Genomic DNA, 72089 nt, shown 5'->3' with positions numbered 1-72089 from the left:
AGACCCATAAGGGTCCATTTGGTTCCATGTGTTACACTCTCAGAGTCACAGACCCGTAAGGGTCCATTTGGTTCCATGTGTTACACTCTCAGAGTTACAGACCCATAAGGGTCCATTTGGTTCCATGTGTTACACTCTCAGAGTCACAGACCCGTAAGGGTCCATTTGGTTCCATGTGTTACACTCTCAGAGTTACAGACCCATAAGGGTCCATTTGGTTCCATGTGTTACACTCTCAGAGTCACAGACCCGTAAGGCTCCATTTGGTTCCATGTGTTACACTCTCAGAGTTACAGACCCATAAGGGTCCATTTGGTTCCATGTGTTACACTCTCAGAGTTACAGACCCATAAGGGTCCATTTGGTTCCATGTGTTACACTCTCAGAGTCACAGACCCGTAAGGGTCCATTTGGTTCCATGTGTTACACTCTCAGAGTTACAGACCCATAAGGGTCCATTTGGTTCCATGTGTTACACTCTCAGAGTCACAGACCCGTAAGGGTCCATTTGGTTCCATGTGTTACACTCTCAGAGTTACAGACCCATAAGGGTCCATTTGGTTCCATGTGTTACACTCTCAGAGTCACAGACCCGTAAGGGTCCATTTGGTTCCATGTGTTACACTCTCAGAGTTACAGACCTGTAAGGGTCCATTTGGTTCCATGTGTTACACTCTCAGAGTCACAGACCCGTAAGGGTCCATTTGGTTCCATGTGTTACACTCTCAGAGTTACAGACCCATAAGGGTCCATTTGGTTCCATGTGTTACACTCTCAGAGTCACAGACCCGTAAGGGTCCATTTGGTTCCATGTGTTACACTCTCAGAGTTACAGACCCATAAGGGTCCATTTGGTTCCATGTGTTACACTCTCAGAGTCACAGACCCGTAAGGGTCCATTTGGTTCCATGTGTTACACTCTCAGAGTTACAGACCCATAAGGGTCCATTTGGTTCCATGTGTTACACTCTCAGAGTCACAGACCCGTAAGGGTCCATTTGGTTCCATGTGTTACACTCTCAGAGTTACAGACCCATAAGGGTCCATTTGGTTCCATGTGTTACACTCTCAGAGTCACAGACCCGTAAGGGTCCATTTGGTTCCATGTGTTACACTCTCAGAGTTACAGACCTGTAAGGGTCCATTTGGTTCCATGTGTTACACTCTCAGAGTCACAGACCCGTAAGGGTCCATTTGGTTCCATGTGTTACACTCTCAGAGTTACAGACCCATAAGGGTCCATTTGGTTCCATGTGTTACACTCTCAGAGTCACAGACCCGTAAGGGTCCATTTGGTTCCATGTGTTACACTCTCAGAGTTACAGACCCATAAGGGTCCATTTGGTTCCATGTGTTACACTCTCAGAGTCACAGACCCGTAAGGGTCCATTTGGTTCCATGTGTTACACTCTCAGAGTTACAGACCCATAAGGGTCCATTTGGTTCCATGTGTTACACTCTCAGAGTCACAGACCCGTAAGGCTCCATTTGGTTCCATGTGTTACACTCTCAGAGTTACAGACCCATAAGGGTCCATTTGGTTCCATGTGTTACACTCTCAGAGTTACAGACCCATAAGGGTCCATTTGGTTCCATGTGTTACACTCTCAGAGTTACAGACCCATAAGGGTCCATTTGGTTCCATGTGTTACACTCTCAGAGTTACAGACCCATAAGGGTCCATTTGGTTCCATGTGTTACACTCTCAGAGTCACAGACCCGTAAGGGTCCATTTGGTTCCATGTGTTACACTCTCAGAGTTACAGACCCACAAGGCTCCATTTGGTTCCATGTGTTACACTCTCAGAGTTACAGACCCACAAGGCTCCATTTGGTTCCATCTGTTCACTCTCAGAGTTACAGACCCACAAGACTCCATTTGGTTCCATCTGTTCACTCTCAGAGTTACAGACCCACAAGACTCCATTTGGTTCCATCTGTTCACTCTCAGAGTTACAGACCCACAAGACTCCATTTGGTTCCATCTGTTCACTCTCAGAGTTACAGACCCACAAGACTCCATTTGGTTCCATCTGTTCACTCTCAGAGTTACAGACCCACAAGGCTCCATTTGGTTCCATCTGTTCACTCTCAGAGTTACAGACCCACAAGACTCCATTTGGTTCCATCTGTTCACTCTCAGAGTTACAGACCCACAAGGCTCCATTTGGTTCCATCTGTTCACTCTCAGAGTTACAGACCCACAAGGCTCCATTTGGTTCCATCTGTTCACTCTCAGAGTTACAGACCCACAAGACTCCATTTGGTTCCATCTGTTCACTCTCAGAGTTACAGACCCACAAGACTCCATTTGGTTCCATCTGTTCACTCTCAGAGTTACAGACCCACAAGGCTCCATTTGGTTCCATCTGTTCACTCTCAGAGTTACAGACCCACAAGGCTCCATTTGGTTCCATCTGTTCACTCTCAGAGTTACAGACCCACAAGGCTCCATTTGGTTCCATCTGTTCACTCTCAGAGTTACAGACCCACAAGGCTCCATTTGGTTCCATCTGTTCACTCTCAGAGTTACAGACCCACAAGGCTCCATTTGGTTCCATCTGTACACTCTCAGAGTTACAGACCCACAAGGCTCCATTTGGTTCCATCTGTACACTCTCAGAGTTACAGACCCACAAGGCTCCATTTGGTTCCAAACTATCATTTAGCTGGGGACACCCTGGAACTCCCTCAAGGACCCTTGGGGGTCCCCGGACCCCCTGGAACTCCCTCAAGGACCCCTGGGGGTCCCCGGACCCCATGGAACTCCCTCAAGGACCCCTGGGGGTCCCCGGACCCCACTTTGGGAACCACTGCTTAATAGAGTCAACATTTGATGAGGTCTGCGTTTGCATACTCTGGATAAATGTGTACCGTTTGGTCGTAGGTTGAGGCTTCATGTCCACTAGGGTGCTTCATATCCACTAGGGTGCTTCATATCCACTAGGGTGCTTCCTATCCACTAGGGTGCTTCCTATCCACTAGGGTGCTTCATATCCACTAGGGTGCTTCATGTCCACTAGGGTGCTTCATATCCACTAGGGTGCTTCATATCCACTAGGGTGCTTCCTATCCACTAGGGTGCTTCATGTCCACTAGGGTGCTTCATATCCACTAGGGTGCTTCATATCCACTAGGGTGCTTCCTATCCACTAGGGTGCTTCATATCCACTAGGGTGCTTCATATCCACTAGGGTGCTTCATATCCACTAGGGTGCTTCCTATCCACTAGGGTGCTTCCTATCCACTAGGCCCTTTCTGAAACCAGTCCCTTGACTTGAAGTGCTCTCGGGAGGTTCCCTCGTCAGAAAGTGCCCCTCCAGCTGAATCAAGTTCCCTTGATTAGGGTGCATGGGTATAAAAAACTGTTTGGAAATACACTCGCCCTCCTTGTGCAGAAACAGGAAACAGACACCATTCGTTGCCATGGTTACCATCATGCAATTGTGTTACCTGTTATTTTGTTTGTACAGTTATATTGCATTGCATCGTGTATGTTTGTGTGACATGTGGATTTCATTAATATGGAAAAAGGAAATACAGCGTGACTGTCAAAAATGACATGTCATATACATCCATGGTGTTTTTAAATCATTGTGTTAAAAGTTGTTTTGTTTGTGTGGTTTCATTTATAGTTTTTTCACGGTGGGGTAAATAAAGAGCCCTTGTGAACATCAGTTGGAGCATTGTCTATTCTGCATCAGATGAAGATTGTTTAGGAGGAGTGTATTTATCATTTATTTGTGGTGGTTCTTACATTTGTAGGTCGCGGTTTCCATGCGGACACAGATCAGGGCTGCACAAGGCAATCGAGTCTAGATCGGCACAGACTCGCTCTTGAGGGCTTTATAAGCCACTTCCACTCAAGGCTGCTTGGTTTCGGACGACACTTAATATGGCGCAGCCTCGCGTGAACGCGCATATCGAGGGCAAGTGTGTAGAGCGAGTGGCGAGGAGCTGGTTTCAGAAAGGGGGCTAGGGTGCTTCCTATCCACTAGGGTGCTTCATATCCACTAGGGTGCTTCCTATCCACTAGGGTGCTTCCTATCCACTAGGGATCCACTAGGGTGCTTCATATCCACTAGGGTGCTTCCTATCCACTAGGGTGCTTCATATCCACTAGGGTGCTTCCTATCCACTAGGGTGCTTCCTATCCACTAGGGTGCTTCCTGTCCACTAGGGTGCTTCATGTCCACTAGGGTGCTTCCTATCCACTAGGGTGCTTCCTGTCCACTAGGGTGCTTCATGTCCACTAGGGTGCTTCATATCCACTAGGGTGCTTCCTATCCACTAGGGTGCTTCCTATCCACTAGGGTGCTTCCTATCCACTAGGGTGCTTCCTATCCACTAGGGTGCTTCCTATCCACTAGGGTGCTTCATATCCACTAGGGTGCTTCCTATCCACTAGGGTGCTTCCTGTCCACTAGGGTGCTTCCTGTCCACTAGGGTGCTTCATGTCCACTAGGGTGCTTCATGTCCACTAGGGTGCTTCATGTCCACTAGGGTGCTTCCTATCCACTAGGGTGCTTCCTATCCACTAGGGTGCTTCCTATCCACTAGGGTGCTTCCTATCCACTAGGGTGCTTCATATCCACTAGGGTGCTTCCTATCCACTAGGGTGCTTCCTGTCCACTAGGGTGCTTCATGTCCACTAGGGTGCTTCATATCCACTAGGGTGCTTCCTATCCACTAGGGTGCTTCCTATCCACTAGGGTGCTTCATATCCACTAGGGTGCTTCCTATCCACTAGGGTGCTTCCTATCCACTAGGGTGCTTCCTATCCACTAGGGTGCTTCATGTCCACTAGGGTGCTTCATATCCACGCATGAAATGTTTGCTCGTAAAACTAACATAACATTGTGGGTATATCATAGTCTTACTGTGTAAAACATTACATCGCTCAAATACGGAGCCTGTCAAACAAAGCACCGTGCACACAGTGGCCTCCAATATGGCACAGTGTATGTGTATGTATCAAAGCACCGTGCACACAGTGGCCTCCAATATGGCACAGTGTATGTATATGTATCAAAGCACCGTGCACACAGTGGGCTCCAATATGGCACAGTGTATGTATATGTATCAAAGCACCGTGCACACAGTGGCCTCCAATATGGCACAGTGTATGTATATGTATCAAAGCACCGTGCACACAGTGGCCTCCAATATGGCACAGTGTATGTATATGTATCAAAGCACCGTGCACACATGGCCTCCAATATGGCACAGTGTATGTATATGTATCAAAGCACCGTGCACACAGTGGCCTCCAATATGGCACAGTGTATGTATATGTATCAAAGCACCGTGCACACATGGCCTCCAATATGGCACAGTGTATGTATATGTATCAAAGCACCGTGCACACAGTGGGCTCCAATATGGCACAGTGTATGTATATGTATCAAAGCACCGTGCACACAGTGGGCTCCAATATGGCACAGTGTATGTATATGTATCAAAGCACCGTGCACACAGTGGGCTCCAATATGGCACAGTGTATGTATATGTATCAAAGCACCGTGCACACAGTGGCCTCCAATATGGCACAGTGTATGTATATGTATCAAAGCACCGTGCACACAGTGGGCTCCAATATGGCACAGTGTATGTATATGTATCAAAGCACCGTGGACACAGTGGGCTCCAATATGGCACAGTGTATGTATCAAAGCACCGTGCACACAGTGGGCTCCAATATGGCACAGTGTATGTATATGTATCATCGCAAAGCGCCGATTATCAAAAGATAATAATAAATACTAAACAGTGCAGGTCGCACACTGGTACACAGAGCACCAGAAAAGAGAACACAACAGGAGAGGGGGCATCATTGGCACACAGCCCGAGAACACAATGCAAAATATAACATTTGGCAGTAGACCTACAGCAGGCCTACTGCAGTAGGCCGGCCTGCTGTAGGCCGCCTGCTGTAGGCCTACTGCACTAGGCCTGGCCTAGGCCTACAGCAGTAGGCCTACTGCTGTAGGCCTGATGTAGGCCTACTGCAGTACTGCAGTAGGCCTACTGGCCTACTGCAGTACTGCAGTAGGCCTACAGCATAGGCCTACTGCACTAGGCCTGGCCTACTGCAGTAGGCCTACAGCATAGACCTACTGCAGTAGGCCTGATGTAGGCCTACTGCAGTACTGCAGTAGGCCTACAGCATAGGCCTACTGCAGTACTGCAGTAGGCCTACAGCATAGGCCTACTGCACTAGGCCTGGCCTACTGCAGTAGGCCTACAGCATAGGCCTACTGCAGTAGGCCTAGGCCTGCAGTAGGCCTGGCCTAGGCCTACAGCAGGCCTACAGCATAGGCCTACTGCACTAGGCCTGGCCTACTGCAGTAGGCCTACAGCATAGGCCTACTGCACTAGGCCTGGCCTACTGCAGTAGGCCTACAGCATAGGCCTACTGCACTAGGCCTGCTAGTAGGCCTACAGCAGTAGGCCTACTGCACTAGGCCTGGCCGCAGTAGGCCCTAGGCCTAGGCCAGGCCTAGTGCAGTAGGCCTACAGCAGTAGGCCCACTGCAGTAGGCCTACTGCTGTAGGCCTACTGCACTAGGCCTACTAAGGCCTACTGCAGTAGGCCTACAGCATAGGCCTACTGCACTAGGCCTGGCCTAGGCCTAGGCCTACAGCAGTAGGCTACTGCAGCAGGCCTACAGCAGCCCGGCCCATGTTTCTATGTCAGTGGTGCTCAACCTTTTTCATGTCAAGGACCCCCAGAATTATCTCTATTGGGCCACGGACCCCCATCTCAAAATATGTTGTTCCTAAAATATGTAAACGACATGACTTCAGCTTGTGACTGCAACTTGTTCCTGTTCGCAGATGACTGCACTGCTGGTCTCGGACAGGAACAAACTGCAGGTTGAAAAGACCCTCAGCTCTGAACTCGGTAGAATCTGCACCTGGCTCGCTGATAACAAACTATCTTTACACCTGGGAAAAACTGAATCCATTCTCTTTGGATCTAATAGTAATCTCAGCAAGGCAAATGGCTTCTTGGTTAGAGTGGGTTACAGTTACAATATTATCACACGTAAAGATGAAATTACCTACCTAGGTTCCATCCTGGAGGCTAATCTTTCCGGTGATAAAATGGCCACCAACGTAATCAAAAAAAGTCAACAAAAGAACAAGATTCCTTTACAGGATCTCCTCACTGGTCGACAAAAACACCTTGAACACCTTATCAGGAGCCCTCGTATAAGGCTTCTTTGACTATGCATGCACCTCCTGGTACCACAGCACCTCAAAGGCCCTTAAAACTAGGCTCCAGACTTCCCAAAACAAACTGGTCAGGCTCCTACTTGGCCTCACACCCTGAACCCACCTCACCCCTGCCCACTTTGACCGACTGGAATGGCTTAGGGTCGACGACAGAGTACAGCATCTTGCAATGGGTCTGGTCCACAAGATTCGATACACCACCAAGATACCCATGTACCTGTCTAGATACTTCCTTAATGTTAACGAAGTCCACACCCACAACACCAGAGGAAGTGCAACGAACCATGTACAACCCAGATTCGGCACAAACAAGGGACTAAATTATTTTCGCTCCTATGCCACCAAAATGTGGAACGCCCTACCAACAGTCATTAAGACATGCAAATCCCTTGACTCCTTCAAAACCGCTCTCAAAGGGCACCTACGGATGGCTGCAATTCCAAACTGGCCCCCGTAAAAATCTGAATCCCTCCCCCCCCTTTTTCCCCCTCACTGTATATGTCTCTTTTCCCTTTTTACCTCTATGATGAATTCCTGTTCTGTTCTTTGACTATATATAGAAGTGTCTATTTGTACGTCTCTAAATGTTTTGATGAATTGAACATGGTGGACCCTCTTGTAAACAAGTGTAATGCTTAATTGGGTCGTCCACTCACAGTTAACAGTCTTTTGTATTGAGTTTGTGCTTGAAATGTACTGTAATTCTGCAAACTGTTAATAAATATTTCAATCAATCAATCAAAATGAGCTTGTATATCTGCTATTTTTCAATAGCTAAATTTTTTTTTTTTTTATAATTATTTTTTTATTGGGTGGTTGAGTGGTTACAATCAATAGCTAAATTTTAACATTATGTTTAAAACACCAAAAGGGGTTCCCTTCCCGCCCAGAATGGTTTAACCGATGTTTACAGAGCAAGCAGTAGCCACGGCCGAGCCTCCTGACCACGGGTCAACGTCAAACAAACACCTGTAGCCTTCCTCCATTTGCTCAGCTATCTTTACACTACGTGGCCCTGTGTGTGTGCGTGCGTGCGTGCGTGCGTGCGTGCGTGCGTGCGTGCGTGCGTGCGCGAGTCCAGAGCTAATCTCGCAAACCGACCGGCCGACGGCCGTACCAATCAGTGCCAAACCGTGCAGCACACTGGTCAGCACACTGACTGCTGGTCAGTCGGTCACACATCCACTAGTTCTATGTATTATAGAGCAGAGATTAAAATAGGGTGCATTTTGCATCCCAAAACACAGTTTATAGTTAAGGGACACAATAAAACAACGACCTCTGCATCCACGGGATGCACTACTGTACTGTTTTTTATTCTAGTTTATTTTGCTAGCTTTAGTTATATCCATGTAGAAAACAGAATAAGAAATGATTATTATAACCACATATTATATCCTGCCTGGCTGTGTCCGAGCACAAAAACAGCGTTTGATTGGTTTTGTCACTGTTGTTTTTCAAGCCTGTTTTCTCAACTCGCTGTTTCTCTGCAAGACATTACTCTATAAGCCATATCTCCAAAACTGGTGGGTCAAACTGAACAACCAATATGTCAATTTGAAGCTATGATTCCCTGCTGCCACGCAGATCTACAAGCTCATAGCGCGCCACCGAGTGGCACGCTATGACCTTGTAGGTCTGCTATTTTTGAAAGATCGTGAAAATGTGGCACAAATCTTTGAATATATATTATTACGGAAGACTTTTTATTTATTTCGACGTCAGGCCTAAATGGGTTAAATAGCGCCTTTATCCAGGGCGCTTTACATAGACTGTGCATTACACACACACACACATTACATTCACACACACACATTCACACACCGATGGCGGAGGAAAGCATGCAAGGCACCAACCTGCACATCAGGAGCAATCAGGGGTTCAGAGTCTTGCTCAAGGACACTTGGACACTAACTCTGGGGGAGCCCACAGGGATCGAACCGGGAACCTTGCAGTTCCTATCCGGTCACACTACCCCTGAAGCCCCCACTTATTACCCACTTATTACATAAGACAGGGTTCTGTTTCTTAAACCCATTCTGGGCGGGAACCCCTTTTGGTGTTAGCATTATGTTGTGCTTTACTTTAGCTATTGAAAAATAGCAGATCTACAAGCTCATAACGCCACCGAGTGGCGCGCTATGAGCTTGTAGGTCTGCTATTTTTGAAAAATCGAAGAACGACTGACATAGAAACATAGCTTTTTCAGAAAACTGTCAGGATGTAGAAGACATTTTTAGAATCTGATCTCAGGTCAAAATGGGTTAAGCTAGCATCAGTTGGCATGTTGTCACCAGTTAGCCTCCTTCAGGAAGGGAGGGTCCAAAATGAACCCTCACATCTTACACAAGACAGGACAGGACATGACAGGGTGTTTTAAGGGCCCGTGTGGGTCCATTTGGTTCCATGTACAATTGTACACGCTCTCCCAGAGCCATCTAATAGCAGAGTTAGGACATTAAGGGGGCAGAAACCGAGCACTCGAGCGCTGTTCATGCAGCCTGAACTGAGACAAGCTGGAGTTGGAAATACATTGTTTTCAACGAGGGCGGCGCAAATAAGAGCTATTTTAGGCATGTGTGGAACATGACAACTGTAATGTTTATGTTACTACATAAACAATCTAAAATAAAGGGATTTAAGATCATTACAGCTGGGCTGTTGCCCTGAGTCCAATGCATTTCTGCCTACTTCCGGTCCATTTGTTGTCCCCATTCTCAATAGAAGTCTATGTAGGAGAGCCTCCATTGGACTGAAGCCCCATGAAGTGAACGCAGTTTGCGTAACTTTATCTTCTATGGCTCTGGTCATCATCAGTTGGTGCTTACAGCGAGTCTCTCTCTGACGCCCTGTGGGAGTCCCTTCCACAGCCCTGGTCCAGTGCTTACAGCGAGTCTCTCTCTGACGCCCAGTGGGAGTCCCTTCCACAGCCCTGGTCCAGTGCTTACAGCAAGTCTCTCTCTGACGCCCTGTGGGAGTCTCTTCCACAGCCCTGGTCCAGTGCTTACAGCGAGTCTCTCTCTGACGCCCAGTGGGAGTCCCTTCCACAGCCCTGGTCCAGTGCTTACAGCGAGTCTCTCTCTGACGCCCTGTGGGAGTCCCTTCCACAGCCCTGGTCCAGTGCTTACAGCGAGTCTCTCTCTGACGCCCTGTGGGAGTCCCTTCCACAGCCCTGGTCCAGTGCTTACAGCGAGTCTCTCTCTGACGCCCTGTGGGAGTCCCTTCCATAGCCCTGGTCCAGTGCTTACAGCGAGTCTCTCTCTGATGCCCTGTGGGAGTCCCTTCCATAGCCCTGGTCCAGTGCTTACAGCGAGTCTCTCTCTGACGCCCTGTGGGAGTCCCTTCCACAGCCCTGGTCCAGTGCTTACAGCGAGTCTCTCTCTGACGCCCTGTGGGAGTCTCTTCCACAACCCTGGTCCAGTGCTTACAGCGAGTCTCTCTCTGACGCCCTGTGGGAGTCCCTTCCACAACCCTGGTCCAGTGCTTACAGCGAGTCTCTCTCTGACGCCCTGTGGGAGTCCGTTCCACAGCCCTGGTCCAGTGCTTACAGCGAGTCTCTCTGACGCCCTGTGGGAGTCCCTTCCACAGCCCTGGTCCAGTGCTAACAGCGAGTCTCTCTCTGACGCCCTGTGGGAGTCCCTTCCATAGCCCTGGTCCAGTGCTTACAGCGAGTCTCTCTCTGACGCCCTGTGGGAGTCCCTTCCATAGCCCTGGTCCAGTGCTTACAGCGAGTCTCTCTCTGACGCCCAGTGGGAGTCCCTTCCATAGCCCTGGTCCAGTGCTTACAGCGAGTCTCTCTCTGACGCCCTGTGGGAGTCCCTTCCATAGCCCTGGTCCAGTGCTTACAGCGAGTCTCTCTCTGACGCCCTGTGGGAGTCCCTTCCACAGCCCTGGTCCAGTGCTTACAGCGAGTCTCTCTCTGACGCCCTGTGGGAGTCCCTTCCATAGCCCTGGTCCAGTGCTTACAGCGAGTCTCTCTCTGACGCCCTGTGGGATTCCCTTCCATAGCCCTGGTCCAGTGCTTACAGCGAGTCTCTCTCTGACGCCCTGTGGGAGTCTCTTCCATAGCCCTGGTCCAGTGCTTACAGCGAGTCTCTCTCTGACACCCTGTGGGAGTCCCTTCCACAGCCCTGGTCCAGTGCTTACAGCGAGTCTCTCTCTGACGCCCTGTGGGAGTCCCTTCCATAGCCCTGGTCCAGTGCTTACAGCGAGTCTCTCTCTGACGCCAAGTGGGAGTCTCTTCCGCAGCTCTCTAGCAACTTTCTCACTCCCATGCAAGGGTTTACAATTCCCAGAAAATAAACAAAACGACGTAACTACTCACCGACACAAAGCATGCTAGACCTTAACCCATTTTGACCTGAGATCAGATTCTAAAAATGTCTTCTACATCCTTCTACAAATAGCAGACCTACAAGCTCATAGCGCGCAATCGGTGCCGCGCTATGAGCTTGTAGATCTGCTATTTTTCAATAGCTAAAGCATAACATAATGCTAACACCAAAAGGGGTTCCCGCCCCCAAAATGGGGGTAAAAGTTTATTCTCGAAGCTGGGAAGCGTCTCAGGTCCCCAGCTTCTCTAAAATGCACTATTTTAGTCATGGAGTCAAATTAATCCAACCAGATCGGTGAAGGCAAAACCCGGAAATGCCGTAGTAGAAGAAATAACTCTGTCCGGTACGTTCAGGGTACATTGCGTTATTAAAATGGCACAAAGTATATTTTAGAGAGAAGCTGGGGACCTGAGACGCTTCCCAGCTACGAGAATAGACTTTTACCTTAAGGTCTAGCAGGCTTTGTGTCGGTGAGTAGTTACGTCGTTTTGTTTATTTGCTGGGAATTGTAAACCCTTGCATGGGAGTGAGAAAGTTGCTAGAGAGCTGCTGAAGAGACTCCCACAGGGCGTCAGAGAGAGACTCGCTGTAAGCACTGGACCAGGGCTATGGAAGGGACTCCCACAGGGCGTCAGAGAGAGACTCGCTGTAAGAACTGGACCAGGGCTATGGAAGGGACTCCCACAGGGCGTCAGAGAGAGACTCGCTGTAAGCACTGGACCAGGGCTGCGGAAGGGACTCCCACAGGGCGTCAGAGAGAGACTCGCTGTAAGCACTGGACCAGGGCTGCGGAAGGGACTCCCACAGGGCGTCAGAGAGAGACTCGCTGTAAGCACTGGACCAGGGTTGTGGAAGGGACTCCCACAGGGCGTCAGAGAGAGACTCGCTGTAAGCACTGGACCAGGGCTAAGACATAATGGACTCCCACAGGGCGTCAGAGAGAGACTCGCTGTAAACACTGGACCATAAGCTCTAATGCGTTGCATTTAGAGCTATGTTACTCTCAACTTCCGCCGCTCGCATGAATGCAGACCAGCCTCTCGTCTTTAGCGTAAATAAAAAGAACGTTTGTGCTACTCACCAAAACAAAGGCCGGTTGTGTCATTAGAAAGCCTACTTTCCTTAGTGGACGCACTCTGAGCCCCCCCACCACACGTATAAATGGTACTTTTTGGCCAAAAGGGGATTTTGTTTCCACCGTGAAAAAAATACTTTTAGTTACTCCACTGCGCCTTCTAGCGATATTGCCCAGAGAATTGCCTCATAGAGAATATTTCTCCTACGGTGAAAAAAAATCCCTTTCTGGCCAAAAAGTACCGTTTATATGTGTGGTGGGGGGTTCAGAGTGCGTCCACTAAGGAAAGTAGGCTTTCTAATGACACAACCCGCCTTTGTTTTGGTGAGTAAACACTCTGTTTATTTACGCTAAAGACGAGAGGCTGGTCTGCATCCATGCGAGCGGCGGAAGTTGAGAGTAACATAGCTCTAAATGCAACGCATTAGAGCTATGGACCAGAGCTAGACCACTTCCTTCAGTAGGGGAGGGAGGAAAGGGGGGTTTCCAAAATGAACCCTCACATCTTACACAAGACAGGGCAGGACATGACAGGGTGTTTTAAGGGCCCATTTGGTTCCACCATAGTACACTCTCTCCTAGAGTCACAAGCTTTGACAGTCAGAAACCACTGGCATTTATACTTGTTCATCATAAGCTAGCATCAGCAGACAGTTATAGCAGCATGCATGTCAGCTATAAGCACCCTTATAGCTTCCTTGAGGAAGGAAGGAGGATTTCCAAATGAATCCTCACCATATCATTACACAAGACAACACAGGGTGTTGTAAAGGACCCTCACGGGTCCATTTGGTTCCATCCGCAACGCTCTCACAGAGTTCAAAGCTATAGAACAACTATAACAACTCACATGTGTACCGTTTATATTAAGCTAGCATCCTCAGTTAGCTTCCTTCAGGAGGAGGATGAGGGTTCCAAAATGCACCCTCACACATTACACAAGACAGGACAGGGTGTTTTTATAGACCCCTGCGGGTCCATTTGGTTCCATTCACAACACTCACAGGTTGTCACAACAACAACAACAACCAGTCACATTGGTAACGTTCCACTTAAAGAAATATGTTGTATGGCATCAGTTAGCATGCTAACTTGCTAAGCTAACGGGGAGATTCTCCATGGGAGGAACAATTACAGTCAACACTATAGGACAGGACAGTGTGTTTTAACTAAGAACCCCTTGAGGGTCCATTTGGTTCCACCATGAACACACGCTAGCATCGTAACGTCTCACTAATTCACTTAAAGAATAAGAACATGAATAAACCTTGATAAGCTATGGATGTGGCATCAGTTAGCATGCTGGCATCAGTTAGCATGCTACTAGCATCAGTTAGCTTCCTCCTGGAGGATGGAGGGGGGGGTTCCAACATGAACCCTCAACATATGACACAACAAGAGGGTGTTTTAAGGACCCTTTACGGGTCCATTTGGTCACATTAACACAACAATAACAACCAGTCGCATTGGTAACGTTTTTCACTTAAAATACTATATCGAATAGCATCAGTTAGCATGCTAAGCTAACGCAGAGCTCCAGGGGGAGGAACGAGACATAAGACAGAATGTTGTAGGACCCTTTAGGGGTCCATTTGGTTACATTCTCAACGCTCCGAGGTTGGGACAACAACCACCGCCTCTCACATTGCTAACGTTTTCACTTAAAACAGTGGTTCCCAAACGTATTCACTCCAAGGACCCCCAAATTAACACTAAACATTAGCCCCGCGGACCCCCCAGTAGAGAAGATAATGCCAGGGACCCCCATTAAAGATAATGCCAGGGACCCCCCATAAGAGAAGATAATGCCAGGGACCCCCCATTAGAGAAGATAATGCCAGGGACCCCCATTAGAGAAGATAATGCCAGGGACCCCCCATAAGAGAAGATAATGCCAGGGACCCCCCATAAGAGAAGATAATGCCAGGGACCCCCCATAAGAGAAGATAATGCCAGGGACCCCCCATAAGAGAAGATAATGCCAGGGACCCCCCATAAGAGAAGATAATGCCAGGGACCCCCCATAAGAGAAGATAATGCCAGGGACCCCCCATAAGAGAAGATAATGCCAGGGACCCCCCATAAGAGAAGATAATGCCAGGGACCCCCCATAAGAGAAGATAATGCCAGGGACCCCCCATAAGAGAAGATAATGCCAGGGACCCCCCCATAAGAGAAGATAATGCCAGGGACCCCCCATTAGAGAAGATAATGCCAGGGACCCCCCATTAGAGAAGATAATGCCAGGGACCCCCCATAAGAGAAGATAATGCCAGGGACCCCCCATAAGAGTAGATTTATACAGAGATTCTCAACCTGTTTGATTTCAAGGACCCCCAAGTGTGACATGCATTAGTCTATACGGACCCCCCATTTAATGGCATTTCTATCTCTGGGACCCCCACATTTATATTGTAAAATCAATGTTGATTTAACTCTGACACTAGTGTACAAATGTGTTTTACACTCACAGAGTTACAGACCCATAAGGGGTCCATTTGGTTCCTAACTATCATTTAGCTCGGGGGGGGGGGGACTGGAACTCCCTCAAGGACCCCCACTTTGGGGACCACTGCTTTAAAGAATATATATATATATATATATATATATATATATATATATATATATATATATGATGGCATCACACAGCTAGCATGCTAAGCTACACACGGAGCTCCAGAGGGACAGCGGGGAGGGACCCAGCGGCTCAGCCGGCTCACCGGCGTTCTGGTCCCGCGGCCACAGGTAGTAGGTGGCGGGGATGACGATGAGGCCCACGAAGGACGTCAGGAAGTAGAAGAACGTGTTGCCGCTGTCGTCGTACTGGAACTGTTGTCCTGCCATGGTGCTGGTGCTGCTTTGTTTCTATTAGTATTAATATGTTGTTGTTGTTGTTGTTGTTGTAGGGGTGGTGGTGGGGGGGGGGCGTCCACCAGCAGCCTCCTAGCATCCAGCTAACACAACACACTATAGTAACTGTTACTGTACTCTACTGTCTATCTGTTGAATGCCAGGGGGGGGGGGGACGGGGGGGGGACGTGTTGCCAGGTTTTGGGACTGAAATAAGCGAACCAGGTCCATGAAATGAAAACAATCCCAAAAGAAGCCTGATTTAATTTTTTATTTTTGTAGGGCCTCTATGTCCAGCTAGTGGTGTATGGAACACATGGTGTGGAGACGGTGTATGTCCAGCTAGTGGTGTATGGAACACATGGTGTGGAGACGGTGTATGTCCAGCTAGTGGTGTATGGAACACATGGTGTGGAGACGGTGTATGTCCAGCTAGTGGTGTATGGAACACATGGTGTGTCCCAACACAAACCATTGACAATGAATGGACAACTTTACGTCATGATGATGTACGATAAGAGCGCCCCTCACTTCACACGGGTGTGATTTATTTTATATATAATATACATATATATTAAATTAAATATATTTAATGGCTATTTGAAAATAGCAGATCTACAAGCAAACAACAACTATACACTTTAGAAACAAGCCCAAATAAACAACTACAAGTCAGGAACAAGACCAAAAAAGTATTTAAAACTGTTACTTTTCAGAAATAAATAAGCCCAATCAAAGTCGCTTATAATAATCCGACATGGCAACACTGGTAGGGGTGTACGTGGTTTTACGCCTGCGCACTAGCGGCTGGCTGGCAGACAGACGTGTCAAGATGGGTATGAGGACGGTGTGAGTTGTTGCTTTCAAACTCCACAGCGCCCCCTGCCGACTGGAGAGCTTCTCAGACGTTATTGATTGATTGATTGATTGATTAATTGATTGATTGATTGATGTATTTATTAACAGTTTGCAGAATTACAGTACATTTCAAGCACAACTCAATACAAAGACTGTTAACTGTGAGTGGACGACACCATAAAGCATTACACTTGTTTACAAGAGGGTCCACCTTGTTCAATTCATCATAACATTTAGAGACATACGAATATACATAGTCAAAACAGGAAATCATCAGGATTGATCGATTGAAAATGTTAATCTTATTTCAAAGGAAAGCACAGGTCAGTACAAACACTGCTACTTTGAGGACGAAACCATGAGAAGCACTATAAAGACTTGTTTCCATCAGGGTCTTCCATTTTCAATTCATCCGAACATTTTAAAGACGTACAGATATACACTTCTATGAAGAAAAAAAACAGGAAATCATATATGCCAGTCAAAGAAAGTAAAAAAGGGAAATAGCGTGTAGTTAATCTTGTGGACCAGACAAGAGGGGTGAGGTGGGTTCGGGGTGTGAGGCCAAGTAGTAGCCTGACCAGTTTGTTTTGGGAAGTCTGGAGCCTTGTTGAACAGCCTTTTTGAACAGGGACAAACGTTTCGGCTATCCAGCCTTTCACAATGCCACGCCAGACTTCCCGGTCCTTCATTACCATCCCCAGTTCCTGCTTAATGATGCATGTGTCCCTAGCGATGACATCAGGGTACGACAGTTTTCTACCTCTGGTCTGCTTTGAGGCAGGACTCCAGAGAAGAAGGGAAGATCAGCTCTGTAGCAGTGGCCGGAAAACTGTGTTCTTCTGGATCGGACTAGTGAAGAAACACGGGGAAGGTTGCCGTATCCAGCCTTAAAGGACCACTTCACCACTTTTCAACTTCTCTTCCTATAATTGGTCCTAACTAATGTTTAGGATAAAATACCACAATTTTTTCCTACTCAGTCTGTGTCTCATAGGAAGGCTGTGGGCAGTTCAGAAACCCGTCCACCAGTGACATCATCGATGGTGAATCCAAGCTAATAGAAACGGCAGGCTTTCTTTTCCTGAAAAGTTGCAATGCAAAAGTTGAAGCCATCGTTCTCACGATAATACAAATCTAAATATATTTTAAAACAAATCTTGTTTAAAAAAAATCTGCCTAATGATGATGTCACTGGTGGACGGGTGTCCGAACTGCCCAAAGCCCTCCTATGAGACACAGACTGAGTAGGAAAAAATGGTGGTGTTTTATCATGAACATTAGTGAGGACCAATTATATGAAGAGATGTTGAAAAGTGGTGAAGTGGTCCTTTAACCAGTGTGATGAAGGCTGGATAGCCCAAACGTTTGTCCCTGTTCAAAAATGCAATACATATTTTGAACTGAAGTCTTGGTGTGTGAAACTCTAGATTCAGCCCATGATCTAAGCAGCTGGTAGAAATCTAGAGTTGCAAATTGCGGCTATAATGTACCCAGCTTTCATGCTATAATGTACCCAGCTTTCATGCTGTAATGTACCCAGCTTTCATGCTATAATGTACCCAGCTTTCATGCTGTAATGTACCCAGCTTTCATGCTATAATGTACCCAGCTTTCATGCTATAATGTACCCAGCTTTCATGCTGTAATGTACCCAGCTTTCATGCTATAATGTACCCAGCTTTCATGCTATAATGTACCCAGCTTTCATGCTATAATGTACCCAGCTTTCATGCTATAATGTACCCAGCTTTCATGCTGTAATGTACCCAGCTTTCATGCTATAATGTACCCAGCTTTCATGCTATAATGTACCCAGCTTTCATGCTATAATGTACCCAGCTTTCATGCTGTAATGTACCCAGCTTTCATGCTATAATGTACCCAGCTTTCATGCTATAATGTACCCAGCTTTCATGCTGTAATGTACCCAGCTTTCATGCTATAATGTACCCAGCTTTCATGCTGTAATGTACCCAGCTTTCATGACCTATAATGTACCCAGCTTTCATGACCTATAATGTACCCAGCTTTCATGCTGTAATGTACCCAGCTTTCATGCTGTAATGTACCCAGCTTTCATGCTGTAATGTACCCAGCTTTCATGCTATAATGTACCCAGCTTTCATGCTATAATGTACCCAGCTTTCATGACCTATAATGTACCCAGCTTTCATGCTATAATGTACCCAGCTTTCATGCTGTAATGTACCCAGCTTTCATGACCTATAATGTACCCAGCTTTCATGACCTATAATGTACCCAGCTTTCATGCTATAATGTACCCAGCTTTCATGACCTATAATGTACCCAGCTTTCATGACCTATAATGTACCCAGCTTTCATGCTATAATGTACCCAGCTTTCATGACCTATAATGTACCCAGCTTTCATGCTATAATGTACCCAGCTTTCATGACCTATAATGTACCCAGCTTTCATGCTGTAATGTACCCAGCTTTCATGACCTATAATGTACCCAGCTTTCATGCTGTAATGTACCCAGCTTTCATGCTGTAATGTACCCAGCTTTCATGCTATAATGTACCCAGCTTTCATGCTGTAATGTACCCAGCTTTCATGCTGTAATGTACCCAGCTTTCATGCTATAATGTACCCAGCTTTCATGCTATAATGTACCCAGCTTTCATGACCTATAATGTACCCAGCTTTCATGCTATAATGTACCCAGCTTTCATGCTATAATGTACCCAGCTTTCATGCTGTAATGTACCCAGCTTTCATGCTATAATGTACCCAGCTTTCATGCTATAATGTACCCAGCTTTCATGCTGTAATGTACCCAGCTTTCATGCTGTAATGTACCCAGCTTTCATGACCTATAATGTACCCAGCTTTCATGACCTATAATGTACCCAGCTTTCATGCTGTAATGTACCCAGCTTTCATGACCTATAATGTACCCAGCTTTCATGCTGTAATGTACCCAGCTTTCATGACCTATAATGTACCCAGCTTTCATGCTGTAATGTACCCAGCTTTCATGACCTATAATGTACCCAGCTTTCATGCTGTAATGTACCCAGCTTTCATGACCTATAATGTACCCAGCTTTCATGCTGTAATGTACCCAGCTTTCATGACCTATAATGTACCCAGCTTTCATGCTGTAATGTACCCAGCTTTCATGACCTATAATGTACCCAGCTTTCATGACCTATAATGTACCCAGCTTTCATGCTGTAATGTACCCAGCTTTCATGCTGTAATGTACCCAGCTTTCATGCTGTAATGTACCCAGCTTTCATGACCTATAATGTACCCAGCTTTATAATAATAATCTATAATGTACCCAGCTTTCATGCTGTACTGAGGAATTGTATGTTTACATTCATGTGTAGGAGGAGTCAAATAATGTATTAATCATGGCCTTAACAGGGATCACACAGAGTGATACAATATTTTCCTCGTGCTTCTGAATACACTGGAGGAAATATTTAATAATGTTTTTTTTAATTGATATAGGTCTATATCTTTATGGAGTGAAAGTCTGTTATGTGGGCTATATCTATCCCTGTGTTCTTTGTATTGTCTGTCTTGTTTCTGTGTTTTGTTTATGGACCCACTGTGTCTGAAATGAAGTTCATCATCATCATGAATTAGAATGTATGCATTCTAGTCATTCACCAGGTTACCATGTTACTTGTCCTTGACTTTACTGACATCTACAGGTGATATTCGAGTATTACACAATACCAAGTGATCCGTTCCATTCCATTCCTGTTGTGAGCTTGTAGATCGGCTATCTTCTGCATAGGTTTACGATAAAGGTGAAAAGAACAGACCAAGTACAGAGCCTTGTAAGGTCAAGTTTACTAAGTATAGTTGAGTTTTAAATTCTGGGTTTGTTCATTGACTAATTGGACCAATTATCGTTTAAAGGCCAATGAAAATGCGACCCAGACTATTACTTACTTAATTTGTAAGTGTCTATGGATTTACAATCTAACCAAATAATTTACATTTATATGAATATTATATATTCCATAGATGAGAAGGAATGAGAATGTCCCACAATTTACAATTTACAATTTAGGCATTTAGCAGACGCTCTTAATCCAGAGCGATTTACATTAAGCAATAACAAAAGCATGGCATACATCACATATATAAAAAGTAGTTATCATGAATCATGCGTAAACTAAGAACGTAACAGTGGAGTATCTATGTAAACTATACATACTATACTATATTATATATTATACACGTGTACTATAAAGTGCTATGACTACATGAAATGCAATTCTAGAGCTATCTACTAAGTCTGTTTAAAATACTATCTAAGTCTACATAATGTGCTATCTAAGGGGCTAGGCTAGGGCAAGTGCTACGGGCCATGGTGGAGTCTGAAGAGGTGGGTTTTCAGACTACGTAAACCTGTTACTGTAACTGTTATCTTTATTTGCACGGTGTAAAAACAAACAAAACTAAAATGTATTTCCGCCTTTTTATTATTATTTTGTTTGTCTTTTCCTTTTTTTGTCATAATGTTTTAATAAAGGATTACATTTAATCAATTTGACGTCTCTTTATTTTTACTACTACTATTAAACTGTGTTGTTTACATGTCTCTACTGAACTATTCAAGGGTTTGATCACTGTGTTGTTTACATGTCTCTACTGAACTATTACTACTATTAAACTGTGTTGTTTACATGTCTCTACTGAACTATTCAAGGGTTTGATCACTGTGTTGTTTACATGTCTCTACTGAACTATTCAAGGGTTTGATCACTGTGTTGTTTACATGTCTCTACTGAACTATTCAAGGGTTTGATCACTGTGTTGTTTACATGTCTCTACTGAACTATTCAAGGGTTTGATCACTGTGTTGTTTGCATGTCTCTACTGAACTATTCAAGGGTTTGATCACTGTGTTGTTTGCATGTCTCTACTGAACTATTCAATCAATCAGTGCTGTTTTTGGCAAAAAAATGGTCTATTTTAGTTTAGTCATGTACTTTTGAAATGTTCAACTTCATTTAGTTTTAGTCAACTGGAATGTTTTAGCGTTAGACTAGTTTTTTAGTCGACTAAATATGATAAGATTTTAGTCGAATAAATCTGCCGTTGATTTAGTCGACTAAAATGACAGCTGATCTACAAGCTCACAACGTGTCGCATCACGACACGTTGTGAGCTTGTAGATCAGCTGTTTTCACTACTTAAAAATAATAATAATAATAATAATAAGTAGTAATAATAATAATAATAATGTTTATTGATTTGATTTGATTTATTATCTATGAAAAACAAACACAAAACAAATAGACCCATACAAATGTTTGGGGGAAACAGTGATTTGTGATCAAATTATAGTAAAAATAAAGAGACGTCAAATTGATTAAATGTAATCCTTTATTAACAACATTATTAGATGAAGGCAGTACAGGTCAAAGGTCATACTAAAAGGATAACGCAATGTGTCCATAGTGGTTCATTCTACTCAATTCATCAGTACATAGAATTAGGAATGTCCCGATATCGATTTTTTGTTGTGTTTAATAGTTTTTGCCCCCGATCTGATTCCGATCATTAGATGTAGAGTATCTGGTATCATAATGTGCGTCCTCAGCCTCACCTTCGCCATCAGTGTGTGTGTTTACACCAGGCCTGTCCAACCCATTTTGGGGTGAGGGCCAAAAGGTCAAAAGGTCACTTGATGTGGGCCAGAACCAGTTGTGGACCCGCGCTCACACGCATTCACTCATACAGCATTGTTTTACACTCTGTTTTCTCAGTCAGTCACTGCTATAACTACAGTATCATATCGTTGATGTCGGGAGGAAACCTCATAACTCCATTTTTGAGGTTTTTGATTTTTTTCATAAATCGATGCTACTGAACACCCTTTACGTCTGTGTGTTGTTATGATGCTACTGAACACCCTTTACGTCTGTGTGTTGTTATGATGCTACTGAACACCCTTTACGTCTGTGTGTTGTTATGATGCTACTGAACACCCTTTACGTCTGTGTGTTGTTATGATGCTACTGAACACCCTTTACGTCTGTGTGTTGTTATGATGCTACTGAACACCCTTTACGTCTGTGTGTTGTTATGATGCTACTGAACACCCTTTACGTCTGTGTGTTGTTATGATGCTACTGAACACCCTTTACGTCTGTGTGTTGTTATGATGCTACTGAACACCCTTTACGTCTGTGTGTTGTTATGATGCTACTGAACACCCTTTACGTCTGTGTGTTGTTATGATGCTACTGAACACCCTTTACGTCTGTGTGTTGTTATGATGCTACTGAACACCCTTTACGTCTGTGTGTTGTTATGATGCTACTGAACACCCTTTACGTCTGTGTGTTGTTATGATGCTACTGAACACCCTTTACGTCTGTGTGTTGTTATGATGCTACTGAACACCCTTTACGTCTGTGTGTTGTTATGATGCTACTGAACACCCTTTACGTCTGTGTGTTGTTATGATGCTACTGAACACCCTTTACGTCTGTGTTGTTATGATGCTACTGAACACCCTTTACGTCTGTGTGTTGTTATGATGCTACTGAACACCCTTTATGTCTGTGTGTTGTTATGATGCTACTGAACACCCTTTACGTCTGTGTGTTGTTATTAACATATTGAACCAATGGAAAGTATAAAAAAGCGCTTCTGAAAGAACCTCTGAACTCCATTTGATCCTTAAACTGTCGGTAGAAACACTTAACTCCACTGCTCTGTGTGTGTGTGTGTGTGGGGGGGGGGGGGGGGCACTGACTGCAGCTCAGCCTCAGAGCCGCGCAGAAGATAAACAAAAAGAACGACAGTTTCTGTGTGTGTGTGTGTGTGTGTGTGTGTGTGTGTGTGTGTGTGTGTGTGTGTGTGTGTGTGTGTGTGTGTGTGTGTGTCTCCCCCCTGCTCCGCTCCCTGCACTGGCTCCCGGTCGCTGCCCGCACAGAATACAAAACTCTGATGCTGGCATTTAAAGCAACCAAAGGTATGGCTCCCCCATATCTTACAAGCATGATTGAACCCTACAAACCCTCCCACACTCAGATCAGCCAACGCAGGGAAGCTGGAAGTACCCTCACTAAAAACGCCGGGACAACGCTCCACACGTCCCAAACTCTTCTCCCTTCTGGCTCCAAAACTGTGGAATGCACTTCTGCAGCATCACTCCCGATCTTCCGCCGTAGTTTGAAAACCCACCTTTTCAGACTCCACCATGGCCCATAGCACTTACCCTACCCCCTTAGACAGCACTTTTTAGACTTAGATAGCATTTGAAACAGACTTATGTCATGTAGACAGCACAATAACAGTACAGCATAGTATAATATATATGTATAGCTTATATGTATAGTGGTATTATATATAGATATGTTCTAGTTACGTTCTTAGCTTACGCATGTTTCTTGATAAATGCTTTTTATATATGTGATGTATTCCCATGCTTTTTGTTCTTGCTTAATGTAAGTCGCTCTGGATTAAGAGCGTCTGCTAAATGCCTAAATTGTAAATTGTGTGTGTGTGTGTGTGTGTGTGTGTGTGTGTGTGTGTGTGTGTGTGTGTGTGTGTGTGTGTGTGTGTGTGTGTGTGTGATAATCAAACTTGGAGATCCATTGGGCCTCATGCGCCAACCGTTCTTAAGAAGTTCTTAAGAGGAAATTTGTTCTTAGACCCACTTAGGAAGTTTTTAAGAAGGTTTTGGGATCCCTCAATCTTTTCTTAGCTGTGATTTGTTCGTAGGTAAGAACAGAATCTACGCACACTGTGGAGCACTCTTAGGGTGCCCTTTTCGTTCTTAAGTGCAATCTGAAAACATAAAGGGAAAACAGCGCCATCTGCATGATGCTCAAAGTTTGGTCTGAGGACCTCAAGGGGTCCTTGAGGAAGTCCCAGGCAGTCCACAGCAAAATATGGAATATTTTACCACTTTAATCCCATTTTATACTTTGAAAATAGCCTATCTACAAGTTCACAAACGCGTCCCATTACTGCCCATTTTGAGCTTGTAGATCGGCTATTTTCAAAACATTTTGATAAAACCCTAGCAGAAAATATTTTCATATGGGGGTCTGCAGAATGCATGTCAATTTGGGGGTCCTTGACATGAAAATGTTTGAGAACCACTGGTTTAGAGTTCACAACCCAACCCAAACAAACGCACCATACCCACCAAAAAACGAACTCAGCTGATTTTGTGTCTTCAATATATCCTGAATAACAGAATTGTCTGGAGGGGAAAGTGTTGAAAATGGCCTGTACAATATGTACAGTATGGCCACCATAGACATCCTATATAAGGCAAATACTTTCTAGATTTCCTTTTGCTTTAAGTAGTATGTGACGAACTAGAGGGTTTTCATGATGCTGAATCCATTCCAAGCATTAGTTTTGCATAAAAACCCTCATTGGGCTAAATTTGGCCATAGCAACTTGCCAAAATGTGATGATGTCTGTTATTCAGGATATATTGAAGATACAAAATCAGCTGAGTTCGGGATTTTTGCAATTAGGCCGGCTTTAGACTGCAGTCACATAAAGTCAAATCCAATCTTTTGGTCATTCACACTACCGTTTGCAAGTGACTAGATCCGATCTGTGCATTCAGACTGATTTTAACAACTCACCGCAAAGCCGCCCTGCATTGACATATCTGCTTTGGTTACCGTGGTAACCAACAACAATCTAACAAAAACATTAGGAGCGCACACGGTAGGGAGGTGCTCGTAGTCCCGATGCCAAAAATATTTTTTATTATACAATACATTGAGAAACAAGTACTGCCGTAGCAGACAACACGCAGCACTCCAGGTTAAAACAAAATCCTTCTAGGTTCAAGGCTCAAGATATAAGTTGAGGTGAAGAAAATGCCAGCACTCATTGTATGTCCTTTGCATGATTTTATTTACCTCTGACGAGAGTCATTATACAATACATTAAAAAGTATTTTTGGCATCTAGACTATGAGCTCTCCTGTCTATTTTAACCAACAACTATCTGACATTGCAGTTAGGACCGCGTGTAGCCGTTCTCCTCATATATCCTCATAAACGGCCTTGTTTCTGTACATTTAGAGAAGTTTAGAATATTGTACGGAGTCCGAGTAACGGAGGCATCCTCCAGTGTCTCCTCCCCGAGGAGCGTCATTTCATCCTACCCGGTGCACCCCCACTTCGGAATTCCAATAACTTCTTCATATCGCGTCAAATAAGAACTGTGTTCCAAAAATAAACAAATGACCACAGCGGTTTGACTCAAATGGATACAAAGAATCAACTGACTGAGAGAAAACTCTAATGTTACTGCCGCCGAATTATTAACATTTTCACTAGAAAGAGACTGTATCAAATATGAGTGACTGACTGTTGTAACGATACAGAGACACCTCCCCGACATATCGTTTTGACAGTTTATTTATTTTTGGACCACAATGCTTATATGAGACGATTTAAAATTAAACTTTTTCGACCCTGGACCAAGGGATGAGCGAGTGACGTCAGGACTTTGGTACAAATGTCATCTGTCCGCTCCGCTGTAGTGCTTACATAATGAAGTGACATTATTCCTATAAAACAAACGTGTGTTTCAATATTGTTTTCCTCTCTTTTCTGTCCTCTCGCTTGTTTTCTTTTGCTCTCGTTTGGTTGTTTTTCTCTCTCTCTTGTTTGTTTACTTAAATAAAAATACTCGTGCTCTGTAATGACGTCATGTTAGTAGCGCTCGGGTCGCGCTGCGGGTGACGTTTGGACAGCTTGATATGTGACTCAGGTCACTTCATGTGGTCGTTGCATTCAGACTGAGACAGATCTCCTCAGATCGGATTTAAATCGGATTTGAAACCATCTCTGGATGTGACTCAAGTCACATTTGAAAAAAATCGGATTCCATGTGACCTGTCTGCATTTAGACTTATTTAAGCAAATCAGATTTCTATCTTGAAGTGACACAGATCTGATTCAGGCTAGATTTGGCTGCCAGTTCTCGGCTGTGCGCCGCTTATTTTCCGAGTTTTTAGACAGCTGGTGGATAAAACAATAATGACACTCAACGCTTCATGCACAAACACTCACAACTAGGGCTGAACGATTATGACATCATGACCCATATCCGATCTCGGATTATTCACAGGGTCAAATCTGACGATACCGATTCTGACCGGTTTCGATATTATACAGAGGACCACAATGGAAACAAGCCTATAGGCCCTAGAGGGGCTTATTGGCCCAAAGCCTGTTAATAAAGTATTCAATCAATCAATAAATAAAAAGCCTATACTCTTTTCCAAGTGTCTGTTTTCACACCTGAATGAGACGAGAACACAAATCAAATGTAGAATTATTTTTAATTTGGTGAAAACTGATTAAATAATCTGTATTATTTGGAGACCGTTCCGATACCGATAAGGCACGATATGGCCGACTCCGATTACGCTGCCGATTAATCGTGCATCCCTGCTCAAAACTGGACATAAAAATCACACCTGTGTGAAGTGAGGGGCGCTCTAATCATCGTACATCATCATCAAGAATGGTGGTCCCTTATTGGCCACCGACATACATGATGCTGATTGGCTCAGACACATAATTATGACGTAAGCTCTCTGTTCATTGTTAAATGGCATCAGACAACACAAATGCTAATATTTACAAAAATCACACTTACATACATTAACCACTTCAGCCCCGGATACATTTTGGCCATTTGAAAAATATCAGATCTACAAGCTCACAATGTGTTGCAAAAATATCAGATCTACAAGCTCACAATGTGTTGCGAAAATATCAGATCTACAAGCTCACAATGTGTTGCGAAAATATCAGATCTACAAGCTCACAATGTGTTGCGAAAATATCAGATCTACAAGCTCACAATGTGTTGCGAAAATATCAGATCTACAAGCTCACAATGTGTTGCGAAAATATCAGATCTACAAGCTCACAATGTGTTGCGAAAATATCAGATCTACAAGCTCACAATGTGTTGCGAAAATATCAGATCTACAAGCTCACAATGTGTTGCGAAAATATCAGATCTACAAGCTCACAATGTGTTGCGAAAATATCAGATCTACAAGCTCACAATGTGTTGCGAAAATATCAGATCTACAAGCTCACAATGTGTTGCGAAAATATCAGATCTACAAGCTCACAATGTGTTGCGAAAATATCAGATCTACAAGCTCACAATGTGTTGCGAAAATATCAGATCTACAAGCTCACAATGTGTTGCGAAAATATCAGATCTACAAGCTCACAATTTGTTGCGAAAAGAAAAAGAAAACGTATACATTTGAAAAGGTGTGAAATGGGACATTCTGCATAATGAGTACTTTTACTTTTGGTACTTTAAGTACATTTTGAAGCCAATACTGTACTGTACTGTACTGTACTGTACTGTACTGTACTGTACTGTACTGTACTGTACTGTACTGTACTGTACTGTACTGTACTTACTCAAGTCCATATTGACGTTTACTCAGTAGCAGAGTAGTTCTACATTGCAGTATTGGTACTTTTACTTATTAAGTAGTAAAACAATGTGGGTACTTTTTTCCACCACTGCCCACGTGACATCACAGGGGGAGGAGTCATAAGGAATCGACACGCAACAACAAAGACGTGCGTCGGAGCATCGAGCACCGCTCAAAATAACTCTGTGATCACAGGATGATCAGAGGAGCAGAGTTTGTACCACCATCATTAAGACCGGGACTGAAGTATGGATATAGTCTCTCAGTGAAGGAGCAGCCAGTGAAAGAGTAGAGGTGAACTCTGGCCTCCACATCATAAAAGGAGACCAGACCCTCCTCATAATCCACAAACACTCCCACTGTCAGGAGCTTCTCTCTTACAGGGAGGACGACAGGAGGGCCAGCAAGAGCCCAGTACTCATTTCCATTCCACAACGCTATAGTCCAGTAACCATTGTTGGGGGACAGTGTGATCTGTCCCTTCCTGTTGATGGACTCTCTGGCCACTCCTAGAGTCCACTTAGTCTTCCTTTTAACCTGGACCTCAAAGTAAAACCTGCCTGAGGAGAATCCTTGTTTTCCTAAGACACTGGCACAACTAGAGAATCTCTCTTTGTTGTCTGGGAGATTCTTCCTTATGTTTCCATGACTCACTTGTTTTCCATCGTCAGACAGGATGAGGTGAGGATGTGCTGTATCAGGATCCAGAGTCACATTCACTGCATATCTTCTCCTTGGTTCTACAGCTTCCTCCAGTTCTTTAATACGAGCCTTTAATTCAAATCAATGATATTATAGATTAATTTATGAAAATATTAATTTACTCGTACTTATTACTCTTACTCAGTGATTCTCAACGTTGTGCATTTAGAGGACCCCCAGTTGGTATAAATTAGACCATGGACCCCCAGTTGGTATAAATTACACCATGGACCCCCAGTTGGTATAAATTACACCATGGACCCCCAGTTGGTATAAATTAGACCATGGACCCCCAGTTGGTATAAATTACACCATGGACCCCCAGTTGGTATAAATTAGACCATGGACCCCCAGTTGATATAAATTACACCATGGACCCCCAGTTGGTATAAATTAGACCATGGACCCCCAGTTGGTATAAATTACACCATGGACCCCCAGTTGGTATAAATTACACCATGGACCCCCAGTTGGTATAAATTACACCATGGACCCCCAGTTGGTATAAATTACACCATGGACCCCCAGTTGGTATAAATTACACCATGGACCCCCAGTTGGTATAAATTACACCATGGACCCCCAGTTGGTATAAATTACACCATGGACCCCCAGTTGGTATAAATTACACCATGGACCCCCAGTTGGTATAAATTACACCATGGACCCCCAGTTGGTATAAATTACACCATGGACCCCCAGTTGGTATAAATTAGACCATGGACCCCCAGTTGGTATAAATTACACCATGGACCCCCAGTTGGTATAAATTAGACCATGGACCCCCAGTTGATATAAATTACACCATGGACCCCCAGTTGGTATAAATTAGACCATGGACCCCCAGTTGGTATAAATTACACCATGGACCCCCAGTTGGTATAAATTAGACCATGGACCCCCAGTTGATATAAATTACACCATGGACCACCAGTTGGTATAAATTAGACCATGGACCCCCAGTTGATATAAATTACACCATGGACCCCCAGTTGGTATAAATTACACCATGGACCCCCAGTTGGTATAAATTACACCATGGACCCCCAGTTGGTATAAATTAGACCATGGACCCCCAGTTGGTATAAATTACACCATGGACCCCCAGTTGGTATAAATTAGACCATGGACCCCCAGTTGATATAAATTACACTATGGACCCCCAGTTGGTATAAATTACACCATGGACCCCCAGTTGATATAAATTACACCATGGACCCCCAGTTGATATACATACATTATTTAAATCTCTGGGTCCCCAATCTTCTAAATGCTCAGTGTTAATTAAACTCTCAGAGTGTAAAAATGCATGGAACCAAATTAACCAGTAAGGGTCCATTTGGTTCCATGTGTTACACTCTCAGAGTCACAGACCCGTAAGGGTCCATTTGGTTCCATGTGTTACACTCTCAGAGTCACAGACCCGTAAGGGTCCATTTGGTTCCATGTGTTACACTCTCAGAGTCACAGACCCGTAAGGGTCCATTTGGTTCCATGTGTTACACTCTCAGAGTCACAGACCCGTAAGGGTCCATTTGGTTCCATGTGTTACACTCTCAGAGTCACAGACCCGTAAGGGTCCATTTGGTTCCATGTGTTACACTCTCAGAGTCACAGACCCGTAAGGGTCAATTTGGTTCCATGTGTTACACTCTCAGAGTCACAGACCCGTAAGGGTCCATTTGGTTCCACGTGTTACACTCAAAGAGTCACAGACCTGTAAGGGTCCATTTGGTTCCACGTGTTACACTCTCAGAGTCACAGACCCGTAAGGGTCCATTTGGTTCCACGTGTTACACTCTCAGAGTTACAGACCCATTAGGGTCCATTTGTTACCCTGGTGGTCCTCAGACACAACGTTGGTAACCAGTGACGTAGATAAACATTGCCCTGTTGCATGGGGCAACCTGCGTGAGGAGGATGCATAGGAGAGAGGTCAGTCAGTCCCTACACTCAATATGTCCCCTCAGTCCCTACACTCATTATGTCCCCTCAGTCCCTACACTCATAGGAGAGAGTTAGTCAGTCCCTACACTCAATATGTAGCCCCAATATGTTCCCTCAGTCCCTACACTCATTCTGTAGCTCCAATATGTCCCCTCAGTCCCTACACTCATTCTGTAGCTCCCCAATATGTCCCCTCAGTCCCTACACTCAATATGTCCCCTCAGTCCCTACACTCATTCTGTAGCTCCCCAATATGTCCCCTCAGTCCCTACACTCATTCTGTAGCTCCAATATGTTCCCTCAGTCCCTACACTCATTCTGTAGCCCCAATATGTTCCCTCAGTCCCTACACTCATTCTGTAGCCCCAATATGTTCCCTCAGTCCCTACACTCATTCTGTAGCTCCAATATGTTCCCTCAGTCCCTACACTCATTCTGTAGCTCCCCAATATGTTCCCTCAGTCCCTACACTCATTCTGTAGCCCCAATATGTTCCCTCAGTCCCTACACTAATTCTGTAGCTCCCCAATATGTCCCCTCAGTCCCTACACTCATTCTGTAGCCCCAATATGTTCCCTCAGTCCCTACACTCATTCTGTAGCTCCCAAATATGTTCCCTCAGTCCCTACACTCATTCTGTAGCCCCAATATGTTCCCTCAGTCCCTACACTCATTCTGTAGCCCCAATATGTTCCCTCAGTCCCTACACTCATTCTGTAGCCCCAATATGTTCCCTCAGTCCCTACACTCATTCTGTAGCTCCAATATGTTCCCTCAGTCCCTACACTCATTCTGTAGCCCCAATATGTTCCCTCAGTCCCTACACTCATTCTGTAGCTCCAATATGTTCCCTCAGTCCCTACACTCATTCTGTAGCCCCAATATGTTCCCTCAGTCCCTACACTCATTCTGTAGCTCCCCAATATGTTCCCTCAGTCCCTACACTCATTCTGTAGCTCCAATATGTTCCCTCAGTCCCTACACTCATTCTGTAGCCCCAATATGTTCCCTCAGTCCCTACACTCATTCTGTAGCTCCCCAATATGTTCCCTCAGTCCCTACACTCATTCTGTAGCTCCAATATGTCCCCTCAGTCCCTACACTCATTCTGTAACCCCAATATGTTCCCTCAGTCCCTACACTCATTCTGTAGCTCCAATATGTCCCCTCAGTCCCTACACTCATTCTGTAGCTCCCCAATATGTTCCCTCGGTCCCTACACTCATTCTGTAGCTCCCCAATATGTTCCCTCAGTCCCTACACTCATTCTGTAACCCCAATATGTTCCCTCAGTCCCTACACTCATTCTGTTGCTCCCCAATATGTTCCCTCAGTCCCTACACTCATTCTGTAACCCCAATATGTTCCCTCAGTCCCTACACTCATTCTGTAGCTCCAATATGTTCCCTCAGTCCCTACACTCATTCTGTAGCTCCCCAATATGTTCCCTCAGTCCCTACACTCATTCTGTAACCCCAATATGTTCCCTCAGTCCCTACACTCATTCTGTAGCTCCAATATGTCCCCTCAGTCCCTACACTCATTCTGTAGCTCCCCAATATGTTCCCTCGGTCCCTACACTCATTCTGTAGCTCCCCAATATGTTCCCTCAGTCCCTACACTCATTCTGTAACCCCAATATGTTCCCTCAGTCCCTACACTCATTCTGTTGCTCCCCAATATGTTCCCTCAGTCCCTACACTCATTCTGTAACCCCAATATGTTCCCTCAGTCCCTACACTCATTCTGTAGCTCCAATATGTTCCCTCAGTCCCTACACTCATTCTGTAGCTCCCCAATATGTTCCCTCAGTCCCTACACTCATTCTGTAGCTCCAATATGTTCCCTCAGTCCCTACGCTCATTCTGTAGCCCCAATATGTTCCCTCAGTCCCTACACTCATTCTGTAGCTCCAAACGGCGCATGTTTTCCAAAAGGAACGTTTCTTACCCTTTTCTGCACAATGAACCCAGAAGGTGAAGAGCTACTAGCGTGCTAAACTAATTTAAACTTAGGAACGGCCAAGAAAATCCAAGTTTAAACGGTTAAACAAACCTAGTTACTAACTAGGTTTCCATAGAACGTTTTGAAAATATTAAGCAAGTTTTCAGGAAGTCGGGGGAAAAAACGGAAGGGGTTTTATGTTGTGGTTTCCCTCCACTAATTAACACTTTCAGGGCTTTAAATTGTTTAATCCAGGGTTCCACCACGTTGAAAGCTGCAAATACTTCAGCGTATGCTCTAAAGGTAATAAAACAATTTCGGCAGCGTAGAATATTGGATTAAATAGCGGGGAACGCGGGTTACGCAGTAGAACTGTTTAATTGTTATTCTTACATAGGAGATACTGTACATGTAGTTCAGAACATTAGTAGATGTTGCTATTTTGCCACTTAAACGAGACACATATATTATTGAACATGTATTACTTCTTTGATGTTCCTTTAGGCTATAGATTTATGTGGATTTTTGTGGACTATCTATTGGGCTGCAAGTCCTTAGCTGTCCAGAGACTGTCTTTGAATCAGACTGTCTGGTAATAGTGACATATTCATGTAAAATAAAAACACCTGCTGCTCTGTGATCTTGTGGTCAGATTGCTGCTTGTCTCTCTGCAGGTCCATGATGGATTTCTGGGAGCGTTTCAGGTCCTCCTCCAGCTTTCTGTTGTCTCTCTCAGCTCTCTCCAGGTCCAGATGGAGGTCATCTCTCTGCTTCTCCACGTTGCTACGAGCAGCATGCTCAGCCTCCATCTCCTCCTGCACATCTTTAATACGAGCCTGGAATTCAAATCCATCATATTATCCGCATTGACCAGAAGCTCATCCGAGGCCTGGGCCGGCTGAGCGGTCCAGGCACCTAGCTAGGCATCCAGCCTGACAGCGGGTCGCGGGTTCAAGTCCCGAGCCCGACGACCTTTGCTGCATGTCTTCCCCCGTCTCTCTCCCCTTTCCTGTGAAGCTACTATAACCTATCAATAAGGGAAAATAGCAAAAAATATATATATCTTAAAAAAAAGAAGCGCATCCAGCTCTACCTGGAAGTAACAGTAACTAGGGTTGCATAGAATGTTTTGAAAATATTAAGCAAGTTTTCAGGAAGACGGGAAAAAACTGAAGGGAATTTATTGTGTGGTTTCCCTCCACTAATGAATTGTGATTCTTAGGAGATACATGTAGTTCAGAACATTAGTAGATGTTGCTATTTTGCCACTTAAACGAGACACATATTATTGGACATGTATTACTTTTTGACGTTCCTTTAGTCTATAAAAACATTTTTTACATGGACTGACTATTGGGCTGCAAGTCCTTAGCTGTCCAGAGACTGTCTACCTCACCCCTGCCCACTTTGACAGGCTGGAATGGCTTAGGGTCGACGACAGAGTACAGCATCTTGCAATGGGTCTGGTCCACAAGATTCGATACACCACCAAGATACCCATGTACCTGTCCAAATACTTCACTAAGATACCCATGATACCTGTCCAAATACTTCACTAAGATACCCATGTACCTGTCCAAATACTTCACTAAGATACCCATGATACCTGTCCAAATACTTCACTAAGATACCCATGTACCTGTCCAAATACTTCACTAAGATACCCATGGTACCTGTCCAAATACTTCACTAAGATACCCATGTACCTGTCCAAATACTTCACTAAGATACCCATGTACCTGTCCAAATACTTCACTAAGATACCCATGATACCTGTCCAAATACTTCACTAAGATACCCATGATACCTGTCCAAATACTTCACTATGATACCTATGATGATTTACCTGTCTAGATACTTCCTTAATGTTAACGAAGTCCTCCCCCACAACACCAGAGGGAGCGCAACAAACCATGTGCAACCCAGATTCGGCACAAACAAGGGATTATTTTTGCTCCTATGCCACCAAAATGTGGAACGCCCTACCAACAGTCATTAAGACATGCGAATCCTTTGACTCCTTCAAAACCGCTCTCAAAGGGCACCTACGGACGGCTGCAATTCGAAACTGGCCCCCTTAAAATCTGAATCTCCACCCCCGCCCCCCCCCCATTCCCCCCCACCACTCTTCCCCCTCACGTTTCTTTTCCCTTTTTTACCTCCTTTATGATGAATTCCTGTTCTGTTCTTTGACGATATAGAAGTGTCTATTTGTACGTCTCTAAATGTTTTAATGAATTGAAGTTGGACCCTCTTGTAAACAAGTGTAATTCTGCAAACTGTTAATACAAATTTCAATCAATCAATCTTTGAATCAGACTGTCTGGTAATAGTGACATGAATTCATGTAAAATGAAAACACCTGCTGCTCTGTGATCTTGAGGTCAGATTGCTGCTTGTCTCTCTGCAGGTCCATGATGGATTTCTGGGAGCGTTTCAGGTCCTCCTCCAGCTTTCTGTTGTCTCTCTCAGCTCTCTCCAGGTCCAGATGGAGGTCATCTCTCTGCTTCTCCACGTTGCTACGAGCAGCATGCTCAGCCTCCATCTCCTCCTGCAACGCTTTAATACGAGCCTGGAATTCAAATCAATCAATGATATTAGGTTAACTCCTTATTGAAATATACTGTGTATATTTCAATATGTAGGCCTAACTTCACTGTGCTTTTGGTGCATTTCTATTGATGGTTCCTAGGACTTGGGGAGCAGTGTGAGATCTTGGTTTAGCACCTCTCCTACACGCACTTCTTTCAACATTTTACTAATACCTCCAAGTTGCACACACAAACATTCCACTCGTGAATACACACACTACTGTACTGTACTGTACTGTACTGTACTGTACTGTACTGTACTGTACTGTACTGTACTGTACTGTACTGTACTGTACTGTACTGTACTGTACTGTACTGTACACACTACACTACACTACTCACCTTACTGATTTCCACACTACATCTACACTCTACATCCACATTACATCTGTGTATTCCTAGGTTGTTTATTTCATTCAGATTATTTTTAATAATTACAATTTATCATTTTACACCTTCTTTTGCTATGGTCCTTAATTGGCACCCCCTAGGCCAGGGTCATAACACTTTGTATTAATGATTTTAAGGAGAAAATAAATACCTGCTTCTCTTTGATTGTCTTCTGTAGATGAACAGAAGATTGTGCATCTTCAATCTTATTCAGAAGAAAGGTTATTTCCTCCGTATTCCTGTGGACCACAATACATCATAACGTTATTCTACAGCAGAACACTAGCCTGGCTCCAGCCCTGAATCGCTAGCCATTCAAAGAAAAAAAACAGATGTTCCGGTGATTCAGGTCTGGTGCCTCTGTCTATTCGTATACTCCCAGACAGTCGAGTCACAAAGATGCAAGATGCAGCTAAGAGCAGGAGTCACTTCCTGGTTTTTAGACAGCTGGTGGATGGAAAATGAAGCTTGCGGTGGACGGAAAAGCTTCATTTTCCGTCCACCCAGTGGCGGCTCCAGACCATTTTTACTGGGGGAGCTATAAGGGAGCTTGACTAATAATGAAGGTGCTATGTCCCGCTAAGCGGGACGATTTTTTCTCGGGTTTAGCCCCCAAAAACACGCCTCTGGGTGGGTTTTTTTGCACGTTTCCTCCCCAAAAAACAGCCTTTGGGGAGCAATTTCACACCAGCAAACAAGCAACTTGCAATAATGCAGTTATTAATGTGCAGGCTACTGTTTTCAAAAGCAAATTGCAATACATTAAGTTCATCATACACCTATTGCTCTAAGGCTGCAGTCCATTAACCTTCCCTGACTCCGCCAGATGGTGGCAGTATTGGGGGATATTAGCCCATGCCTATCCAACAATCTTGAGCATTATGGATTATCAGTAAACCATGTAACCAACACAAAATCATGTGCGTGCACACACACACACACACACACACACACACACACACACACACACACACACACACACACACACACACACACACACACACGCACACGTAGTGGAGGGACCACGACCAAATTAAGATTAATTAAGACAAAACTACAGAAATATTGTTAAATCAGTGGTTCTCAACCTTTTTACAAGTACCACCTCAGAAAATATTTGGCTCTCAAGTACCACCATTATGATTCATTTTAAAATGTAGTCCTATTCGGCTAGGCACAGGTTTGCATAGCTCCTTTCGGAACCCTACGTTAAAGTTTCTGACATTTTGATGACTTTACGTAGGGTTCCTTATCATCGACTTCAAGCGACATGGGATGCAATCTGATTTACCCTGACTTACCCCTGTGCTGCGGTGTGGGTGTCACGCTGACATATTCCAAAATAAGCATATGAACGCTATAGGAGACAAAGAACCTTCTGACCCCCCCCCGCGAACGGCTCAGAAGCCGTTAAGTATTTTTAATGTTTGTACGACCGTTTTGGCAGCTCTGAAATTCTCTCTTGTTGACATCCCATTGTACCGCCTCCAGCATCTCGGTTGGCTAGCTGCGCCTCCCTACGCGCCTCGTAGGCGCAGCTAGCCAACCGAGATGTCAACAAGGAGGGACCGAAGAGAGAATTTCAGAGCTGCCAAAACGGTCGTACAAACATTAAAAATACTTAACGGCTTCTGAGCAGTTCGCGGGGGGGGTCAGAAGGTTCGTTGTCTCCTATAGCGTTCATATGCTTCTTTTGGAATATGTCAGCGTGACACCCACACCGCAGCACAGGGCTAAGTCAGGGTAAATCAGATTGCATCCCATGTCGCTTGAAGCCGGTGATACCGGACCCTACGGGTTAGGGGTCCAAAGGAGCTCAACCCGGGGGGTCCGGAGACGGGCTAAGGTTTGCACAAAAGGCAAATTAATTCCTAATCATTATAATAATAATTCCTAATCATTATAATACATATACAAATATAAATAATATATGTATACAGACAAATTAAGGCATGCTGTACAAACACAGGCAGGCAGACAGGCAGACAGGCAGGCAGACAGACAGACAGACAGACAGACAGACAGACAGACAGACAGACAGACAGGCAGGCAGACAGGCAGGCAGATACGACGCGCGCACGCATGCACGCACGCACACACACACACACACACACACACACACACACACACACACAGACAAATAAACTTGCTAGCGCAATTGTTATATGCGCGATTGAGTGAACCAGTTTGACTTCGCCATGCGCGATGCGATCCACAGCTGTAATTAATCGCGGACTGATTCAGTTTGCATCTAGAAATCAACGCTAAGCCATGGAGCCATCCATGGAGTTATGGCTCCAACTGTCATTAAGACATGCGAATCCCTTGACTCCTTCAAAACCGCTCTCAAAGGGCACCTACGGATGGCTGCAATTCGAAACTGGCCCCCGTAAAATCTGAATCCCCCCCCACCGCCCCCCCCTTTTTCCCCTCACTGTATATATTTATTTTCCCTTTTTACCTCCTTTATGATGAATTCCTGTTCTGTCTATAGAAGTGTCTATTTGTACGTCTCTAAATGTTTTGATGATTTGAACATGGTGGACCCTATTGGAAACAAGTGTAATGCTTAATTGGGTCGTCCACTCACAGTTAACAGCCTTTGTATTGAGTTTGTGCTTGAAATGTACTGTAATTCTGCAAACTGTTAATAAATTCTTCAATCAATCAATCAATGGTTATGTCCGCATCATATAGTGAGCAATGCATCGCCTGGTGTGCCATTTGAACAGTATCTATCGTATCATTCCACTCCCCGTCGGAATCTCACTACCCACGGCCGTCGGCCACCCGTGAGCAAAAACAAAACGGCCCGCAAAGTTCCACCAACTAGTACAACTACACCTGGTTGGTTCAAAGCATGTCAGGTGATGCACGCCGCTCGCGTAACGTTACATAAATAAGTAAGTTATGTACGTTATGTACGTTATGTACGTAACGTTACCTGAAAGGAGCACTGCGCATATACGAGTATACATTTTTTACTAATCGATGTTAACAGATAGCCGATAGGCCATTGAAAATAATATTATATGACCACCAAATCATTTCAGAGAAAATAATTTAATTCACTGACAGTGGGGGAAAAATGTACATTTTGTTTGAGAATTTCTTGGGGGTGCTACAGGGGTGCTATGGGATTTTTGGAGGTGCTATAGCCCCCGCAAGCCCCCCCCCCCAGTGCCGCCCCTGCGTCCACCAGCGGGTTAAACACCAGGAAGTGACTCTTAGCTGCATCTTCGTGACGCGCCTGAGGCAGTGTTAAGGTCCATTTAAACGGGCAGCGATTAATGCGCCTAGTAATTCATTTTCAATAAGAGCTGCATTTATTTTTTCTGTACACGCAAATAAGTCGATGGGCGACGACGCAAGCGTATTTACGTGAGCGCGGTCCCTTGAAATTGTTGCGCACGTGCTCATTACGTGCACACGCCCACGGCTCACCAGCCTGGATTCTGTTTAGCTTTCTTTTTTTTTTTTACGCTTGCGTTGTGGCGCCCCCCTCTGGAGCAGACCTGGAGCAGAGCTGTGGTTATCCAGCCAACAACATCTGCGTTCATCGCTGCCCGTTTGAAAGCACACTTAGTCTGCATCAAAACTCTGATTGGCCATCAGCGTGGTCTCAACTCTGATTGGCCATCAGCGTGGTCTCAACACACATGGCTGCCCCCACTGCGGTAACGTGGTCTCAACACACATGGCTGCCCCCACTGCGGTAACGTGGTCTCAACACACATGGCTGCCCCCACTGCGGTAACGTGGTCTCAACACACATGGCTGCCCCCACTGCGGTAACGTGGTCTCAACACACATGGCTGCCCCCACTGCGGTAACGTGGTCTCAACACACATGGCTGCCCCCACTGCGGTAACGTGGTCTCAACACACATGGCTGCCCCCACTGCGGTAACGTCAGCGTGGTCTCAACACACATGGCTGCCCCCACTGCGGTAACGTCAGCGTGGTCTCAACACACATGGCTGCCCCCACTGCGGTAACGTGGTCTCAACACACATGGCTGCCCCCACTGCGGTAACGTGGTCTCAACACACATGGCTGCCCCCACTGCGGTAACGTCAGCGTGGTCTCAACACACATGGCTGCCCCCACTGCGGTAACGTCAGCGTGGTCTCAACACACATGGCTGCCCCCACTGCGGTAACGTGGCCATCAGCGTGGTCTCAACACACATGGCTGCCCCCACTGCGGTAACGTGGCCATCAGCGTGGTCTCAACACACATGGCTGCCCCCACTGCGGTAACGTGGTCTCAACACACATGGCTGCCCCCACTGCGGTAACGTGGCCATCAGCGTGGTCTCAACACACATGGCTGCCCCCACTGCGGTAACGTGGTCTCAACACACATGGCTGCCCCCACTGCGGTAACGTGGTCTCAACACACATGGCTGCCCCCACTGCGGTAACGTGGTCTCAACACACATGGCTGCCCCCACTGCGGTAACGTGGTCTCAACACACATGGCTGCCCCCACTGCGGTAACGTCAGCGTGGTCTCAACACACATGGCTGCCCCCACTGCGGTAACATGGTCTCAACACACATGGCTGCCCCCACTGCGGTAACGTGGTCTCAACACACATGGCTGCCCCCACTGCGGTAACGTGGTCTCAACACACATGGCTGCCCCCACTGCGGTAACGTCAGCGTGGTCTCAACACACATGGCTGCCCCCACTGCGGTAACGTCAGCGTGGTCTCAACACACATGGCTGCCCCCACTGCGGTAACGTCAGCGTGGTCTCAACACACATGGCTGCCCCCACTGCGGTAACGTCAGCGTGGTCTCAACACACATGGCTGCCCCCACTGCGGTAACGTGGTCTCAACACACATGGCTGCCCCCACTGCGGTAACATGGTCTCAACACACATGGCTGCCCCCACTGCGGTAACGTGGTCTCAACACACATGGCTGCCCCCACTGCGGTAACGTGGTCTCAACACACATGGCTGCCCCCACTGCGGTAACATGGTCTCAACACACATGGCTGCCCCCACTGCGGTAACATGGTCTCAACACACATGGCTGCCCCCACTGCGGTAACGTGGCCATCAGCGTGGTCTCAACACACATGGCTGCCCCCACTGCGGTAACATGGTCTCAACACACATGGCTGCCCCCACTGCGGTAACGTGGTCTCAACACACATGGCTGCCCCCACTGCGGTAACGTGGTCTCAACACACATGGCTGCCCCCACTGCGGTAACGTGGTCTCAACACACATGGCTGCCCCCACTGCGGTAACGTGGCCATCAGCGTGGTCTCAACACACATGGCTGCCCCCACTGCGGTAACGTGGTCTCAACACACATGGCTGCCCCCACTGCGGTAACGTGGTCTCAACACACATGGCTGCCCCCACTGCGGTAACGTGGCCATCAGCGTGGTCTCAACACACATGGCTGCCCCCACTGCGGTAACGTGGTCTCAACACACATGGCTGCCCCCACTGCGGTAACGTGGTCTCAACACACATGGCTGCCCCCACTGCGGTAACGTGGTCTCAACACACATGGCTGCCCCCACTGCGGTAACGTGGTCTCAACACACATGGCTGCCCCCACTGCGGTAACGTGGTCTCAACACACATGGCTGCCCCCACTGCGGTAACGTGGTCTCAACACACATGGCTGCCCCCACTGCGGTAACATGGTCTCAACACACATGGCTGCCCCCACTGCGGTAACATGGTCTCAACACACATGGCTGCCCCCACTGCGGTAACGTGGTCTCAACACACATGGCTGCCCCCACTGCGGTAACGTGGTCTCAACACACATGGCTGCCCCCACTGCGGTAACATGGTCTCAACACACATGGCTGCCCCCACTGCGGTAACATGGTCTCAACACACATGGCTGCCCCCACTGCGGTAACGTGGCCATCAGCGTGGTCTCAACACACATGGCTGCCCCCACTGCGGTAACGTGGTCTCAACACACATGGCTGCCCCCACTGCGGTAACGTGGTCTCAACACACATGGCTGCCCCCACTGCGGTAACGTGGTCTCAACACACATGGCTGCCCCCACTGCGGTAACATGGTCTCAACACACATGGCTGCCCCCACTGCGGTAACGTGGCCATCAGCGTGGTCTCAACACACATGGCTGCCCCCACTGCGGTAACGTGGTCTCAACACACATGGCTGCCCCCACTGCGGTAACGTGGTCTCAACACACATGGCTGCCCCCACTGCGGTAACGTGGTCTCAACACACATGGCTGCCCCCACTGCGGTAACATGGTCTCAACACACATGGCTGCCCCCACTGCGGTAACGTGGTCTCAACACACATGGCTGCCCCCACTGCGGTAACGTGGCCATCAGCGTGGTCTCAACACACATGGCTGCCCCCACTGCGGTAACGTGGTCTCAACACACATGGCTGCCCCCACTGCGGTAACGTGGTCTCAACACACATGGCTGCCCCCACTGCGGTAACGTGGTCTCAACACACATGGCTGCCCCCACTGCGGTAACGTGGTCTCAACACACATGGCTGCCCCCACTGCGGTAACGTGGTCTCAACACACATGGCTGCCCCCACTGCGGTAACGTGGTCTCAACACACATGGCTGCCCCCACTGCGGTAACGTGGCCATCAGCGTGGTCTCAACACACATGGCTGCCCCCACTGCGGTAACGTGCGACCGTACCGATCTGGATATTAAATCTCCCTGTGATAAATGGTTTGGTTTCTTTACAGAAACGACCATCGTCCGAAATAATACCCGACCGTGTTTGTTTACATGCTACTAGCGCTCGCTGACTGTGTTTGTTTGGTTAGCAACCGGGTTAGCCACGTGATTGACAACGACGTCAATTGCTTTGCTACAATTTTGATTGGTTGGTGTGAACCAATCGCTGAAGACTGCTTTGGCAACGGCAAAAAATAATTCAGACGGAGTGTCATGCTAGTACAATGCAGTATGTTAGTCATTCTACGGGTAGGTTTTTCTACGTGTCATTTCATGCTGTGGTCCACATTACTTCTTGATCTCCTCCTCCTGCTTCCTGTTGTCTCTCTGCAGGTCCATGATGGATTCCTGGGAGCGTTTCAGGTCCTCCTCCAGGTCCATGATGGATTTCTGGGAGCGTTTCAGGTCCTCCTCCAGGTCCATGATGGATTCCTGGGAGCGTTTCAGGTCCTCCTCCAGGTCCATGCGGAGCTTCTTCTCTTTCTCCAGAGAATCCTCCAAATGAACAACAATACATTTTTGTACATCGTTATTCATCACAACCATAAACACGGGCGATGAAAACATCAGGGTTTTATTCAACCCATGATTTTCATTTAATTAGTATTAAATAAGACCGCCATGGACGTGTTTTGACGACTGCAGTTGTTTTTTAGTATTTTACGCTAGTGCTCTTCGCTAACCAATTCTCCATGCAGACCGCAGCCATTACCATATAAGTTAATGGCAAGGTGCTAACAAGGTGCAACTTCCAATGGTAGCCCATTCATCCAAACAGAAAAGTCCTGTCTGATTGTATTAAACAACGTCTAACTCACCAACATTGCAGCTGTACAGAAAGCTTGAATTATCCTCTCTCTGTCCTCAAAGTGTTTGTTTCATAAAAATCCACCGTAGACATGTTGTTATGAGCTACTTTCTGTCCTTGCAGGTGATTCTTTTTCTAAGTGCTGGAGTTTGGAAGTGCTCGTTAGATATCACTCAACTCAACAGCCCATGTGTACCACCTGTTTTTAATTAGCACATAATGCAGGAGGCAGCAGGACGTTGCGTTACTGAAAACGAGTGCTTCCAAACTCTGATGGAAACATGGCCGCGGTCTGCAGATGGTCTGTAGGCACCGTTTGAGTCACTCTAGCAGGAAATCACATGATAATAATAAGCCTCCGTCCACTCCCATGTTATTGCATTGTTTAAATGCCTTTATCTCTTCCCTGTCAGCCAGCATGCAAGCTATTTTCAACGGACTCTAGCGGAGCGCAGAACCGCTCTGCACGTTAGTTAGCGAAATGCATAAATTAGATTAGATTATGCATTAGTTACAGTTAGTTATTAGATGCATTAGTTAGAGTTAGTTATAACGTATTAGATGCATTAGTTAGAGTTAGTTATAACGTATTAGATGCATTAGTTAGAGTTAGTTATAACGTATTAGATGCATTAGTTAGCTAAATACAATTTGATTTATTTACTGTGACAGTGAATGAGTTGATGAAAGATGTTGTAAACTGACTCACCAGATCCTTCTGCTGGTGGTCTCTGTAGAGGAATCACACGGACGCGCGCGCGCGCGCGCGCACGCGCACGCACGCACGCACGCACGCACGCACGCACGCACGCACGCACGCACGCACGCACGCACGCACGCACGCACGCACGCACGCACGCACACACACACACACACACACACACACACACACACACACACACACACACACACACACACACACACACACACACACACAAGCTATTATTTGATAGAAACTCAACTTTGAAGTGACACTGATAGGATAATACATAGCCTATATACTGTCTTATATCTTTGAAGTGACACTGATAGGATAATACATAGCCTATATACTGTCCTATATCTTTGAAGTGACACTGATAGGATAATACATAGCCTATATACTGTCCTATATCTTTGAAGTGACACTTCTTGATTCTTCATTCTGTAAATGTTTGACAGTCTAACCTGTGCTCAGTAGAGTGCTGTCCATCTTTTATGATGATGTGTAAACGTTTGACAGTCTAACCTGTGCTCAGTAGAGTGCTGTCCATCTTTTATGATGATGTGTAAATGTTTGACAGTCTAACCTGTGCTCAGTAGAGTGCTGTCCATCTTTTATGATGATGTGTAAACGTTTGACAGTCTAACCTGTGCTCAGTAGAGTGCTGTCCATCCTTTATGATGATGTGTAAACGTTTGACAGTCTAACCTGTGCTCAGTAGAGTGGTGTCCATCCTTTATGATGATGTGTAAACGTTTGACAGTCTAACCTGTGCTCAGTAGAGTGCTGTCCATCCTTTATGATGATGTGTAAACGTTTGACAGTCTAACCTGTGCTCAGTAGAGTGCTGTCCATCCTTTATGATGATGTGTAAACGTTTGACAGTCTAACCTGTGCTCAGTAGAGTGCTGTCCATCCTTTATGATGATGTGTAAACGTTTGACAGTCTAACCTGTGCTCAGTAGAGTGCTGTCCATCCTTTATGATGATGTGTAAATGTTTGACAGTCTAACCTGTGCTCAGTAGAGTGCTGTCCATCCTTTATGATGATGTGTAAACGTTTGTCAGTCTAACCTGTGCTCAGTAGAGTGCTGTCCATCCTTTATGATGATGTGTAAACGTTTGTCAGTCTAACCTGTGCTCAGTAGAGTGGTGTCCATCCTTTAAGCTAAGAGGACGATCCATGGACCAGTCACTCTTCATGGAGTCAGAGCTGCATCCGGTACAGGAGAAACACATGAGGAAACATATTTACTTTATTAGAACAATTTACAATTTAGGCATTTATCAGGTGCTCTTAATCCAGAGCGATTTACATTAAGCAAGAACAAAAACATAGTAATACATCATATACATAAGAATTGTCATCATGAATCATACATAAGCTATAAGAACCAGTGGAATATGTATAAAATGAAACTATGCATATATACTATACTATATATAGTGCTATGTCTACATAAAATGCTACAGTATGTCTATGTATGCTAAGTTACATAAGTTGATCTTTGCATTGGCCTGTAAGGTCGTCGAGGCTAGGGCAAGTGCTACAGCAAGTTACGCCAAGATGGAGTCTGAAGAGGTGGGTTTTCAGCAAGGGGCCAGTGAGGCGCTCCAACATTGAAGCACTGGGCCCTAGTGGTAAGAGGAAGGACTGCAGGCGGACCCGTGCTTTAACACACTATCACTCCCTACGTCACCCATACGTCACCCAGGACCTCAAATTTGAGGTCCGGAGGAGGTACTTCCGGCAGTCTTCCGGGTGCTTCAAAACGCCAATGAGCAACTTCATCGAAATGAATAGCTTGGGGGCGGGGCTAGTGCTCCAGTTCCGTCTCTATCCTTTATATACTCTATGGTTTATATACTCTATGGTTTATATACTCTATGGTTTATATACTCTATCCTTTATATACTCTATGGTTTTCAGACTACGGTGGAACCACTTCTATATTGTACCTCATGACCTCTTTTCAATAGAGAAACAAAGATGGCGGCTATACCTTGAGCCACCCCTTTCCACCCCTTTCCCATTATACCTTTTAAATTAGTTCAACTAGTAGCCGACCTACAGTACATCAACACGTTGTGAGCTTGTAGATCAGCTATTTGAAGTTTTTTATACGTTATTTTTTTTAACTAGTATTAAAAAATGGCAAATCAGTTTAGGGATCCCCCAGGTGTTGTGTATGTGTTAAATGGAGTTAACATTACTCTAATAGACCCCCAGGTGTTGTGTATGTGTTAAATGGAGTTAACATTACTCTAATAGACCCCCAGGTGTTGTGTATGTGTTAAATGGAGTTAACATTACTCTAATAGACCCCCAGGTGTTGTGTATGTGTCTATGGAGTTAACATTACTCTAATAGACCCCCAGGTGTTGTGTATGTGTCTATGGAGTTAACATTACTCTAATAGACCCCCAGGTGTTTTGTATGGAGTTAACATTACTCTAATAGACCCCCAGGTGTTTTGTAAGGAGTTAACATTACTCTAATAGACCCCCAGGTGTTTTGTATGGAGTTAACATTACTCTAATAGACCCCCAGGTGTTTTGTATGGAGTTAACATTACTCTAATAGACCCCCAGGTGTTTTGTATGGAGTTAACATTACTCTAATAGACCCCCAGGTGTTGTGTATGGAGTTAACATTACTCTAATAGACCCCCAGGTGTTTTGTATGGAGTTAACATTACTCTAATAGACCCCCAGGTGTTTTGTAAGGAGTTAACATTACTCTAATAGACCCCCAGGTGTTTTGTATGGAGTTAACATTACTCTAATAGACCCCCAGGTGTTTTGTATGGAGTTAACATTACTCTAATAGACCCCCAGGTGTTTTGTATGGAGTTAACATTACTCTAATAGACCCCCAGGTTCTATGTTCCCCACCATGCAAAAAAGGTTATTTGTTCCCCACTTAGAATAAACCTAAACCTAAACCAGAAACCTAACCTAGTTTAGTAATTCTAAAATGAATTTAGCAACTTAGTCTTAGTGTTACTTTTAGTAGCAAATTCTGATTTAAGCTCAGTCTTTGAACAATCCATTGAACTTTAGGCCTGCCTAGGCTACTTAAAGTTTAAGGGCTGCCCAAAAGGTAGATCGTGATCTACCAGTAGATCACACAGGCTGTGCAGGTAGACCACATGACCATGGCCCTAAAAATATACAATTTAAATAAATGATAAACTATTTTTGGAAACTGCCACTTGAATTAAGGTGACTGCACTTGATTGATTGACATGAAAAAACCCACAATGCAACAGGCCTACCATGTGTTTCGCACAAACATCAGTATTACAAAAAAGAAAAAGAGTGCATTTGTCTAATACGTAACTATTTTCAGCAATGGGATAATATATATATTTTTGGTGGGTAGATCTGGTTGAGCTGGTCATTTTTAAAGTAGCTCTCAAGTCTAAAAAGTGTGGGCACCCCTTTAAGTCTTAAACTATCTAGTCTTAGCCAACTAAAAATGACCACTGGCATAAAATAAACTAAAACATAATTGCTCAGACTCAAACATTCTTTGTTCTGTACTTATACATACAATTGTATAGTACAAAACACTGAAGTCCTTAAACCAGAAACCTAACCTGGGGAACATAGGGATGACCCCCTCCACAGCACTCCTTATATAACGTAGGGTGCAACCTATCTCAAACCCTCACCCTAACCCTAACCTCCCACGGGGCAGCACACCTAAACCTAACCTTAACTCTCTCCCAACCCTTAACGCACCCCTCACCAACCTTAATCCGGTTGTTTTAACGCACCCCTCACCAACCTTAATCCGGTCGTTTTAACGCACCCCTCACCAACCTTAATCCGGTCGTCTTAACGCACCCCTCACCAACCTTAATCCGGTCGTCTTAACGCACCCCTCACCAACCTTAATCCGGTCGTTTTAACGCACCCCTCACCAACCTTAATCCGGCCGTTTTAACGCACCCCTCACCAACCTTAATCCGGTCGTCTTAACGCACCCCTCACCAACCTTAATCCGGTCGTTTTAACGCACCCGTCACCAACCTTAATCCGGTCGTTTTAACGCACCCCTCACCAACCTTAATCCGGTCGTTTTAACGCACCCCTCACCAACCTTAATCCGGTCGCCTTAAGGCACCCCTCACCAACCTTAATCCGGTCGCCTTAAGGCACCCCTCACCAACCTTAATCCGGTCGTTTCCCTGTCCCCTCACCAACCTTAATCCGGTCGTTTTAACGCACCCCTCACCAACCTTAATCCGGTCGCCTTAAGGCACCCCTCACCAACCTTAATCCGGTCGCTTTAACGCACCCCTCACCAACCTTATGTCTAACCAATGACTAGTATAAACTAAGTATGCACCCCAACTAAATATTGTGTTGTTTTTCATTCTGACCTCAGATCAGTAGAGTCTTTGAAGTTCAAAGGTGTTCCCATGGACCAGTCACTCTTCATAGCGTTATAGTTGGGTACAGGAGGCTGTGGTCTCTGCTCATGGACCCTGATGGACTGGTCATTCTGGTCACTCTTGTCACTCTGGTCACTCTGCTCATGGACCCTGATGGACTGGTCACTCTGGTCACTCTGGTCACTCTGCTCATGGACCCTGATGGACTGGTCACTCTGGTCACTCTGGTCACTCTGCTCATGGACCCTGATGGACTGGTCACTCTGCTCATGGACCCTGATGAATGAGACATTACCCCAGGTGAAGGAGTTTAGTATCTGTAGAATGAGGCATTACCCCAGGTGAAGGAGTTTAGTATCTGTAGGGAATGAGACATTACCCCAGGTAAAGGAGTTTAGTATCTGTAGGGAATGAGACATTACCCCAGGTGAAGGAGTTTAGTATCTGTAGGGAATGAGGCATTACCCCAGGTGAAGGAGTTTAGTATCTGTAGGGAATGAGGCATTACCCCAGGTGAAGGAGTTCAGTATCTGTAGAATGAGGCATTACCCCAGGTGAAGGAGTTTAGTATCTGTAGAATGACGCATTACCCCAGGTGAAGGAGTTTAGTATCTGTAGAATGAGGCATTACCCCAGGTGAAGGAGTTTAGTATCTGTAGAATGAGGCATTACCCCAGGTGAAGGAGTTTAGTATCTGTAGAATGAGGCATTACCCCATGTGAAGGAGTTTAGTATCTGTAGGGAATGAGGCATTACCCCAGGTGAAGGAGTTTAGTATCTGTAGAATGAGGCATTACCCCAGGTGAAGGAGTTTAGTATCTGTAGGGAATGAGGCATTACCCCAGGTGAAGGAGTTTAGTATCTGTAGGGAATGAGGCATTACCCCAGGTGAAGGAGTTTAGTATCTGTAGGGAATGAGGCATTACCCCAGGTGAAGCAGTTTAGTATCTGTAGAATGACGCATTACCCCAGGTGAAGGAGTTTAGTATCTGTAGGGAATGAGGCATTACCCCAGGTGAAGGAGTTTAGTATCTGTAGGGAATGAGGCATTACCCCAGGTGAAGGAGTTTAGTATCTGTAGGGAATGAGGCATTACCCCAGGTGAAGGAGTTTAGTATCTGTAGGGAATGAGGCATTACCCCAGGTGAAGGAGTTTAGTATCTGTAGGGAATGAGGCATTACCCCAGGTGAAGGAGTTCAGTATCTGTAGAATGAGGCATTACCCCAGGTGAAGGAGTTTAGTATCTGTAGAATGACGCATTACCCCAGGTGAAGGAGTTTAGTATCTGTAGAATGAGGCATTACCCCAGGTGAAGGAGTTTAGTATCTGTAGAATGAGGCATTACCCCAGGTGAAGGAGTTTAGTATCTGTAGAATGAGGCATTACCCCATGTGAAGGAGTTTAGTATCTGTAGGGAATGAGGCATTACCCCAGGTGAAGGAGTTTAGTATCTGTAGAATGAGGCATTACCCCAGGTGAAGGAGTTTAGTATCTGTAGGGAATGAGGCATTACCCCAGGTGAAGGAGTTTAGTATATGTAGGGAATGAGGCATTACCCCAGGTGAAGGAGTTTAGTATCTGTAGGGAATGAGGCATTACCCCAGGTGAAGCAGTTTAGTATCTGTAGAATGACGCATTACCCCAGGTGAAGGAGTTTAGTATCTGTAGTGAATGAGGCATTACCCCAGGTGAAGGAGTTTAGTATCTGTAGGGAATGAGGCATTACCCCAGGTGAAGGAGTTTAGTATCTGTAGGGAATGAGGCATTACCCCAGGTGAAGGAGTTTAGTATCTGTAGGGAATGAGGCATTACCCCAGGTGAAGGAGTGTAGTATCTGTAGGGAATGAGGCATTACCCCAGGTGAAGGAGTTTAGTATCTGTAGGGAATGAGGCATTACCCCAGGTGAAGGAGTTTAGTATCTGTAGGGAATGAGGCATTACCCCAGGTGAAGGAGTTTAGTATCTGTAGGGAATGAGGCATTACCCCAGGTGAAGGAGTGTAGTATCTGTAGAATGAGACATTACCCCAGGTGAAGGAGTTTAGTATCTGTAGGGAATGAGGCATTACCCCAGGTGAAGGAGTTTAGTATCTGTAGGGAATGAGGCATTACCCCAGGTGAAGGAGTTTAGTATCTGTAGGGAATTAGGCATTACCCCAGGTGAAGGAGTTTAGTATCTGTAGGGAATGAGGCATTACCCCAGGTGAAGGAGTTTAGTATCTGTAGAATGAGGCATTACCCCAGGTGAAGGAGTTTAGTATCTGTAGGGAATGAGGCATTACCCCAGGTGAAGGAGTTTAGTATCTGTAGAATGAGGCATTACCCCAGGTGAAGGAGTTTAGTATCTGTAGAATGAGGCATTACCCCAGGTGAAGGAGTTTAGTATCTGTAGGGAATGAGGCATTACCCCAGGTGAATAGTATCTGTAGGGAATGAGGCATTACCCCAGGTGAAGGAGTTTAGTATCTGCAGGGAATGAGGCATTACTCCAGGTGAAGGAGTTTTGTATCTGTAGGGAATGAGGCATTACCCCAGGTGAAGGAGTTTAGTATTTGTAGGGAATGAGGCATTACCCCAGGTGAAGGAGTTTAGTATCTGTAGGGAATGAGGCATTACCCCAGGTGAAGGAGTTTAGTATCTGTAGAATGAGGCATTACCCCAGGTGAAGGAGTTTAGTATCTGTAGGGAATGGGGCATTACTCCAGGTGAAGGAGTTTTGTATCTGTAGGGAATGAGGCATTACCCCAGGTGAAGGAGTTTAGTATCTGTAGGGAATGAGACATTACCCCAGGTGAAGGAGTTTAGTATCTGTAGAATGAGGCATTACCCCAGGTGAAGGAGTTTAGTATCTGTAGGGAATGAGGCATTACCCCAGGTGAAGGAGTTTAGTATCTGTAGAATGAGGCATTACCCCAGGTGAAGGAGTTTAGTGTCTGTAGGGAATGAGGCATTACCCCAGGTGAAGGAGTTTAGTATCTGTAGGGAATGAGGCATTACCCCAGGTGAAGGAGTTTAGTATCTGTAGAATGAGGCATTACCCCAGGTGAAAGAGTTTAGTATCTGTAGGGAATGAGGCATTACCCCAGGTGAAGGAGTTTAGTATCTGTAGAATGAGGCATTACCCCAGGTGAAGGAGTTTAGTATCTGTAGGGAATGAGGCATTACTCCAGGTGAAGGAGTTTTGTATCTGTGGGGAATGAGGCATTACCCCAGGTGAAGGAGTTTAGTATCTGTAGAATGAGGCATTACCCCAGGTGAAGGAGTTTAGTATCTGTAGAATGAGGCATTACCCCAGGTGAAGGAGTTTAGTATCTGTAGAATGAGGCATTACCCCAGGTGAAGGAGTTTAGTATCTGTAGAATGAGGCATTACCCCAGGTGAAGGAGTTTAGTATCTGTAGAATGAGGCATTACCCCAGGTGAAGGAGTTTAGTATCTGTAGGGAATGAGGCATTACCCCAGGTGAAGGAGTTTAGTATCTGTAGGGAATGAGACATTACCCCAGGTGAAGGAGTTTAGTATCTGTAGGGAATGAGGCATTACCCCAGGTGAAGGAGTTTAGTATCTGTAGAATGAGGCATTACCCCAGGTGAAGGAGTTTAGTATCTGTAGAATGAGGCATTACCCCAGGTGAAGGAGTTTAGTATCTGTAGAATGAGGCATTACCCCAGGTGAAGGAGTTTAGTGTCTGTAGGGAATGAGGCATTACCCCAGGTGAAGGAGTTTAGTGTCTGTAGGGAATGAGGCATTACCCCAGGTGAAGGAGTTTAGTATCTGTAGGGAATGAGGCATTACCCCAGGTGAAGGAGTGTAGTATCTGTAGGGAATGAGGCATTACCCCTGGTGAAGGAGTTTAGTATCTGTAGGGAATGAGGCATTACCCCAGGTGAAGGAGTGTAGTATCTGTAGGGAATGAGGCATTACCCCAGGTGAAGGAGTTTAGTATCTGTAGGGAATGAGGCATTACCCCATGTGAAGGAGTTTAGTATCTGTAGGGAATGAGGCATTACCCCAGGTGAAGGAGTTTAGTATCTGTAGAATGAGGCATTACCCCAGGTGAAGGAGTTTAGTATCTGTAGGGAATGAGGCATTACCCCAGGTGAAGGAGTTTAGTATCTGTAGGGAATGAGGCATTACCCCAGGTGAAGGAGTTTAGTATCTGTAGAATGAGGCATTACCCCAGGTGAATGAGTTTAGTATCTGTAGAATGAGGCATTACCCCAGGTGAAGGAGTTTAGTGTCTGTAGGGAATGAGGCATTACCCCAGGTGAAGGAGTTTAGTATCTGTAGGGAATGAGGCATTAACCCAGGTGAAGGAGTTTAGTATCTGTAGAATGAGGCATTACCCCAGGTGAAGGAGTTTAGTATCTGTAGGGAATGAGGCATTACCCCAGGTGAAGGAGTTTAGTATCTGTAGAATGAGGCATTACCCCTGGTGAAGGAGTTTAGTATCTGTAGAATGAGGCATTACCCCAGGTGAAGGAGTTTAGTATCTGTAGGGAATGAGGCATTACCCCAGGTGAAGGAGTTTAGTATCTGTAGAATGAGGCATTACCCCAGGTGAAGGAGTTTAGTATCTGTAGGGAATGAGGCATTACCCCAGGTGAAGGAGTTTAGTATCTGTAGGGAATGAGGCATTACCCCATGTGAAGGAGTTTAGTATCTGTAGAATGAGGCATTACCCCAGGTGAAGGAGTTTAGTATCTGTAGAATGAGGCATTACCCCAGGTGAAGGAGTTTAGTATCTGTAGGGAATGAGGCATTACCCCAGGTGAAGGAGTTTAGTATCTGTAGGGAATGAGGCATTTCCCCAGGTGAAGGAGTTTAGTATCTGTAGAATGAGGCATTACCCCAGGTGAAGGAGTTTAGTATCTGTAGAATGACGCATTACCCCAGGTGAAGGAGTTTAGTATCTGTAGAATGAGGCATTACCCCAGGTGAAGGAGTTTAGTATCTGTAGAATGAGGCATTACCCCAGGTGAAGGAGTTTAGTATCTGTAGAATGAGGCATTACCCCAGGTGAAGGAGTTTAGTATCTGTAGAATGAGGCATTACCCCAGGTGAAGGAGTTTAGTATCTGTAGAATGAGGCATTACCCCAGGTGAAGGAGTTTAGTATCTGTAGAATGAGGCATTACCCCAGGTGAAGGAGTTTAGTATCTGTAGAATGAGGCATTACCCCAGGTGAAGGAGTTTAGTATCTGTAGGGAATGAGGCATTACCCCAGGTGAAGGAGTTTAGTATCTGTAGGGAATGAGGCATTACCCCAGGTGAAGGAGTTTAGTATCTGTAGGGAATGAGGCATTACCCCAGGTGAAGGAGTTTAGTATCTGTAGGGAATGAGGCATTACCCCAGGTGAAGGAGTTTAGTATCTGTAGGGAATGAGGCATTACCCCAGGTGAAGGAGTTTAGTATCTGTAGGGAATGAGGCATTACCCCAGGTGAAGGAGTTTAGTATCTGTAGGGAATGAGGCATTACCCCAGGTGAAGGAGTTTAGTATCTGTAGGCAATGAGGCATTACCCCAGGTGAAGGAGTTTAGTATCTGTAGGGAATGAGGCATTACCCCAGGTGAAGGAGTTTAGTATCTGTAGAATGAGGCATTACCCCAGGTGAAGGAGTTTAGTATCTGTAGGGAATGAGGCATTACCCCAGGTGAAGGAGTTTAGTATCTGTAGGGAATGAGGCATTACCCCAGGTGAAGGAGTTTAGTATCTGTAGGGAATGAGGCATTACCCCAGGTGAAGGAGTAAGTATCTCAGGGTCTTGTTCATGAGTGAGGGGAGAACGGAGAAGGAGATCAGCCGGAGAATCGGAGCGGCAGGGGCGGTATTGCAGTCGCTGTACCGCACTGTTGTGACGAAAAGAGAGTTGAGCCAGAAGGCAACGCTCTCTGTCTACCGAGCAATCTTGGTTCCTACTCTTACCTATGGTCATGAAGTGTGGGTCATGACCGAAAGAATAAGGTGGTGAATACAAGCGGCCGAAATGCATCTCCCTTAGAGATAGGGTGAGAAGTTCAGCCACACGGGAGAGACTCGGAGTAGAACCGCTGCTCCTTCGCCTGGAAAGGAGGCAGCTTAGGTGGTTCGGGCATCTGGTTAGGATGCCTTTGGGGCGTCTCCCTAGGGAGGTCCTTGACGCACGTCCCACTGGGAGGAGACCCCGGGGCAGACCAAGGATCACGTCCCACTGGGAGGAGACCCCGGGGGTAGACCAAGGATCACGTCCCACTGGGAGGAGACCCCGGGGCAGACCAAGGATCACGTCCCACTGGGAGGAGACCCCCGGGCAGAACAAGGATCACGTCCCACTGGGAGGAGACCCCGGGGCAGACCAAGGCGCAGTTGGAGGGAACACATGGACTTTACTGGCCTTGGAACGTCTTGGGATCCCCCAGGAAGAAGTCACTAATCCTATCAATTAGTAACGTTGCCCAGGACGGAGGTTAATAAAAGGACGGATATCGCATCGCTCCGCAGGCTGGGAGCATCTGTTGCATCGCTCCACAGGCTGGGAGCGTCTGTTGCATCGCTCCACAGGCTGGGAGCGCCTGTTCCATCGCTCCACAGGCTGGGAGCGTCGGTTGCATCGCTCCACAGGCTGGGAGCATCTGTTGCATCGCTCCGCAGGCTGGGAGCATCTGTTGCATCGCTCCGCAGGCTGGGAGCATCTGTTGCATCGCTCCGCAGGCTGGGAGCGTCTGTTGCATCGCTCCGCAGGCTGGGAGCATCTGTTGCATCGCTCCACAGGCTGGGAGCGTCTGTTGCATCGCTCCACAGGCTGGGAGCGCCTGTTCCATCGCTCCACAGGCTGGGAGCGTCGGTTGCATCGCTCCACAGGCTGGGAGCATCTGTTGCATCGCTCCACAGGCTGGGAGCGTCTGTTGCATCGCTCCACAGGCTGGGAGCGTCTGTTACGCAACATTCAATGTCATCTCCTGTTGGGACATCATCGGAAATGCCCCCCCCATTTTAGCGGATAACTTGATCTAAATCATTCCGTCCAATTCTAAGAGAAGATGATGTTTTTGACGGCCCATCGTGGTCCCATCGCTAGTCGCGTTAGAATTTATCATCATCGTCTCCCTTGGCACCATCATCTCTGCTCACAATATATCCTATCACTGCTATGCCGATGACACACAACTGTTTCTATCCTTCCCCCCCTCTGCCACCCAGGTAGAAGAGCGCATCACTGCATGCCTGGCTGACATCTCACAGTGGATGTCTTCCAACCACCTCAAGCTGAACCCAGATAAGACTGAGCTTCTGTTCTTCCCAGCTAAGTCCTGCCCTATGCGGGAGCTAACTATCTCCGTAGACAACGCCCTGGTAAAGTCTGTCCCGACAGCCAGGAACCTTGGTGTTGTCCTGGACAGTCAGCTCTCGTTCAAAACACACATCACAGCTGTCACTAGATCCTGTAGGTTTACACTCTACAACATACGACGAATTAGACCGTTCCTCACCCAGGAGTCAGCCCAGCTCCTAATCCAGACAACAGTCTTGTCAAAACTTGACTATTGCAACTCCCTCCTTACTGGCCTACCGGCATGTGCACTTAAGCCCCTCCAACTGATCCAAAATGCCGCAGCACGCTTGGTCTTCAACCAGCCAAAATTCTCACACGTCTCCCCCCTTCTCCGCTCCCTCCATTGGCTCCCGGTCGCTGCCCGCACAGAATACAAACGCTCCACACGTCCCAAACTCTTCTCCCTTCTGGCTCCAAAACTATGGAATGCACTTCCCATCACAGTCAGAACTGCAGCCTCACTCCCAATCTTCCGCCGTAGTCTGAAAACCCACCTCTTCAGACTCCACCATGGCCCGTAGCACTTGCCCTAGCCTAGCCCCTTAGATAGCACATTATGTAGATTTAGATAGTATTTTAAACAGACTTATAGCTTGTTATGTAGACAGCTCTAGAATTGCACTTTATGTAGTCATAGCACTTTATAGTACACATGTATAATATATTATATAGTATAGTATGTATAGTTTACATAGATACTCCACTGTTACGTTCTTAGTTTACGCATGATTCATGATAACTACTTTTTATATATGTGATGTATGCCATGCTTTTTGTTATTGCTTAATGTAAGTCGCTCTGGATTAAGAGCGTCTGCTAAATGCCTAAATTGTAAATTGTCTCCCGTTGTGGTCGATCACCTCGTCTGTGTTTTTGCTACATGTTGCTACTTCAGCTACTTCCCAAAATGGCACGGAGCCACCTTGAAATAGGTCCTGAGGAAACAAATGGCTGGGCGTCCTGATTTAATGGTTACAAATACCCCCCGGGCGTTTGGGGTGTTAACTAAATAATGTGTGGGGTTTTCATTCTGACCTCAGATCAGTAGAGTGGTGTCCATCTTTGAAGTGTAAAGGTGTTCCTATGGACTGGTCACTCTTCATAGAGGTACAGATGGGTGCAGCAGGCTGTGGACTCTGCTCATGAACCCTGATGAAGAACATTTAGTTTATTAGGACCATAAACACTCATATGTTGTTCCTCATGATATCTGTTCAGTAGAGTTTAACTAAATAATGTGTGGGGTTTTCATTCTGACCTCAGATCAGTAGAGTGGTGTCCATCTTTGAAGTTAAACGGTTCTCCCATAGAGGTACAGATGGGTGCAGCAGGCTGTGGACTCTGCTCATGAACCCTGATGAAGAACATTTAGTTTATTAGGACCATAAACACTCATATGTTGTACAGACCACTAACTCATATGCAGACCGCATGCAGACCACATGCAGACCGCATGCAGACCACATGGAGACCGCATGCAGACCACATGGAGACCAGACCACATGGAGACCACATGCAGACCAGACCACATGGAGACCGCATGCAGACCACATGGAGACCAGACCACATGGAGACCAGACCACATGGAGACCGCATGCAGACCACATGCAGACCAGACCACATGGAGACCACATGCAGACCACATGCAGACCAGACCACATGCAGACCAGACCACATGCAGACCAGACCACATGCAGACCAGACCACATGCAGACCACATGCAGACCAGACCACATGCAGACCAGACCACATGCAGACCACATGCAGACCACATGCAGACCACATGCAGACCACATGCAGACCGAGACCACATGCAGACCACATGCAGACCACATGCAGACCAGACCACATGCAGACCAGACCACATGCAGACCACATGCAGACCAGACCACATGCAGACCAGACCACATGCAGACCACATGCAGACCACATGCAGACCAGACCACATGGAGACCACATGCAGACCACATGCAGACCAGACCACATGGAGACCACATGGAGACCTCATGCAGACCACATGCAGACCACATGCAGACCAGACCACATGCAGACCACATGCAGACCAGACCACATGCAGACCACATGCAGACCACATGCAGACCAGACCACATGGAGACCAGACCACATGCAGACCACATGCAGACCAGACCACATGGAGACCACATGCAGACCAGACCACATGGAGACCAGACCACATGCAGACCACATGCAGACCAGACCACATGGAGACCACATGCAGACCAGACCACATGGAGACCACATGCAGACCAGACCACATGCAGACCACATGCAGACCACATGCAGACCAGACCACATGGAGACCAGACCACATGCAGACCAGACCACATGCAGACCAGACCACATGCAGACCGCATGCAGACCACATGCAGACCACATGCAGACCAGACCACATGCAGACCAGACCACATGCAGACCACATGCAGACCACATGCAGACCACATGCAGACCACATGCAGACCAGACCACATGCAGACCAGACCACATGCAGACCAGACCACATGCAGACCGCATGCAGACCACATGCAGACCAGACCACATGCAGACCGCATGCAGACCACATGCAGACCAGACCACATGCAGACCGCATGCAGACCACATGGAGACCAGACCACATGCAGACCAGACCACATGGAGACCACATGCAGACCACATGGAGACCGCATGCAGACCACATGCAGACCAGACCACATGCAGACCACATGCAGACCACATGGAGACCAGACCACATGCAGACCACATGCAGACCACATGGAGACCAGACCACATGGAGACCACATGCAGACCACATGGAGACCGCATGCAGACCACATGGAGACCAGACCACATGCAGACCACATGCAGACCACATGCAGACCAGACCACATGGAGACCACATGCAGACCACATGCAGACCACATGCAGACCACATGGAGACCGCATGCAGACCACATGGAGACCAGACCACATGCAGACCACATGCAGACCACATGCAGACCAGACCACATGGAGACCACATGCAGACCACATGCAGACCACATGCAGACCACATGCAGACCACATGCAGACCAGACCACATGCAGACCACATGCAGACCACATGCAGACCACATGCAGACCACATGCAGACCACATGCAGACCTCATGGAGACCGAGACCACATGCAGACCACATGCAGACCAGACCACATGCAGACCGAGACCACATGCAGACCAGACCACATGGAGACCACATGCAGACCACATGCAGACCAGACCACATGGAGACCACATGGAGACCGAGACCACATGCAGACCACATGCAGACCAGACCACATGCAGACCAGACCACATGGAGACCAGACCACATGCAGACCACATGCAGACCACATGCAGACCAGACCACATGGAGACCAGACCACATGCAGACCACATGCAGACCACATGCAGACCAGACCACATGGAGACCAGACCACATGCAGACCACATGCAGACCACATGCAGACCACATGCAGACCAGACCACATGCAGACCAGACCACATGCAGACCAGACCGCATGCAGACCACATGCAGACCACATGCAGACCACATGCAGACCAGACCACATGCAGACCACATGCAGACCAGACCACATGCAGACCACATGCAGACCACATGCAGACCACATGCAGACCAGACCACATGCAGACCAGACCACATGCAGACCAGACCACATGCAGACCACATGCAGACCACATGCAGACCAGACCACATGCAGACCGCATGCAGACCAGACCACATGCAGACCAGACCACATGCAGACCAGACCACATGCAGACCAGACCACATGCAGACCACATGCAGACCACATGCAGACCACATGCAGACCAGACCACATGCAGACCACATGCAGACCACATGCAGACCACATGCAGACCAGACCACATGCAGACCACATGCAGACCACATGCAGACCACATGCAGACCAGACCACATGCAGACCACATGCAGACCACATGCAGACCAGACCACATGCAGACCACATGCAGACCACATGCAGACCAGACCACATGCAGACCAGACCACATGCAGACCAGACCACATGCAGACCACATGCAGACCAGACCACATGCAGACCAGACCACATGCAGACCACATGCAGACCACATGCAGACCAGACCACATGCAGACCACATGCAGACCACATGGAGACCAGACCACATGCAGACCACATGCAGACCACATGCAGACCAGACCACATGCAGACCAGACCACATGCAGACCAGACCACATGCAGACCACATGCAGACCAGACCACATGCAGACCACATGCAGACCAGACCACATGCAGACCAGACCACATGCAGACCAGACCACATGCAGACCACATGCAGACCACATGCAGACCAGACCACATGCAGACCGCATGCAGACCAGACCACATGCAGACCAGACCACATGCAGACCGCATGCAGACCAGACCACATGCAGACCAGACCACATGCAGACCAGACCACATGCAGACCACATGCAGACCACATGCAGACCAGACCACATGCAGACCGCATGCAGACCAGACCACATGCAGACCAGACCACATGCAGACCAGACCACATGCAGACCACATGCAGACCAGACCACATGCAGACCACATGCAGACCACATGCAGACCACATGCAGACCACATGCAGACCACATGCAGACCAGACCACATGCAGACCACATGCAGACCACATGCAGACCAGACCACATGCAGACTACATGCAGACCACATGCAGACCACATGCAGACCAGACCACATGCAGACCACATGCAGACCAGACCACATGCAGACCAGACCACATGCAGACCACATGCAGACCACATGCAGACCAGACCACATGCAGACCGCATGCAGACCAGACCACATGCAGACCAGACCACATGGAGACCAGACCACATGCAGACCAGACCTCATGCAGACCAGACCACATGCAGACCAGACCACATGCAGACCACATGCAGACCACATGCAGACCAGACCACATGCAGACCAGACCACATGCAGACCACATGCAGACCACATGCAGACCAGACCACATGCAGACCAGACCACATGCAGACCACATGCAGACCACATGCAGACCAGACCACATGCAGACCACATGCAGACCACATGCAGACCACATGCAGACCACATGCAGACCGCATGCAGACCACATGCAGACCAGACCACATGCAGACCAGACCACATGCAGACCACATGCAGACCACATGCAGACCAGACCACATGCAGACCACATGCAGACCACATGCAGACCACATGCAGACCAGACCACATGCAGACCACATGCAGACCACATGCAGACCACATGCAGACCACATGCAGACCGAGACCACATGGAGACCACATGCAGACTACATGGAGACCTCATGCAGACCACATGCAGACCACATGCAGACCACATGCAGACCACATGCAGACCAGACCACATGCAGACCACATGCAGACCACATGCAGACCACATGCAGACCACATCCATCGTGCCATTCCCATAGACAGCCCATTCATCCAAACAGAAAAGTCCTGTCTGATTGTATTAAACAACGTCAAACTCACCAACATTGCAACTGTATGAAAAAGCTTGAATTATTCTCTTTCAATCTGCAAAGTTTTTGTTTTTTTTGAAAATCCACCGTAGATCAATGGGAAGTTGCACCGAGTTAGCACCTTGCTGGCAAGATCAAACAGCCAATAATCTATCCATCTGTTTCCACCTGGAGGTGGTCTGCCTCAAACAGCCAATAATCTATCCATCTGTTTCCACCTGGAGGTGGTCTGCCTCAAACAGCCAATAATCTATCCATCTGTTTCCACCTGGAGGTGGTCTGCCTCAAACAGCCAATAATCTATCCATCTGTTTCCACCTGGAGGTGGTCTGCCTCAAACAGCCAATAATCTATCCATCTGTTTCCACCTGGAGGTGGTCTGCCTCAAACAGCCAATAATCTATCCATCTGTTTCCACCTGGAGGTGGTCTGCCTCAAACAGCCAATAATCTATCCATCTGTTTCCACCTGGAGGTGGTCTGCCTCAAACAGCCAATAATCTATCCATCTGTTTCCACCTGGAGGTGGTCTGCCTCAAACAGCCAATAATCTATCCACCTGTTTGGGCAGGAATGTACTGGGGCTACTTGTGTGTCTCCTTCACTTCCTCCACACTTCCACAGCCAGTGTTGCCATGTCTGCTTATTATAAGCGACCTTTGTCAATATTGTAAATAGTGGTCAATTGTAAATATTGGTAGTCGCTTGTTTTTTTGGGCTTGTTTCTAAAGTGTACAGAAGTTGATTATTTGGGGTTGATTCCTAATGTTGTTTAAACCATGCAGTACATTTCTTCACGTCAAGTATAACCCTAGTGGAGTAACTAAAAATACATTTTTTCCGGTGAAAAAGAAAACCCTTTCTGGCCAAAAAGTGCATGTCGACGACCTTGCAGCCGTATGCAAAGTCTAATATGTAATTTAGATAGCATATTTTGTACAATTAGCATTATATAGTGTTTACACTACTTCATTTTACAGATATTTTACTGACGATAGTTTACTTCTGATCCTAGACGACTATTTCTATGCATTTGAAGTAACACCATGTGTTGTTCTTGCTTACTGTAAGTCTCTCTGGATTAAGAGCGTCTGATAAATGACTACACTGTAAATTGTAATTAATAATTAATGTGTGGTTTTCATTCTGACCTCTGACCAGTGGAGTGTTGTCCATCATCTTTGAAGACAACAGGTTCTTCCTTGGACTTACAGCTGGAAACAGGAGACATTTAGTTTATCAGGGTTAATAGTCCGGCAGCCGAGGTGGATGGGTGGGACATTTGGTATCTCTTTTTTATTGGCCTAAACAGCTGACCGGTTTGTACCCTCACATGTTCTCCCCGTGTCCCCTAGGGTAGGTACCCTCACATGTTCTCCCCGTGTCCCCTAGGGTAGGTACCCTCACATGTTATCCCCGTGTCCCCTAGGGTAGGTACCCTCACATGTTCTCCCTGTGTCCCCTAGGGTATGTACCCTCACATGTTCTCCCCGTGTCCCCTAGGGTAGGTACCCTCACATGTTCTCCCCGTGTCCCCTAGGGTAGGTACCCTCACATGTTCTCCCCGTGTCCCCTAGGGTAGGTACCCTCACATGTTCTCCCCGTGTCCCCTAGGGTAGGTACCCTCACATGTTCTCCCTGTGTCCCCTAGGGTAGGTACCCTCACATGTTCTCCCTGTGTCCCCTAGGGTAGGTACCCTCACATGTTCTCCCCGTGTCCCCTAGGGTAGGTACCCTCACATGTTCTCCCTGTGTCCCCTAGGGTAGGTTCACATGTTCTCCCTGTGTCCCCTAGGGTAGGTACCCTCACATGTTCTCCCTGTGTCCACTAGGGTAGGTACCCTCACATGTTCTCCCGTGTCCCGGGGACACTAGATCTAGTAAAAGTACTCAGGTATATTACCTCTCATGTTGGTCAGAGTCAGAATGGCTGCTTTTAGAGGCCACGCCCCCTTCCTCTCTCTCCACAGACTCACTCATGGTGGAGCAGAGACCTTTACACACACACACACACACGCACGCACGCACGCACGCACGCACACACGCACGCACGCACACGCACGCACACACACACACACAGGTACAACATGCAATGCAATATAAACACGCAATTTATACCGTAGCTACACTAATAAAATAAAAATGTGGTATAACTAGGGTGACCAGATGTCCCTCTTTGCGTGTGATGGTCCCTCATTTCCAAGACTTTTCAGGCGTCCCACAAATTGAGACCCTGTCTGTCCCACATTGTGACTGACAGGCATCAGTGTTCACATTGAGACCCTGTCTGTCCCACATTGTGACTGACAGGCATCAGTGTTCACATTGAGACCCTGTCTGTCCCACATTGTGACTGACAGGCATCAGGGTTCAAATTGAGACCCTGTCTGTCCCACATTGTGACTGACAGTCATCAGGGTTCAAATTGAGACCCTGTCTGTCCCACATTGTGACTGACAGGCATCAGGGTTCAAATTGAGACCCTGTCCCACATTGTGACTGACCATCAGTGTTCAAATTGAGACCCTGTCTGTCCCACATTGTGACTGACAGGCATCAGGGTTCAAATTGAGACCCTGTCCCACATTGTGACTGACAGGCATCAGTGTTCACATTGAGACCCTGTCTGTCCCACATTGTGACTGACAGGCATCAGGGTTCAAATGCCCTAATAGTTAGTCCCTAATAGTTTAGTCCCCTAATAGTTGGCCTTCTGTTGTAAAGCTCTCTCATTGTCTCGTCCTGCAAGATGTGTTTTTAAGCCTGTTAAAATTGCATTAAAATTAAAAAATAAAGCATGATTTTAAAACAAAATGTGAGACACCAGAGGAGTTTATAAATGATGGCCAATAGGGCTGTGGTCCAATATGACATCACCAGAGGAGTTTATACATGATGGCCAATAGGGCTGTGGTCCAATATGACATCAAGGCATTTAATAGCAACTCAAGCAGTAAGTTGCTAACCTGGTACTTCTGTCAGTACAGTACTGTACAGTACAGTACTGTACAGTACAGTACTGTACTGTACAGTACTTCTGTCCCTCAAATGAACAGTTTGGATCTCATCACCTTATATATAACTTTAAGATACTCCTGATTAAAGCTAAACCGTGAAACCAACATGTCACGGGGATTCTCATTGGCCGACAAGATGGCTCCCCCCCCCCCCCCTCCTCCCCCCCTAGTAGAAAACAGTGGATTGGCTCATATAAAGTACATGAAACATTAACAACCACCTTACTAGTTCTGTGGAAATGAACTTAATACAATATAACATTAAAACATTGTCCGAAGTGGTACAAATATCAATACAATACAGACCTGTCTGCGTGTGTGTGTCTGTCTGTCTGCGTGTCTGTCTGTCTGCGTGTCAACTCTATCGACCTGTAGCGTAACAACAGTAAGATAAAGTGTTATCGGTGCAGAAATCGACCTTTGTCTTCCTCCTTCAGGCTGGTTTAGATATGATGGAAATTACTTTGTTGCTTTTTATCACCTGCAGTTTAAAGCTTATGAACTATGTCACTATGCCAGGGGTTCTCAACCTGTGGGTCGCGACCCCTCGTGGGTCCCCAAATTATTTTAGGGGGTCCCCAAATTATTTAAATTTGACTGATTGTCTGACAAATTTAAATTTAGAGTTTACATAGAGTACAACTTTCCTTAACCCATGCATTTTGGACTGAGTTCGAATAAAAAAAGGCTTCTAAATCCTAATTTTTTTCTGAAAAACCCATGTTTCTGTGTCAGTGTGGTGCTCAACCTTTTTCATGTCAAGGACCCCCAGAATTATCTCTATTGGGCCACGGACCCCCATCTCAAAATATGTAGTTCCAGGGACCCCCCCAGAAGCAACTATTTTAGTTAAAAATGTTCGCTCTGAAATATATATTCAATGATTTGTGCCACATTTTAACGATTTTTCAAAAATAGCAGACCTACAAGCTCTTTATGATGTACTGTACCACTTTGATATGCATTCGTAGGCCTGATGTTATAAAACCTGTTATTGTATCAATGTCACCCCCAGTGTATAAAACCTGTTATTATTGTATCAATGTCACCCCCAGTGTATAAAACCTGTTATTGTATCTATGTCACCCCCAGTGTATAAAACCTGTTATTGTATCTATGTCACCCCCAGTGTATAAAACCTGTTATTGTATCTATGTCACCCCCAGTGTATAAAACCTGTTATTGTATCAATGTCACCCCCAGTGTATAAAACCTGTTATTATTGTATCAATGTCACCCCCCAGTGTATAAAACCTGTTATTGTATCAATGTCACCCCCAGTGTATAAAACCTGTTATTGTCTCCACCAGGCCGAAGGCATGGGGAGAGAGTATGTTTTGCACTCCGTCCGTGTGTGTGTCCGTCCGTCCGTGTGTGTGTCCTTCCGTCCGTCTGTGTACAGCTAATCTCCGGCACCGTTAACCCGGCCGATGCCAAACTTTGCACACACACTCCCTGGATGCCAACGATGAACCTCTGCCCCACATTTTCCAGAACGGCCTGTTATAGCGCCACCATGAGGCAGCTTTTCACATGTTTTACCTAAAACTGCACCGATCTGCGTGAAACGTTGCATGCACACTCCCTAGAGGCCAAGGACAAACCTTTGACCTGCATTTTCCGCATCTGCCTTTTATAGCGCCACCAGGAGGCCGACTTTTGTAAAACACATTTTTGGATATTACTCCTCCAGATTCTGTCCAAAAATCTCACAAATCGTTACACAGTATCTCTATGGTCATGTGCTCAAGTCGGATCTGTCTGATATTTTATATTCCATCCTAATTGGCTATAATTGGCTTTCACAGTTTGCAAGATTGCCCCGTTTTGAACAATAGCCTCAAATCATGAACGCAGCATGCAATTTACGTGAAATCTTTCACACATTTTATTACTAGGCTGAGGAATATATCCCACCCTTTTCACATTGGCCTGTTATAGCGCCACCAACAGGTTGATTTTTGCAAAACACATTTTTGGAACAAAATGCCTCAAATCATCCAATTGCCATCAAAGGCGTATGAAGAAATGGCAATCGGTACACATGATCTCTGTAGTCATGTGATCAAGACGAGTCTGTTGGATTTCTCAGATTGTACACTGATTGCTAAGATTGCCTTCCAAGGTTTTCAGGAGTGGCCCGTTTTGTACAAAATGCTGCACATGTCCTGCTCATCCAGAATTCTATCCTCAGAGATGCTATGAGTGATCTGGCTCTGCATTTCCTCAACAAAATGAAGAAAATTGTTGCAAAAAAAAAAAAAAAAAACATCTCCTAAACATTTTGCCAAACATCACACACACGCCTATCCTCCTGGTGGAGACCTGTGCCCGGAAGGGCACTTTTTCTAGTTGTATCTATGTCACCCCCAGTGTATAAAACCTGTTATTGTATCTATGTCACCCCCAGTGTATAAAACCTGTTATTGTATCAATGTCACCCCCAGTGTATAAAACCTGTTATTGTCTCCACCAGGCCGAAGGCATGGGGAGAGAGTATGTTTTGCACTCCGTCCGTGTGTGTGTCCGTCCGTCCGTGTGTGTGTCCGTCCTTCCTTCCGTCCGTCTGTGTACAGCTAATCTCCGGCACCGTTAACCCGGTCGATGCCAAACTTTGCACACACACTCCCTGGATGCCAACGATGAACCTCTGCCCCACATTTTCCAGAACGGCCTGTTATAGCGCCACCATGAGGCAGCTTTTCACATTTTGACCTAAAACTGCACCGATCTGCGTGAAACGTTGCATGCACACTCCCTAGAGGCCAAGGACAAACCTTTGACCTGCATTTTCCGCAACTGCCTTTTATAGCGCCACCAGGAGGCCGACTTTTGTAAAACACATTTTTTGATATTACTCCTCCAGATTCTGTCCAAAAATCTCACAAATCGTTACACAGTATCTCTATGGTCATGTGCTCAAGTCGGATCTGTCTGATATTTCATATTCCATCCTAATTGGCTATAATTGGCTTTCACAGTTTGCAAGATTGCCCCGTTTTGAACAATAGCCTCAAATCATGAACGCAGCATGCAATTTACGTGAAATCTTTCACACATTTTCTTACTAGGCTGAGGAATATATCCCACCCTTTTCACATTGGCCTGTTATAGCGCCACCAACAGGTTGATTTTTGCAAAACACATTTTTGGAACAAAATGCCTCAAATCATCCAATTGCCATCAAAGGCGTATGAAGAAATGGCAATCGGTACACATGATCTCTGTAGTCATGTGATCAAGACAAGTCTGTTGGATTTCTCAGATTGTACACTGATTGGCTAAGATTGCCTTCCAAAGTTTTCAGGAGTGGCCCGTTTTGTACAAAATGCTGCACATGTCCTGCTCATCCAGAATTCTATCCTCAGAGATGCTATGAGTGATCTGGCTCTGCATTTCCTCAACAAAATGAAGAAAATTGTTGCAAAAACAAATAAAAAAAAACATCCTCCTAAACATTGTGCCACAACATCACACACACTCCTATCCTCCTGGTGGAGACCTGTGCCCGGAAGGGCACTTTTTCTAGTTGTATCTATGTCACCCCCCAGTGTATAAAACCTGTTATTGTATCTATGTCACCCCCAGTGTATAAAACCTGTTATTGTATCAATGTCACCCCCAGTGTATAAAACCTGTTATTGTATCTATGTCACCCCCCAGTGTATAAAACCTGTTATTGTATCTATGTCACCCCCCAGTGTATAAAACCTGTTATTGTATCTATGTCACCCCCAGTGTATAAAACCTGTTATTGTATCAATGTCACCCCCAGTGTATAAAACCTGTTATTGTATCTATGTCACCCCCCAGTGTATAAAACCTGTTATTGTATCTATGTCACCCCCAGTGTATAAAACCTGTTATTGTATCAATGTCACCCCCAGTGTATAAAACCTGTTATTGTATCAATGTCACCCCCAGTGTATAAAACCTGTTATTGTATCTATGTCACCCCCAGTGTATAAAACCTGTTATTGTATCAATGTCACCCCCCAGTGTATAAAACCTGTTATTGTATCTATGTCACCCCCCAGTGTATAAAACCTGTTATTGTATCAATGTCACCCCCCAGTGTATAAAACCTGTTATTGTATCTATGTCACCCCCAGTGTATAAAACCTGTTATTATTGTATCAATGTCACCCCCAGTGTATAAAACCTGTTATTGTATCTATGTCACCCCCCAGTGTATAAAACCTGTTATTGTATCAATGTCACCCCCAGTGTATAAAACCTGTTATTGTATCAATGTCACCCCCAGTGTATAAAACCTGTTATTGTATCTATGTCACCTCCAGTGTATAAAACCTGTTATTGTATCAATGTCACCCCCAGTGTATAAAACCTGTTATTGTATCTATGTCACCCCCCAGTGTATAAAACCTGTTATTGTATCTATGTCACCTCCAGTGTATAAAACCTGTTATTGTATCAATGTCACCCCCAGTGTATAAAACCTGTTATTGTATCTATGTCACCCCCAGTGTATAAAACCTGTTATTGTATCAATGTCACCCCCAGTGTATAAAACCTGTTATTGTATCAATGTCACCCCCAGTGTATAAAACCTGTTATTGTATCTATGTCACCCCCAGTGTATAAAACCTGTTATTGTATCAATGTCACCCCCCAGTGTATAAAACCTGTTATTGTATCTATGTCACCCCCCAGTGTATAAAACCTGTTATTGTATCAATGTCACCCCCCAGTGTAAAAAACATGTTATTGTATCTATGTCACCCCCCAGTGTATAAAACCTGTTATTGTATCAATGTCACCCCCAGTGTATAAAACCTGTTATTATTGTATCTATGTCACCCCCAGTGTATAAAACCTGTTATTGTATCAATGTCACCCCCAGTGTATAAAACCTGTTATTATTGTATCTATGTCACCCCCAGTGTATAAAACCTATTATTGTATCAATGTCACCCCCAGTGTATAAAACCTGTTATTGTATCTATGTCACCCCCAGTGTATAAAACCTGTTATTGTATCAATGTCACCCCCAGTGTATAAAACCTGTTATTGTATCTATGTCACCCCCATTGTATAAAACCTGTTATTGTATCAATGTCACCCCCAGTGTATAAAACCTGTTATTGTATCTATGTCACCCCCATTGTATAAAACCTGTTATTGTATCTATGTCACCCCAGTGTATAAAACATGTTATTGTATCAATGTCACCCCCAGTGTATAAAACCTGTTATTGTATCAATGTCACCCCCAGTGTATAAAACCTGTTATTGTATCTATGTCACCCCCAGTGTATAAAACCTGTTATTGTATCAATGTCACCCCCAGTGTATAAAACCTGTTATTGTATCTATGTCACCCCCAGTGTATAAAACCTGTTATTGTATCAATGTCACCCCCAGTGTATAAAACCTGTTATTGTATCTATGTCACCCCCATTGTATAAAACCTGTTATTGTATCAATGTCACCCCCAGTGTATAAAACCTGTTATTGTCTCCACCAGGCCGAAGGCATGGGGAGAGAGTATGTTTTGCACTCCGTCCGTGTGTGTGTCCGTCCGTCCGTGTGTGTGTCCGTCCTTCCGTCCGTCCGTTACCAGCTAATCTCCGGCACCGTTAACCCGGTCGATGCCAAACTTTGCACACACACTCCCTGGATGCCAACGATGAACCTCTGCCCCGCATTTTCCAGAACGGCCTGTTATAGCGCCACCATGAGGCAGCTTTTCACATTGTTTACCTAAAACTGCACCGATCTGCGTGAAACGTTGCATGCACACTCCCTAGAGGCCAAGGACAAACCTTTGACCTGCATTTTCCACATCTGCCTTTTATAGCGCCACCAGGAGGCCGAATTTTGTAAAACACATTTTTGGATATTACTCCTCCAGATTCTGTCCAAAAATCTCAAAAATCGTTACACAGTATCTCTATGGTCATGTGCCCAAGTCGGATCTGTGCGATATTTCATATTCCATCCTAATTGGCTATAATTGGCTTTCACAGTTTGCAAGATTGCCCCGTTTTGAACAAAAGCCTCAAATCATAAACGCAGCATGCAATTTACGTCAAATCTTTCACACATTTTCTTACTAGGCTGAGGAATATATCCCACCCTTTTCACATTGGCCTGTTATAGCGCCACCAACAGGTTGATTTTTGCAAAACACATTTTTGGAACAAAATGCCTCAAATCATCCAATTGCCATCAAAGGCAAACATATTACTTATTTATATTACTCCTAAACATTTTGCCAAACATCTCACACAGTCCTATCCTCCTGGTGGAGACCTGTGCCCAGAAGGGCACTTTTTCTAGTTGTATCTATGTCACCCCCCAGTGTATAAAACCTATTATTGTATCTATGTCACCCCAGTGTATAAAACCTGTTATTGTATCTATGTCACCCCCAGTGTATACAACCTGTTATTGTCTCCACCAGGCCGAAGGCATGGGGAGAGAGTATGTTTTGCACTCCGTCCGTGTGTGTGTCCGTCCGTCCGTCCGTCCGTGTGTGTGTCCGTCCTTCCGTCCGTCCGTTACCAGCTAATCTCCGGCACCGTTAACCCGGTCGATGCCAAACTTTGCACACACACTCCCTGGATGGCAACGATGAACCTCTGCCCCGCATTTTCCAGAACGGCCTGTTATAGCGCCACCATGAGGCAGCTTTTCACATTATTACCTAGAACTGCACCGATCTGCGTGAAACGTTGCATGCACACTCCCTAGTGGCCAAGGACAAACCTTTGACCTGCAATTTCCGCATCTGCCTTTTATAGCGCCACCAGGAGGCTGACTTTTGTAAAACACCTTTTTTGATATTACTCCTCCAGATTCTGTCCACAAATCTCACAAATCGTTACACAGTATCTCTATGGTCATGTGCTCAAGTCGGATCTGTCCGATATTTCATATTCCATCCTAATTGGCTATAATTGGCTTTCACAGTTTGCAAGATTGCCCCGTTTTGAACAAAAGCCTCAAATCATGAACGCAGCATACAATTTACCTGAAATCTTTCACACATTTTCTTACTAGGCTGAGGAATATATCCCACCCTTTTCACATTGGCCTGTTATAGCGCCACCAACAGGTTGATTTTTGCAAAACACATTTTTGGAACAAAATGCCTCAAATCATCTAATTGCCATCAAAGGCTCCTAAACATTACTCCTAAACATTTTGCCAAACATCACACACACTCCTATCCTCCTGGTGGAGACCTGTGCCCGGAAGGGCACTTTTTCTAGTTGTATCTATGTCACCCCCAGTGTATAAAACCTGTTATTGTATCAATGTCACCCCCAGTGTTTAAAACCTGTTATTGTATCTATGTCACCCCCAGTTTATAAAACCTGTTATTGTATCAATGTCACCCCCAGTGTATAAAACCTGTTATTGTATCTATGTCACCCCCCAGTGTATAAAACCTGTTATTGTATCTATGTCACCCCCAGTGTATAAAACCTGTTATTGTATCTATGTCACCCCCAGTGTATACAACCTGTTATTGTATCAATGTCACCCCCAGTGAATAAAACCTGTTATTGTATCTATGTCACCCCCAGTGTATAAAACCTGTTATTGTATCAATGTCACCCCCAGTGTATAAAACCTGTTATTGTATCAATGTCACCCCCAGTGTATAAAACCTGTTATTGTATCAATGTCACCCCCCAGTGTATAAAACCTGTTATTGTATCAATGTCACCCCCAGTGTATAAAACCTGTTATTGTATCAATGTCACCCCCAGTGTATAAAACCTGTTATTGTATCAATGTCACCCCCAGTGTATAAAACCTGTTATTGTATCTATGTCACCCCCAGTGTATACAACCTGTTATTGTATCAATGTCACCCCCAGTGTATACAACCTGTTATTGTATCAATGTCACCCCCAGTGTATAAAACCTGTTATTGTATCTATGTCACCCCCAGTGTTTAAAACCTGTTATTGTATCAATGTCACCCCCAGTGTATAAAACCTGTTATTGTATCAATGTCACCCCCAGTGTATAAAACCTGTTATTGTATCAATGTCACCCCCAGTGTATAAAACCTGTTATTGTATCTATGTCACCCCCAGTGTATAAAACCTGTTATTGTATCAATGTCACCCCCAGTGTTTAAAACCTGTTATTGTATCAATGTCACCCCCAGTGTATAAAACCTGTTATTGTATCTATGTCACCCCCAGTGTTTAAAACCTG

The 72089-nt window shown here is 45.9% G+C and overlaps 2 protein-coding genes across 4 annotated transcripts in view; both read right to left on the bottom strand.

Moving 5' to 3' along the window:
- sec63 (SEC63 homolog, protein translocation regulator) overlaps positions 1-15632 on the bottom strand; it is a 72837-nt gene extending 57205 nt beyond the window's left edge. The window contains exon 1 of one of the 2 annotated variants that reach the window (XM_079531325.1): positions 15368-15632. In XM_079531325.1, the coding sequence (XP_079387451.1) occupies positions 15368-15491 (124 nt within the window). In that variant the 5' untranslated portion in view covers positions 15492-15632. The remainder of the gene's footprint in view (positions 1-15367) is intronic. The other variant, XM_079531324.1, reaches the window with a different exon arrangement.
- An 11976-nt stretch (positions 15633-27608) lies between these two features.
- Positions 27609-64244, bottom strand: LOC306918414 (uncharacterized protein). 2 transcript variants are annotated; one of them, XM_079531319.1, is made up of 13 exons: positions 64198-64244; positions 62778-62868; positions 62026-62088; positions 56591-56686; positions 56368-56481; positions 48009-48296; positions 44753-44830; positions 43624-43645; positions 42399-42601; positions 35536-35623; positions 34766-34975; positions 33030-33239; positions 27609-28581 (listed from the first exon to the last, which is right to left on the bottom strand). In XM_079531319.1, the coding sequence occupies exons 2-13, from the start codon at positions 62852-62854 to the stop codon at positions 28000-28002; spliced, it is 2031 nt and encodes a 676-aa protein (XP_079387445.1). In that variant the 5' UTR covers positions 62855-62868; positions 64198-64244; the 3' UTR covers positions 27609-27999. The 2 variants fall into 2 exon arrangements, 1 of the variants encoding a protein (XP_079387445.1); XR_013789333.1 differs by having other exon boundaries at positions 28445-28581; positions 33030-33226.
- Between the last annotated feature and the right edge of the window lie 7845 nt (positions 64245-72089).

Source organism: Electrona antarctica (assembly GCF_951216825.1).
Source record: "Electrona antarctica genome assembly, contig: scaffold_104, whole genome shotgun sequence".
In the NCBI taxonomy this organism is placed as follows: domain Eukaryota; kingdom Metazoa; phylum Chordata; class Actinopteri; order Myctophiformes; family Myctophidae; genus Electrona; species Electrona antarctica.
The sequence above is the reverse complement of the archived record's forward strand: the minus strand, read 5'-3'. Positions and strand labels throughout refer to the sequence as shown.

Coding starts and splice junctions, on each gene's coding strand:
- LOC306918414 (XM_079531319.1), bottom strand. CDS start 62,854: ATGAGTGAGTCTGTGGAGAGAGAGGAAGGGGGCGTGGCCTCTAAAAGC. Junction 56,687..62,025: donor CAACACTCCACTGGTCAGAG/GTCAGAATGAAA, acceptor GTTCTTCATCAG/GGTTCATGAGCAGAGTCCAC. Junction 56,482..56,590: donor CACCACTCTACTGATCTGAG/GTCAGAATGAAA, acceptor GTTCTTCATCAG/GGTTCATGAGCAGAGTCCAC.